At 37.4% G+C, this 72,089-nt stretch overlaps 1 protein-coding gene across 1 annotated transcript; it reads right to left on the bottom strand.

Annotated features, from left to right (window-relative positions):
- Positions 1-30,629: 30,629 nt before the first annotated feature.
- Positions 30,630-56,594, bottom strand: LOC308229272 (uncharacterized protein; the record flags this gene model as incomplete). Its single annotated transcript, XM_080633205.1, has 2 exons — positions 30,630-30,709; positions 56,108-56,594. 2 exons carry the CDS (start codon positions 56,592-56,594, stop codon positions 30,630-30,632), a joined length of 567 nt encoding a protein of 188 aa, XP_080489331.1.
- Between the last annotated feature and the right edge of the window lie 15,495 nt (positions 56,595-72,089).

Below are 72,089 nucleotides of genomic sequence, written 5' to 3'. Positions count from 1 at the left end.
TTTACAATCTGAATCTCCCATAAGTAACTTGCAGCCATTACCCCTCATTTTTTCCATGTGACTCCTTGTAAAAAAAGGAGCCTCCATCTCCTTTGAAGTCTCTACACCTTTAAAGAGTCTCTACACCTTTAAAGGGTGTAGATACCCTTTAAATACTGGAGCATAGTGATAAGGTGTCCCAAGCCTTCTTTTCTCCAGGCTGAAAACCCCAGCTTTCTCAGTCTTTCCTCATAAAGCAGGCTTCCCAGTTCTTTGATCATGTTTGTGGTCCTTCTCTGGAGCCTCTCCAGCCTGTCTACATCTTTATTATATAGCAGGGAACCAAAACTGAGCACAGTATTCCAGCTGTGGCCTGACAAGCCCTGAATAGAGTGGGATAATGACTTCTTTGTCTGTGCTGATGATGCCCTTGCTCATGTAACCCAGCATCCTGTTGCCTTTCTTTGCCATAGCAGCACACAGTCCACCAGGACTACTCAGTCCCTTTCCACAGAGCTGCTCCCCAGATGGGTAAAGTCGCAGCCTGTGCTGTACTCTTGTATTATGTTTACCAGGTGCAAGACCTTACACTTGTTCTTGTTGAACTTTATAAGGTTCTTGTTAGTCCACTCTTCCAGTCTATCCGTGGATCCAGCAGGGTGTCTCTCCCTTCTGAAGTGTACACTTCCCTACTCAGTTTGGTATTGTTGGCAGTGATCCTTATCTAGTAATGAGGGATATTTAGTTAAAATCAACTTTTTAGTTACTCCATTGCTGGAGCTAGCCAGTCTAGAACTTGACATAAAATTCCAGCAAACAGTCAGAAACTTTAAATCTGAGACCCCATGGAACTGAGGATCTTAGGAGGAAATAGTATGTGCTCATAGTACCAATTTCTGTCTCAGTGTGATTCACGGGAAATAAAAGAAAGATCTCACAAGCTCCGCCCCATGTGTAACCTTTCAAGGCAGGTTAAATTCAAACTTCATTTGAAGCTGATTTCAAGCATCAAAATAGGTCTAAACAAAATGTTTCGCTTTGTCAGTAGACAATGTTAGAAGCTCTGCCATTTCAGGTGTGGTAAGCAATTTATGTTACCAAGATCTTAAAAGCAATAAGAGATTCCCCTTGTTTAAGTCTGCTCTACAAAGATTTCATCTTTCATAATGCCCTACATACTGAATGGCTAACTTAGTAATAAGGAAAAAAATAATAATATAGAATTAATTTTAAAATTAATTGAAAACTGATCAATGGACAATAAGAAGAATTGACCTGGATTTTTCCCACAGGAGTTTTCTGCATTATTACACAAACTTTTGGGAAACTTGTGATTCCTCTTCTACGGCACTTGAAATTTCAAATCTTCTGATCATTTCAGTGACTCTGAAACACTCAATATGCCTCTATGTAGGCACAAATGCAAACTTTGCAGATCACTAGACAAGATCTTGCTAACATTACCCTTTAAGATCAAACCAAAATAGCAAAGCAGAGGTCTCTTCACAGACATTTACACTGCTCTGTGATCCCCATCAGTAATTTTCATTATAGCTTAAGTTAAACATGCATTTAAAAAATACTAGTTTTAGTGCACAGAGTATGATTTTTGGTACCTTACAAAAACATAAAAAGCTCAGTGAGGTTTCCTATTTGACAAATACAAGCTTTCTACTACAATTCCTGTTTGTGGGTTTTTTTTTTTTTTTATTAAAAAATAAAAGCAAAAGCAAAACCAAACTGTGTTACACTCAGAAAAGTCTTTTACTTCATTTAAATTAAACTGGAAATCATCTGAGCTGTTGTTACGTGAAATGGCACCAGGCACAACAAAAATCTTAATTTCTCAGTAAATGAAAGACATACTAAAAATATTCCCAAAGATTAAATAATGTGACTAAAACATGAACTTGAAAGTATGTTCTTTGGCAATGATCTGCTTTCAGATTTAATTTACAATATATCTTTTGAACATATTAAAATTCTTACTGAATGGAATTAGACACTGCAGAGTACTGCATTATAGTGACATACTTTATTTTAAGGATGTTAAATGCACAGAACTCTGTTTTTGTAAGGAAGAATGAGCTCCGTTCAGTTATGCAGCATTTCAGGCTAATCTTCAGGAGCACTGATTAAGTAATTGCACTGTAAAAGAACCCATGTTCTGCTTCTGACTCCAAATGAAATTTTCTTCCTAGACTGAGAGAAAGTTCTTCCAAAAGCCTGAAACCTCTTGTAATTATTTTTTCCCTAGAGGTCACTTGAAAAGTTTTTGTCCTTGAAATACAACAAAGCCAATATTTTTTCTTATTAAAAAAAAAAAATTGATTGTGCTCTCCAGCACTTCAGCTATCAGTGGTTTTTGTGTCACATTAAAAAGCCCTCATGGAAATTCTAATCCATCCAGAACAATATCACATACAAATCATTTATAATCTATTATTTTGTCCTAAAGCATATTTTGATTCTACTGAATGATAACTGTAGTCTTTTAAACATTTAGCATCTTTCTGGATGTATTTTGCTACAAAGCGTAGACGGCGATTATAGATAAGCTTAAAGACAGCATATAAAGGAAATGGCATCCACCCACCCCACCCCTTTTATATTTTGTTGTATGATTTTGATGATAATGGAGAAGTCTAAAAGCCACAGCTATGTTTATGTTTTCCATACAGCAATAGGAAATAGCAGAATGTCACATAGCCTCACCGGAGATTCAGAATAAAAGTGTCAAAATGGGGATAAAGGAGCACAGGAAATAATTTTGAAATGAACAACACTCTAGATAACAATCACAGTAAAGTCAGATAACTGTGAACCCCAGTTTCAGGTGTAACAACAGCTGAATGCGCAACCATTGTTGTGCCTGTAATAAAGGTGCTTCCATATACAGAAAGTCTTCATGCTTAATGGTGATTATTACAACAGTAGACAGAGGAAGAGAAAGAGCAAAAAGTTATCAATTCTTCAGGTACCTGCCCTTTATCAAGACTGCGGTTCTTCAGTGTGTCGATAATCAGAATGGCTTTGCAGGGACATATTCCAGCACAACAGGGTTGTCTCCACAAGAGGAAAAGTAATCAGAAACTGATTTGGCTCAATAGACCAAATCCTTTCCTGATGTTACTTCAAACCACTGGTCTTTTCAAAACAACCTGATACACTAGAAATGCATGGTCCCTCTCTGAAGTGAACGTGGTCTACTGCAGAAAGAATTTTCAAAGGCTTATTTCAAAACTAATGAAGTACAAATCACATACCAAAATAGTACAGTTTTAGTTTACTGCAATAGAACTTTGGATGACTTCCTTTTCCTGGATGAAAAGAAATAAACCAATTTCAATCTTGAATAAGATGAGAGTTGGGGAGGGAGGCGAAACAGCTGATTGGTTTACAAATTATGTAATGAAGGTGACATGACTTCTCTAAACTTGACCAGAACCCTATTTAATCACACTAAGTACTAACTAGGAACTAACTACTTGTGAACTCTAACATGTATTTTTACCTGCAAAACTGAATGTAAAGGTCTAACCCATACAATAACTGAAAATAGTGGGGAAAGTGCAAATACCTGAGCAACAGAAACTTCTTAGATACTAAGTGTAAGTTACATCCATTTCGGATGGGTGCTTACATATGAACATATACCTTAGTGTCAGCTGAAACAGAGACATTATGAACTATTATATGTTTACTGGAAATTAACCTGAGTGCTACAATTCAGTGTGAGAAACAATCAATCCAAGTACTGCCAGACACTGCTAGTGTTTTGCAATATATCAAAGATCTTCAGCTTGATTTATAAAACCTAAAAAATGAGAAAAAAGGCCAGTGCAGGCAGAAAGCAGCACACTTATTACAGGACATTGAATACATGGAACAAACCATAAAGGTAGTTCTAGATAGACTTTCCCATGACAGGGAAGCAAAGGGTTCTTTTAAATACACAGATAAAATCCTTCATGTTATTTAGTATTATCCCATATTTTTTTTAATATTGAAAATATGTATGACCTTTATTCATTTGGTTATATATTCAAAGCATATCTCTACTTAGAATCATAGAATCATAGAATAGTTAGGGTTGGAAAGGACTTTAAGATCATCTAGTTCCAACCCCCTGCCATGGGCAGGGACACCTCACACTAAACTGTGTTGCCGAAGACTCCATCCAACCTGGCCTTGAACACCACCAGGGATGGAGCATTCACAACTTCCCTGGGCAACCCATTCCGGTGCCTCACCACCCTTACAGTAAAGAATTTCTTCCTTATATCCAATCTAAACTTCCCCTGTTTAAGTTTTAACCCGTTACCCCTTGTCCTATCACTAATGAAGAGTCCATCCCCAGCATCCCTACAGCCCCCCTTCAGATACTGGAAGGAAGCTATGAGGTCTCCACTTCATACATAAATACATAGAGATATATAGCTTTGTATGTGTAAATATATAAATGCGTATGCATATAAGTATATTGATTTTATTATATATTCATATACATCTTCATTTAGAATCCTCTGGTTTTAAACAGGGTTTTTTTGCTTATTATTTCTTCTTTATCCTTAAGTTACTGACATTCTTCTCTAATTTTAAAACTAGTTGAATCTAATCACTTTGAATGGCAGTGGTAGAATTTGAGAACAGAATAATTTTTCCTTAATGAGTGGTCTGCTCACAATGAATATAGAATGCAGTCAAAAGCATTAAATTAGATAAAATGTATATGCAAACAGTGTGGTTCTTTTAATGATGGATAAAAGTCTATTTCAAATCATTGATCTATATCATGATATTGTTCTGAATAGAAATTATTTATTACAACATTCAGCCCAAGACTGAAAAATACTAGTGTATTAGGAAATCACTCATAAAACAGCAACCATAAATAATATGAATATATGAAAAAATCTTGACACTCTGTGTATTTGTACACATGAAGGATTCTAATAGATTTATTATAAAAATTATTCTGCATACAGTGTACACATCATGTAAGGAAATATATTCAAGCTATTTACAGAAAAAAGAAATTGATTTAGGCCACTGTGATTTTCCAAGGAAAAAGTCTTCATTAAAATATATATATATATGAGTAGTAGACTGCCAAACTGAATAATTCAGTCAAGTATTAACATCCAGAAACAAATTCAGAGCTTTCTAAATGTTCTATATGATCAGCTGGCTGTTGAATATTAATTCATTCCATCCACGAGGCAGCTCTGGTTTTAAACTTAAATAATTTGTTAACTATGGTTATTAAACTTTTTTTTTTAACATAAAAAGTCTCTTTAAATATAATCTGTCATGAAAAGACCCTATAAATACAATATAATTTAAAAAAAAAAATTTTTTCAATACATTTCCAGACAGTTTTAAGCAGATTTACAAATAAGACAAATAGACATGTGAGAAATGTGACCTCATAGCAGCTTTCCAGTATCTGAAGAGAGACTACAAGAATGTTAAAGAGGGACTCTTCATCAGGGACTATAGTGATAGGAAAAGGGATAATGGGTTTAAGCTAAAACAGGGGAAGTTCAGGTTAGATATAAGGAAGAAGTTCTTTACTGTGAGGGTGGTGAGGCACTGGAACAGGTTCCCCAAAGAAGTGGTCCCTGGCTGTGTTCAAGGACAGGTTTGACAGAACCTTGGGCAACATGGTCTAGTGTGTGGTGTCCCTGACCGTGGCAGGGTGCTGGAACTAGATGATGTTAAGATCCTTTCCATCCCAAACTGTTCTATGATTTGATGAAATATTTTTTTTCTGTCTTGCGATTTTCTTGTAAAGTTCTAAACACCAAAGATTTGAATGACTGCCATGGTTTAAACGAATTCTTGTCTATATTGTTCTCTAAAAATCTGAAAATGATACTGAAGAATAAACTGCTTGAAAACTATTGCATACTCAGTCTTTAATTTGCGTCTTCAATTTTCATGTATTATGTTCTTAAGAATGGTGACTATGCAGGTGTTATAAGAAAAGGAAAAATCTTACTCCTTTCTTGACTGAAAAAAAAAGTGAATAGTAAGAGCAAAACAGCGTCCCTTCCCAGGCTTTTGCCACATGGGGTTTTGCACAGGGATTTGAGTTGACAAGTCACCATTTAGTTTCTCTATCTCATTTCATGACCTCTCTGTTGGGGCAGACAAGCTTTGAAGCCTCTTTATTTTCTCAAGGTGTGGTAGCTCAGGCTTGAAACAGCTACCCCGTCACATGTTAAGCTTGCTATCCCTTGTCTGGCAGCTATATTGTTATTATAAGATCCTAAAATAAATGTTTAATCTTTCTGTATTTATTTAAAAGTAATACTGATTTTAATTCAAATTTCAGAAGCTAGCTTACTAGTAAGAGCCAATTCATTCCATGTTTCTTCCTGAAGTTATTCTCAATGATTTGCTTTGGATCCTTATTCCTTAGGAACTTCCAAGTGTAACTTATATTTGCTTTTGATAGTCACTATTGACCAATTCCCTCCACTACAAATTATTTTCCACCTCTTACTACAAACATTTTCTGTGTGATTTCACCACTCAGAACCTTCTGCAATCCAAAACATAACCATGATCTGCTTAGCTATTCATCATTCATGGTTTGCTACTGGTCACTTAAGTTGCAGGGATTTGATCCCCTTTCAGAATGAGTGAAACGTTTGAAAAACAAGACTAATGAAAACGGAATAATAAAACCCCAAACATTCATGTTTAAATGGGAATATTCTCTTTTAAGTTCATTTGCTTACATAGACAAGAGAAAGATCTTGGGCATCAAAGGTCACAGAAAGCTCACTTAATATTCTGGACAAGTATCAATATATTTTTTCCTACTTTCATACTTTCCCCTGGACTCTGTTAGAAACAGGAATCTAGACTTTCACATAACAGATATTTTAATGTTATGTTTGCACAACCACCCTTTCCCAAATCTTTGTGTGAACAAATACCTATGAGAAAAAAAATCGCTAAGTATTTCTGGATGGCAAGTAATGAGCGAACACAGTCAAACTGAGCAACAGTTAAAAAATGAGTAAATAACAGCATTCAGAAAAATTTCTTTATGATTTTTAATAGTTTTATCTCCTTCTTTGAATTCAAGTTATTGTGGTACAAATTAAATAATGCCATAATATTCACATGCTGATGGGAGATGAGCACTAGACATGGAAGAAGAAGTGGAAATTATACTGACTTCAATTTGTTAAAGATGCTCATTTAATAAGCTAGAAAATGGAATTTTCACATTGCAAGGAGTTTTATCTTTTTGTTAGATAAAATGTTTGTTATTATCCTCTGGGTGGTATTTCTGTAGCTTTTGTTTTGATATTAGAGTTATTAAACTTCCCTTTTCTATTCTCATTACCAGAATATTTTATGGGTAAATCCACTTAAGGAACTTATTGTGCTTTCTGATCAAATGGGAAAATGAAGCCAGGTTATAATAAGCAATTTAATTTTTAATGAGCTGATTGAGGCCCAAGGTCAAAATGAAGGGCAGAAAACCAAAAAAATACAAACAACAACAAACTTTCTAGCACAGAACACTAATGATAGCACCCTACACATGACCTGGGCAAAATAATATTTGACAGACTGCATCTAAAAGCTATCCCAGTTGTATTTTTATTTTCTTTCTGAACTCCGACTAAGTCTAAGTAAGGTGTAGCATATTAAATAATACAGAAGCACATAAAAATGCATGAGACTTGTTTCCTGAAAAGAACTTAGCTAGGATGTTTATTGAATTTAAATTTCCCAAGCTCAAGTTTAAATGCTACAGCTACAAGCTGAGTGTTTAACCCTCTAATATCTCTTATAAGAACTTAGAAGGTAGTTAACTGCCTTCCTGAAGTGTAATTCTGCCAGAATTGTGCATATAACTTCCACTGAAGCCCTTGGGACTTGGCCTTTCAGTCTTCAGAAATAATAAATCATATATAAGTAGAATCTTTACAGAAACATGGTGCCCTTTCTTTCTTTACAGTTTGTAAATTATGTCATGAAACTTTATTATTTTTGAATACAGCCTTGTTTAAGATCTTATTTAGCATATTCTTCGATTTTTACTGGTGGACGTTCTTACAGCTTTCTGTAGCAGTAGAAATATTTATGTCACCAACCCCTCTAGAAAGCACTTTATGTCCAAGACACACATCATTTTACCCCGATAAAACTGCTATACCTATTGCAAGTGATGTCCTTATGAAACATACTCTGTCTCATTAAAGAAATATAAAATTTAAAATTAAATTAGATACATCTTTACATCTAGCAGAATATAAGCAATAGAGGAGATGCTAATGAGTTTTGCAGGTTCTACAGGTAGCCCACGGATCAAGTCCAGCCCACAGGATGCTTTCATCTGCTTTATTAGCTTTTCCCTAGTGGACAGAAGCAACTGTTTGAGCAGGTAATTGCTGTTGGCACAGCCAAACACTTCATCATTGCCCTCTCACAGCCTCTACTCTCCCAGTGAGAGGGGAGAGGAAAGAAGCAAAGAGCACAGACATTTCTTTTGTGAAAAATAGCCCCACGGAAAGAGGAGAAATGGTACCCCTGCAGAGCTCTTACTAAGTGACACCATCATGAAACAGGAAGCACATACCTATGCTGGTATCAGCCAACAAAGCCATGCAATTTTTATGACAGAGTCTGAAGGCAAAAACTGAAGCTCAGCTCCTGTGGTTGCTGCAGTAGTGCTGACAGTGACCCTGATTAGGCAGTTCACACACTTACTCAAAACACTTTTTCTTAATAAAATACTTTCTAATCCTTCCCTTTCTTCCTATTGCTAACAATAAATGCCATCTCAGTTCAACCAAGAGTTGGAAAATACAACAAATAGAAGAGCTGGCTATCTGGTAAAGTATGATTAAAAAATAGTATCTATCTGATGTATGTCAGCTGTCTTCAGGTTAGAACTTGAGTAGCGCATGGGGACAACAGTACAATGTGATAAAGAGACTGTCTATGGACTGCAGAACACAATTTGAGAACCTCTGACTTGTGTGACCACCTATCAGTCATTTAAACACATACTACTGTGAAAAGCATTAAAATGAATTTTTTTATGTCTTATTTGTATATTATGTCACCCATTTCAGATGTGTTGCGGAAGTGTAATCCCACTTGTAGCTGTACAGAAGCTAGACATGGCCGTTATCTCTCCTGATAACAAGAACAGCTTGTCATAACAGGTGTACACTCTGAATTTTACGCCGAATTTTATCAAAGGATGTTGTTTGCTATTCTTTGGGTGATTTTCTTTCCCTCCAGTCTCCTTCAAAAAAACTTACAGGTCAGTGATCCTGAGATTTTTGTCTATATAATTTCTTATTTCTACTAAAAGCAAAGAACAAGAAGAGGAGGAGAAGAAGGAAGAAAGGAAGACAAATGGAAAAGGAGAAAGGGAAGAAGTGAGGGAGATTGAGTCTCAGTGAGGATCTTTGGTTTGTTGAAAGGATCTAAAAGAATGAGGACAGAGGAGTGGAAATGATAGAAAAAAATAATGAGCAGGTAACAGGACTCAGAGAGTCTGAAGGCAATACCAAGTTAAGTATGCCTTTCATTTGTTATTTCAAGAGAAAGAATATGTGCACATATGTACATTATACATTACTTGCAAAGCACAAGCTTCTTTACTGTGTTTTAACTATATATTCTTGCCATAATGTATTACTCTAGAAGGGGAATCATCAGTAACTCATCAGCAATCCAGTAACTGGTCTGCAAGACTGCTTCAACATCCTTCTTCTGAAGGTGCACAGAGATGGCCACACTGCTTCACACGTTTCTGGGGAAAATAATACAGATCAGACAACTCTGACACAATGCATAAATGCATTTCTTTCTCCCAAGCTGCTCTTTAAAAAAGCTTTACAACAGCTTCACACTTGCTGTTCTTAAAACTTTGAGAAAATCAGAATTAATCACTTATTTTTAATTGATTAATATTTCACTCAACATATATGGATTATATGCATATTTATTTACCTTTAAGTTGTACTATACATACTCTGGGGTTTTGTTTGTTATTTTCAGCCTGAATTAAAATATTTTTTTTCTTTATTTGGGAGGACTTCAAAAGAACCCTCTTTTTACCATTTTGTTCAGACAGTTATGTAATTGTGGTAAAAAAACCACAGACTGTTTCCTCAGTCTAAAAATCTTACAAAGCTGTACACTGCTTGCTGTTATTTTTCTCTCCAATTGTAACTTATCCTGAGCTCTTGTCAATTTTCAGGAACTATACCTCTGTCTTCAAGCATTGTCATGAATTCTGGATTGTCAGCTGAAAACACAAACAGAAAACCAACAGCTGCAGGTACTAAGATTTGGTAGCAGCACAAATTAAGTATAGGACAGATGCCCAAGACAGTATTGGACATGATGGAAATAGATGTCCATTAACTTAGAATGTAGTGACAAAATGTTATAAACACATTTTTAATTAACATAAAACTAACATCACTCACGAAAGAACTCCAGAATAGCATTGAATCTAGAGAAATCAATACTGCTTACTACAGAAAAAAAGCACAAACCTCAACCTGTATTTGTCATTATCAGCCTACTCAATGCAGTCTTTGTACCAGTATTATATACATGCTCAAGGCACAAAACAGTGACAGCATGCAGACCTCTCTACCTATTATAGCATGTAAACTAAATAAACTCAATACAATATTTTGGCAAAAAGAGTGTAGAGAAAAAAAAAATCCTTATTCACTGTTCTGGGACTGACAAAAATTTGTTGTAGCATGAACTTTGTAGTCTCCTGTGCCTGAAATACAAAGATGACTTGTTAATTTTTCAGTCCAGAATGTTCATTCTTTTACAAAGCCTTGACATTGAACCAGTACACTCCATGATGTTCTGCCTTTGTACAATACAGGTATGGAAAAGACCTGATAGGAAGCTACATTTCAAAAAGCAACAGAACCACCACATGCTCTTTTCACATTATCTGAAAGCAAGAGTCAATTTCACAGCAATTCAAAGATACCAACAATACCTATTACAAATAATCATGATGCAAACTGTGATAATTGCTGTGGCATTTCTTTTCTCTGATTCTAGGAAAATCCTAGTGTACCTAAACGGAGCAATTCAGCTTCTGGTTTGTGTTCTCTTGTCTTCCCAAAACTTCAACATGGAGTTATTAAGAAAGTAATACCACATACATGACCCTTTACAAACAGTATCAAGCCAAATTACAGTCTTTGCTTGCTGACAATTGACCTAACTAAAGGTTTTGACAATGTAAATTATAAGGTACTCTTAAAGCTTTTGCTTCAAGTCCTGTGAATGCCCTGCAAATTTTATTTCTGACATATTTAAGTCTTCTGTAATAAGATGATGGTTAGAGAGGCAGAAAATGGCAAGATCTCTATAATATCATAAATGGTTTCCATAATCCTTTCCATCTTGTCTCTGCCATACAGATGCAATGGCACCTTGTGCCATTGGCAGAGCTGTATTTATTCAGTTTCTTACTGATGCAAGTTGTTCAGTTTGCAGACATGTGTGGTTGATTTCTTCATTAGTGAGCTTCATTTTGCTGATGACTGTGAGTTGGTAGCTCATGCAGTCAATAACGCTCAATTTAATATTGATGACTTTCCTTGTGTGTACTGTCGCTTCACTTTTTCCGTGAACTAAAGACAATGGAGGCACCAAACTGATCAACATAGTGGCACGACCACATGCGCTCACATTTCTGCACTTAGCAAAATTTTCTCAAGCCTATAGAATGTTTTTCTAATTAGACATCATTCAGACATACTGTGAAACTCCTTCCACATCGCTGATTTTAACTCTTAATTTGAAATACTAGCATACTGACCATGTAGCCATGGGAAGGTCAATACTGGACACTTGTTTTCAGAATGCTCCAGCATGTTCATGAGACAGACAATTTATTCTCTCTACACAGGAAACTCAGTTTCATAGGCAGTGCCTCTAGTATATCTGGAAAATTGCATGACTACCAGGTTCTAACAGCAGAATCCTTAAATAACAACAAATATTGAAACTGATGTCCTGATCCCAAAGACTTGGCTATGATACCGATTAGACAGTATGGCCCAACTCTAGAAAGTTATAATTATCTATTGGTATCTTCTTGCAAGATATTCAATGCAAACTGCAATATTCTTTTGAAACATAATGACAGTACACTATGCAAATCTGAGCAGAAGAGAGTTTACAGGGCAGGAGGTTCAATGTATTCTGGCTAATTCTAATTAGCCTATGATGCCTTTCTGAAGTCTCATAACGGTATTTTGTGTCACAATGCCGTAGCCTTCCCTTTTCCTCACGTGGAATTGTATAAATTTTTCTGCACTCACTGGGATGACCAGAGCAAGAAAATAATATTGCTGGCCTTTCAGCCATCCTGGAGATAAGTCCAAAAGAAAAGAGCTGCACAGAACCCTGGACTCTGTCTACTCCTGCAGGTACTCTCTTCTGCTATGGTATTTTTCCTGTGACATTGATGTGACTTACAGACTGGGTGATAGTGGGTTTTTGGAACTGCTGGGATAGCCCAAGGGCTCCTAGTGACCAACAGTCAGATGCCCAATCATAGGTGAAGGAAGCTCCAAGCCATACAGAAATGCATCACAAAGTTCAGTAATTTTCTCGCAGCTTTTCTTTCTCCACAGATCAGCCTCTAAGTAATAAACCTTTCTGCTATGGACAACAAAGCTAATGAGCTTTGCTACACCATATGTCCATCAGCTGGGCCATAACCATGTCCCATGTCTCCTGATATTAACAGCTACAAAGCAGGAAATAACATTACAAAGGTAGTGAGGCAGTGGGAAAAGGTGCCCAGAGAAATTTTTGATTCCAGATCCCTGGCAGTGTTCAAGGCCAGGCTGGCTGGGGCTTTGAGCAACCTGGTCTAGAGGAAGGAGTCCATGCACATGGCAGGGGGATTGGAATTAGGTGATCTTCAAGGTCCTTTCCAACCCAAACCACTCTATGATTATAAACTTTTAAAAGAGTAAAGATTTCATTTCCCCTGGATTAACTCAGCTAAAATCCACACATATTCTTCTGAGGCCTGTGAGAAACCTTCCATAGCCTAAATGAATAAAGTAATTGTTTTCTAAGATCAGACCATTGACATCTCATGAGAAAGAATTTCTACCCAAGTTTATTTCCTAACTCTTTGTTGGGTGATGCAACATTATCGATGTCTAATTGCTGTCACTTTTTAAATTTCAAATAACTAACCTCTTATTGTATGAGTTGCCACACAAACTGACTGAAAACCTAAACTCTTCTTGCAAGCAATCTGAAGATTTTGTGCCAGTATCTACAGTTTGACCCATTATTTTCAATTGAGTTAAGCCACTTTGGAAAGCAACATTCCTTTATACGAGAAGTTTCAGGTGCCTGAAATTTCCTGAACACAAAGACATAGATATGTTGAAATTCTGAACATTAATATTGATACATTTTGTATTGTATATCTCATCAATGACTATTTGCTCAGACTTCCAAATCCAGTACTTGCTGGATACTTTTTAAGAGTCATCATGATGCTTTTAAGTACTGTTTTAAAGCACTTGACAATCTGCAAAACACTACATAAAATTAAAAATAAATAAGTGACAGAATTTATATATTTTACAGCTTTTAAATTTAGAGAGACTACGGCTTTCATTTTACAGTCAGGATAACCAGGTGAGGAGCATGTAAGGAGCAGGGATGCACTCACTGCAGATGGAAGAATTATTCATGCAAAACCATGCAGGAAATCAATAGAAAATCCAGAAATTCTTAGTTTCTAGATTTCTTAGTTTTCTCATGTCACTGTTAAATGCATTTTTGTAATACTCTGAATAAAAGATAATTCTTGAGTTCCTTAGCTTGTATTGACTCATGTCGACCAGATAAAGAAATGGATTACAAAAACATGTCAACTGATAAAAAACCAATTTATAAAAAAATTCTCTCCTATAAAGCAATTTACTTCCTAAATTACACAATGAAGAGAAATAAATTATCTCAGTTGCAATTTATGATACTTTTTTTAGGAAAGGTATTTTGCACTTTATTAGCTCTATTCTGCTAAAGACTGTTTTAAGACTGTTAAAGACTATTTTACTATTTTAAAATGTTTATAATAATACACATTTGTTTATTTCCTGTTTTGAAAAGAAAATACTATTCAAACTTCAAGTCTAGGGAGAAAATGCATTCTGCATCTTGACAATCTTTCAAATCTAAGCATGGTTGTCTATTGTTTTCTATTTCAAAAGCTGGTGTATTACCTCTTTAATATACTTCTTCACTTTCTGTTGCTGCTCCCACATTTGAACCATGAAAACGTCTTTTATTTTTGTTTTGTTTTAACCAACCTGTTAAAAGGAATCTGTTATTCTTAGTCATTAAGAAAAAACAATGGCTTACTGAAAACAGTATCGAGAAAGTAAGACATAAACTCGATGTTAATAAAGAATTATAAACCCCTTCCTAACGAACTCACATGCAGATCTGTAGCTCCACCTAGAGGAGGAGCTCCAGCTAGGAGGAGGAGTAAAAAGCAGAGGAGGAAGATGAGGTATCTTAACACTTGTTAAGTACTCGCTTTAACTCTTTTTTTTTTTCTTCTCAGTATGTGATACATTGAATAGTGTTCCCTGCTCTGCGAAAGAAGAAAGAAATACCTGACAAACAGCAATCCTGGGGGGATGGCAGGGAAAAGAAAAAAATCTTTCCCAGAAATCTTAAGTATGGCTTCTAATTTCTTAAATATTCTTAATGATAAGATTCTTTGATACATTTTGAAAAGTGCTGCAAAAATTAGTCTAAAATCTTATTTAAAAGTAAATTAAAAAGGTTTTAGTCAATAGCACTTTATCTATTGATTTTGATTTTTATATGACTTTGCCCTTGAGCCACTTTTAAAATGGAAAATGTAGTATGTAAAATATATACACTTGTTTTGACATAAAGATAAATTATCTTATTTCTGTAATCTATTGCAGCCTTGGACAGACACAGGAAAATTCCTAGGAGGCAGACACCGGGTCTTTGAGGCAACATACAACAGTTTGAAAGTCAGAACACAAATAACCTTGATATGAGAAACAATAATGTTTCTCTGCCAATTTATTAAATTGCATCTCTTTTCTACTCACATAACTTCACTGGTCTGGGTTAAGCTTCGAGTGGTTCTTCCTTCAAGTTCTCATTTCTTCAGCACATAGCTACTGACAGCTTTGTCTCTTCTCTAGAAGAAACAAAAAGCTTTGTATCAATATATAGATTTAATATGAACCTCTTATTTTCGGTATCTTGGAGTTGTCTAAAATGTAATTTGAATTGGAAAATAGACAGGTTCAATCAACATGTGACAGGTTTTGAAAGTACTCATACTTCCTTACTACCATCTTTAAAAAACAAAATAAAAAGTAAAGGGGGAAAAAAAAGCATGTCGTAAACTGAAAAGCAGTTAGTTGAAGGATCAGTGTGTAGGACAATGACCAACAACTAGTGAATGTGGTAATGCATATGCATGCAATGATTTTAAAAAATAATCAGGTAAGCAAGATTGTTTCATTATATTCTGCATGATCACCTGCAATAGTACAGTTTTTATATTTGTTTTTTAATACTTTTAAGAATTGGCTCAACAATATGCCACAGTATTCAGCACTGCAGTACTCCCATTGTCTCAGAATACATCTAAGCTTTTCAATTTTAATTTTTTGTTCCTTTGGCTCATGACAGATTTTTTCAGAAACTTCAACAGAGTGGAAAGGTGGCAAGGACAGAAGGGGATAAAAGCAATTAACTTACTGAAATAAAATAATCAACATAATACCAGACAGCAAGGGGTTTCTTATGTAGCTACAGAATTATCAGTACCTGAGTTAGGAACTTCTAAGCTATCTGTGGCCACACTGCTGAAGTACTGATTGTATTAAACATGTATCCCAGATGCTTTGTGCTCCAATGATGCAAAGCAGTCATACGGAACAGTGTACAGCAACTGCGACAGACACATGAAATGAGATTTCTCAGAGTTTATATATAAATTCCTGAACTGATAATAGTACTAGGTGTAGAACAATCACAGCCATTGTAATTACTCCTAAATCCAAACCTGCTCTTTTATTTCCATTACTACCATGATTTCTTTATAATCTTTCTCATCACACTGTATACAGGTATTACCACAGAGCCTTCTTCTGTAGAACAATGCAAATCAACAGCAGTACCGGTACACCGAAACTTTCCACTAGCTGATCTCAATAGCTTGTATGAACATTAATAGTGAAAAAGCTTAATAACGTTGTGGATGATGTACCCATAACATTTCTGCAATTTAAATGTGACATGTTTGACTGGTGGATTTTGTAGTGACACTGGGGAACTTAAATTGGATGTGGAGACCCGGAGTATTTATTCGCATGTTAATACACTTGTATCCTGTATGACTGTTTTCAATTTCAACACTATGGCATGGGATCCAGCTTCAGCACATTTTAGATGAATTTTCTGCTTTGATTTCAGTTTAAGTAAGTTCTTTGCAGGAAAACAGAATAAAAGATTAAAAAAATTAGAAATACACATATCTATTTCTACATATACAAGAATATAAACACACATTTCAGAAGACCTTAACTCATTCTCATTCATAGAAAGATCTTACTATATGAGTACAATCATTCCTGCAGAAAAAAAAGCTAGTATGTATCTAGAAAATGTAATTTGTGTTAAGAAGTTACGAATTGCAATATGCAGTACAATTAATTTATGCACTAATACTTTTCATAGTGTCACCCTGCACTTTTCTGTGACTACAGAATGTTTGCCTTGGTCTGAAAAAAAATGTGTTTTAATCAATTTATTACTTCAATTTAATATATTCTATATATTATGTTCCTTGATTCTAAAGAATGCATCAGGTCCTATCTATTTCTTGAGGTCTACCAATGCATAATCATTAAGCATGGACTATATTATTTTGGTATTTTCTAGAACTAATGTGACTTCCACTTTGCTCTGAATTTTACTTAAATGTTCTTTAATCGCTACTTTCCTGCATACCAAGCACTGTCCTTCAGATGGAGAACAGCTCAATGGAAAAGACATATGTGCACAGGAATATAACGAGACTGATGAGGGGAGATGGAACAGAAATTATGTCTATCCTTAAATGAAGAAGTCATGATACTACTGACCTACAGGTGTTTTTCATCATGAATCGGAGACTTAACCTTCAATTTTTCATTGTCCTGTTTTCAGACTTCCTTGAAATAGCAAATATCTCACAAGTTAATTTTTTTTTATAAGTGGCAGACATTTTTCAGTTTTGTTTTTTTTTGAAGTCTTCCAAAAAAGCTTTAAAATGTCAGTCCATATGGTCTATGGACAATTGTGGAAATACCAGATTTACACACATGCTCTTAAGGTACCTTACAGATTTTAGTATAATGATACCAAATGGATAATATTATCTTATTAATGCAAGTAAAGATGAATTTACCAATCTTTTACTCTTCTTTGTAAAGAAAAATCCAGAAGTGAAGCTGGCTTAACAAAATGAGTGGAATTTGAAACAAAAATTCCCCTGATATCTCCTGGAAAAATCATAATAAGAAGGATGCTCCCCAGCTTGATCCCCTCCCTTCCAACTTAATCTAAAGTAAGTTTAGAAAATCATTGATTTTTTGGTAAGAATACCTACATAATATAAATCAATGAATAAATATACTGATCCATATGCTATAAGGCATAAATATACTCTTTTCCTCTGTCAGTGACAGATACAATCTTTCTTTTGTATTATTCAACCATTCTTCCCTAGAAAGGAGCATAATTTCTGCCAAGTTAAAAATGTAAGAAAGATGTAAATTAGAAAGACTCCAAAGCAGACCATGAAAAGTAAGTAACCAAAGACATAAACAAATCTTAAAAGTTTAAACAAAGACATAAACAAATCTTAAAAGTTTAAACAAAGAATGAAGGAAAGTTAAGACAGAACTGGTCGTACGGCTGGATTTTAAAAGACAACAACATTGCAAAAAAGCAAGTAACTGCTTTATTTTGTCACTTCTTTCCAGAAGATGGAAAAAATAATGTAAAAAATTTCTGAATATCAGTGATAAGAAAATACTGGAACAAACAGATAAATTGAAAAGCTGTACTTCATTAGGTCTAGATACAGTTATTCACAAGTTCTGCTCGAGCCTTGGAGTCATCTGGCTGAACTGTGAGCTTTTAATGCAGTAGTTAACAGAAAATGAAAAAGGTCTCAGGGTAGCAAAACTACTTGTCCTATGCCAGCTATGACTCCAAAATCATGGATACCAGCAGTCAAAAATGGTTGCTTTAAATGGTTTTGATATAGGAAAATATTAAAAAACAGTCATGAATTTCTGCCTAATCTGTACACTGTGACAGGAATATCTTCTACTAAAGTGAACTAAAGTAAATACTTTCATATTATATAATTTTCTTTCTTTTTCATAAAAAATATTTGACAGTAAAACCTGGGACTGCTTATGGGACAAGTGAAAGTTTTATATTGGTTTAAGCCATAGTTAATTGTAGAGATGGAAAAGAGACAAGAGAAATTAAATACTCAGTTTTCATTCTCTCCAGTGGTCAGTGTGCTAAGTAGCATGTTATTTACTATATATTTATTCCTGTAAAGGGTCAAGCAGATACTAAAATTTGCAGAGGACACAGAATTTTGTGAGCTGTCTTGGCAAGTGGAAAAGAAAAATGAAATTCAATGTAAAGGATGAACTAATATACAGTAGGAAAAATATTTTAAGCAACCCACAAACAATAGATGGTAACAATGGTTATAATTATGTATAGTGACTCAGCTGAAAACCCCCCCACAGAGTTACATTTCTGGCTAGTAGCATGTAAAGCTTTGCAAAGTCCTGCAGCATTTAAAAAAACCCAAACAACAAAAGAACAAATATCTCTAGAGAAGTAATGCAACATAAAAAAACCCCAACAATTTACAATGTTCTTCAATGACATTCTTTGCCCAGCATGTGACCTTCAGTACTGATTATCCCATCTTGAAGAAGATAGAGCACAAACAGAAGGGGATTAGGACTGAAGGTTGCATACTGAAACATTTTTCTTTAAGTAGACACGATAAAGATTCTTAGTATGAGGGCATACAACGAAACTATGCAGAATGACAGATATCACACAGGCAGAGCAGCATTTCCAAAATACTTATGTGCCTTTAACCTTTTAAGTTTCATTTTCAAATAACTAAGGAATTTTACATGCCATATTTAAGACTGCTAATTTTCTTTAGGTTCTCTGGTAAACTATACACAATCAGGTGTTGTTTTCCAGAAAGAATATAGAAAGGTTCATTGACATTGAAAGACAAGAAAATGAAAACACACAGATATATTTATATACCTACAGTTACATATGTGTGCATGTAAACAAAATGCAAAATTGACTTATGTAACGCAGTGCATTAAAATTTCATAGCAGAAGAGTAGGAATATACATAAAGAACAGGATAAAAAAAGAAAAATGTAACTATGGATAATGATATTTGTCACAGCTACCATAAGAAAGGCAAAATGTTGTGTGTCAACGTTGTAATCTGTTTAGTGGTGAGCCCGCACAAGCAATCTGAATCCTCTGGCAAGTAATACAGGCAGAAACTCAGCAGATGACAAAATCATGTACATTGAAGGAAGGGGAAAAGGCACCTTACTCCCTCCTGTGCAAAACAGCTTGTTTTCCCTCAGAGGTCACTACCAGAAATTCCTTCTCCAAACTGACAATTTTCCATGGAACAAAGCAGTCAAGAAAGGTGTTACCACAAGTCCGTCACTACATAACATTAAACATGGTGAGGATTTTCATTTTGGTACCTACAGCTCAGATTGCTAAGACTCATAGAAAGTATAACTGGAAAGTTAATGTTTAAGGGTTGGAAATTAACTGATTATCCCTGATTATGATTAGGAAATACAAAAATCCAAAGCACTGGAGGTTAGCCATGGGAGCAGGATGCCAGAGCTCATTTAGTTTAATCAGGAATACCATCTATGTAGAAATCTGTTTTTCACTGGTTATCAGCCTGATTAGGACAGGTACAATGCTCAGGTGGTATGGAGGATCTTGATGGGAGTAAGAAAGAAATATAAATTAAGCAACATGAACCAAGATTTTACACATGGCTATTGGGCATCCTTCACTAGTGAGGGTGAAGTACCAACAGAATAAATAATGTACTTTATGGGGAACTTACCATACAACTGCCCAGTATGGAATTTCTTGCTGATATAAAATGAGAGAGAAGAAAAATCTTACAATGATGATCTCATCTAATACTGTAATTTTTACTTTCACATTATTAAAAGGGAAGTTATAATCCTCTAATACAAGTCTTTGCTCTAAAATTCCAAAATGTAATAAAATACCTCTCAATTTAAAACTTTAACATATCTATAAAATAATTTAGTACCTAGTCTAATGCAATATTAGAATATTTAGTACCTATTTTAATTTAATATTAGAATATATGGACATAACTTTGACCAGTTCTGTACATATGAAAAGCTTAGAATCTTCTAAAATCTTTTAACACTTAGTTAAGGGAATATTAGAAGGTGAAAGGGGAGCATGAGGTGAAAACATCAGTGTTAGGCATATCAGTACAGGAAAAGTGTGTTACATGCAAATTTGGTGCTAAATAACATGCGTTAACATGTTTCACAAACCTAACTCACACAGATTTATTTTAAAACAATTACAATTGTATACTTAAAAATCACTTTGATGAGAGTATTCAAGGACAGAAAAAAACAGCTATATCGTAGCCCCTTATATTTGCCTCAGACATAAATTTAAATGTTTTATATGGTTAAAGCATAATCTGCACCTGATTAAAAGACAGATCCAGATTTTATTTGAGTACCTGAAGTAATGCAGAATTTATCGTTGTTTTGGAGAGTTCTTAATAATTCCGTTCACCATGAAAAATACATATTATTTTTACATTTTAAAGATAAATGTAAATCTTTTTATCTTTAAAACAATTTTAAATCTCCAGAAAGAAATGCAATGAAGTCTTTTCTCCATTAGACTGAGAAAAGACACTAGTAACTGATATTTTCCTCTCTTACCAGCTAACTAATCATCTATTTAAACACTCAGACATTTTCTCCAGTTTCCAAGCACTTGTGGCTCTTTTCTGTAAGTTTTCTACTTTTCAGTTTCATTTTATTGTCTGGGCATAAAGAGTTGATATAACATTCTTTTATCAGCTTTACCTATGCTATACATGTGAACAATTTGATATATTCTCCTAACCACTATTTATTTCTACAAATAACAAATAAAGAGAAAAACCCTTTTAAATGCATCATGGTAGGGTGTGTGTGTGTGAGATAGCGACTTAATTATCTGTTTTATGGCCTTTTAATTATTTTCAGAATAATTATTTTCAAGGGTACCATCCCAATTTTAAAAGTGACGCTTATGTATCTAATTTCTATCCAGGCATCTGTACAAAAGCACTTACTTTTATCAGCCAAACTTCTAACATTCTCAAAGAAACAATTCACATTTATTTGACAAGACTTTATCTTCTAAAACCCCTTTGCTTTGAATTCTAGCAGTAATGCTCTGTATGCAAAGCTTTTGAACCATTATGTACAGAAACCCACCTCACCATTCTATTAGCTTCTCTTTCACAACATGGGTCACATTGCTTGGGTTTCCATTTCAGGGTTTTTTTTAAGCTTTAATATTCCATTTACTGCTTCCAGGAGTTCCTAGAGTATTCCAGGATTCCTCTAAAATGAATACAGTATATATCTACTTCTGAATTCAGTTCACCTGAATCAGCTGCTTTCAAATTTTCATCATAAAAATACTGCTTAATGCTTTCCTTAGAAACTAGTTTCTTGGAAAATCTTCACCATCATTATGGGGTACAAGTGCACTCTCCTAGTTCTTTCCAGAAACAGAAATGAAATAGATTTTGAACACTTTCTTCTTAGCTAAGCCAATGAATGTTCCTTCATCTCACTTCCACTATACTTCATAGCTTCTAGTTCAGAGCAAATTATATTTGCCTTTTTACTTTTTAAACTGATATTATGTACACATTTTTTCTAACCGGTGTCCTCATATTGTCACTGAACAAGGTTGGGTTTTTAGAAGTTGCTTTTCTCAACCATGGTACAGTGGGTATTTGGCTAGTTACTAAACTTCCTCTTCTTTAATATACCTTTCAGTCACGCTCTCATACCTACTTACACTTCTATCTATCTCCAGAGAATGGAATTCAGAACATGTTTAACTTTGAGAAATTAGCCTCTTGAAGGTATCAGTTCTCTGTATTTCTATGTTCTCCACTCCACTAAGGACCTTCCTCTGTTTACCAACAGTAAGTATGAACAACTTAAAACTACTAGTCCCTAGACAACTGTAAATTTCCATTACAATGATTAATTCATCTTTATCTAGCCCAATAAAGTCCAAAGTGGAATGAGTGCATGGAGAGTATCTATACATCTCTTAAACCCAAATAGCAATTCCAGTTTTCTTAAAAAGCAAAGAAAAAAAAGATGTATTTTAGGTTTTGAAGAGTAAATATTCTAAATATCTTTTTTACCCCATAGCCATGAATAAATTGTCTAAATATCTAATTTCAGGTTAAAAAATTGGACATGCGTGCAAATGTTTGCAGACTAGGATGTCCATGAGCAAGGAAGGGATTACTAGGAATTAAAAAGCGAAGTGGTTTTAAATATCAAAATTATGAACATTACAGAATGTAGTACTTTTCTGTGGTAACGTAAGTTTTTTAAACTTCACTATATACTTGGGTCCTGTGTCTATATTATTGTGCAAACAGTTCATTGTAACAGCTACTCAGCTGCATACACTGGAGCAATACAGACCATAAGTCTGCAAGATGTACTAATATCAGGTGAAGAGTGCTAAATGTAAAAAAGTGTAACAAGTAGTTTAATTCCCTGATACAAAGCCAATAGATACAATAATTTCCAAAGGCAAACCAAAATAAACTAAATGAAAATTATAACATCTATTAGAAAAATCATAGGAACCCAAATATTTTCTTTTCCCCCTATGTCAAATATCTATTATTATATCAAAATTGCAGTTGTGAAATGTATTACTCAATAATTTTAACAGTTAGGCTCTCTTCCAGACACCTCTATCATATATGGGCTTTCACCTTTAAATATTGCTTGCTAACATCAGTTCTTACTGTTACAGTGACAGAGAGTTTCCATTGCAACTCCTTAAGTTCAAATAGCATTGAATCTAGCTTTCTAAATGTGTTTTATTTGGATTTTGTTCCCTTTTTCTCCCAAAAATGTTTAAATTATCATAAAATACTCAGTAGGACCATTACAGTGAAATTCTATTTATTCCAGTCTGAGCTGTAGAAGAGGTTCCAAAATCAGGTAAGAGCAGACAGACTGGACCAAATCAAAGATGCCTCTCACCTAATACCCTCCTTGTCAGAAAGCTGTTTGACACTTAAGGTGATGTCTAAGCATAGACAAGCATATAGTAATGATTTCCTTGAAAACTCTCCCAACATCTGACATTATATAGATCAAAAGAGAGCTCAAGTCAGAGATGTTGTCTATGTTTTTATACCTTTCACTGTATTCCTTCTCCTGAGAACATTTAAGCACAGTTAAACTGTCAGCGTTCACCAGATCCTACTGTATTTAGTTGACTAAACTGGAAATTGCAGCAGATGTCTTCCACTTTTGATTATTTCCAAATTCTGGGGAATTAGAAAGCTTATCTTCTCTTAGACCTTTATATCAATTAATCTTTCCAGATACAAGACATTTCTTGTGCCTTGCTTCATGTTAATATTTACATGGCCAACAGGAAGTATCCAAGTGCTGAATAAAAGATACCACAAGCAGAAGATATGGTTAATCTGAACATTTCTGGCGTTTATGGTACCAAATATTTTTAAAAGACAACGTACAGTGGAGAAGGCCTAACTGGCAAGACGCAGAATAAATATCTATCCATTATGCGTGGCTGCCCAATGAAAGGCAATTCATGACTTAATGAATTGCTTAATGCACCTGATTCCTTCTAAAATATGTGCCCCCCCCCCAAAAAAAAAAAAGAGCTGAAAAATAGATGTATTACAGAGAGGACTATAAGTATTGATTCACTCCACATCAGAGAAAGCACACTTCTCAAGATCAGCAGAATATTTCTAATCCAGCTCACACCGGTTTCAACTTCACTATTTCAGACATGTTTAGTAGCAGTAGGCTGCTATCAACATGCTCATAAACACATCACTACAGAAGTTTTTTGATTCAGTTCTACAGCTTTTACCTGGGCAGAGCTATTCTCTGGACAAATGCCAGAGAGTCATGACAATTACTCTCTGCCAGCTGACAATTACAAGATATTGCTGCAGTGAATGGTACTCAAGCATCCTCAAAAAAAATACACACAAAAAAGTACCCTTTTCAGCTCCCGTTATGATATACACAAAAATTTGCCAGTGAATCACACACAAATGAAAGAAACTCTTCCTGTCTGCTGAGAGACACAGGTGACACGGGGCCGTATGTGAAAGTTTTACAGTTACAGTAATGACAGTGGCCCATATGACACCCCTATCTTTCACAGAATAGCATCATAAAATATCTCAAGCTGGAAGGGACCTAAAAGGATCAAGTCCAAATCCAACTCCCTACTCCTCCCAGGACTACCTAAAACTAAACCATATGACTAAGAGCACTGTTCAGATGCTCATTGACCTCTGACAGGCTTGGCACTGTGACCGGTTTCTGAGGGATCCTGTTCCAGTGACTGACCACCCTCTTAGTGACGAGCTTTTTCCTAACATCTAACCTAGCTTCCCCTCACACAGCTTCATTCCATTTCCTTGTGTCCTGTTGCTGGTCACCAGAGAGAGCAGATCAACACCTCCCCTCTGCTGTACCTCTTGAGGAAATTATAAACTGCGATAAGGTCAGAAGATGCAGATGATCTGAGACACCAGAAAAGATACAGACTGCAAACAACTGCCAATACAAAAGGCAGCTGCTTCTACTCTTATCTAGAAGCCACTAACCTCACCTGTAGTTATATAGTTGTATGTTTGCTAAGAAAAAAATATTTTCCCCTGAGCAAACAGGAAAAATAAGAGGTGGTCAGACCCAGAACTTATTTTAAATGGATTCATACCACCTCAAATGAAGGTTTACTTTACAGGGAAGCAGATAATCTTCCTCCAACACAGTAGTCTGAAAGTATCAATCAACATTTTCTTAAAAGGCTACAGATTTTATTTTTATTTTCCAGTCTTTATGCTGTTATTTGCCTCTTCCAGATCTGTTTAGTGACATGCATTTATTTTAAAATGTGCAACAGTAACACACATCTCCTGATCAGTTATTTATATAAATTCAGTTATATATATTCATCTTTGTTTACAGAAACTGGAGAACAGGCCCAAGACTGAATTCTTTAGTAGCTCTTGGACAGGCTAAGGTAAATGCAACGCTTTGCTTATTGGTATGAACAAGGGAGAATTCTTTCCTTTTCTTGCCTTTGAAATGCTCACAGTAGTAAAATACTCCAAATCCTGGCTAGCTGAAAAACCTATTCATTAAATCTTTATAAGACTGTAAAAATTAGGTAAGATTTCATAATATATTAAATGTTATCCACCATAAATTTAACATGTACTCATGTAGAATTCTTGACTCTCAGAAGCATATGACAATGTATGATTTTTGACACGTTAAAACTCAAACCATCTAATATATTCTTGCTAGTTTACTCACAGCTTTGCCTGACATATTTATAAATTGTGATCAAAAGCATTTCAGCTACCTGAAAAGAAATTGGAAAAAGAGTGGAAACTTGCCTGTTCAGCTGTGGAAGAAAAATCCATCTTTTTTGTAAAAAGCTTCCTGCACAGATAAAATGGCTCAGGGTAGAAAACGGTGCTTGTTTTGGACATATTTCTTACTGATGAGCTGTCTCTCTTGATATTTAAGCAGAACTTGCTCAGATTTGAATGATTTGAATATCTGAAAATATTAACATATACATTTAATTTTCCGCCAAGATCATTAGATGCATTTCTGAAGTATAACATACTGCACAGGATGCGCATCATACAGCATCACCAGCTCTTTAAGCCCCAAGAAGGAGGACTTTAAGAGTTTGGAAAGAAAACAGGCCATTATATTAGAATAAACAAAGCTAGGTTTAGGGTTTTATCAGTGTTGGTGGGTGGCAGCAGGGGCCGCAGGTTGTTTTCTTTTTAATACTTTTCCTTTAGCTATCTTGATTTGAAACACTTTAAACCACCAAAATGCCAAGTGTGAGATCACAGGAATTTAAATGATGAAAGAAGCCAAATGAAGGCAAGTAAACAACACAAGATGAGATTTTTAGAAAACAAAGCTTTGCTTTCTCTTTTTCCTTTCTGTTTTTATGCCTTTTTTCTCCTGGTTTTCTTAATTTTAGCTATTTATTCCTAGCCTTCTTGTGTGTTTCTCAACTTTGATTCCAGAACATGGAATAATATTCTGCTTGCATAACTTGGGTGAACAGTGAATGTATTACATAGCCACTAAATTCGTTATTACCTTGACTTAGTTATGTCAAAGTGCTGTTGAGGTAGGTCCACCTGCCTAAGGAATTCATTTTGATGGAAGCAGATAAAATATGCTAGTGTACGATTAGTCTTGTTAGGGGCTTTGCAGATTATAGATAATGCTTCCTCCTTTTCTTAGAATCCATGTAAGAATAAAAGAGTCTCAGTTTACTCATAAGTAAATTGCTTCTTAGGATCTGTGAAACAGTTGAAATTTCAAATAGTATTACAGTATAAATGTCAACCTAAATTTAACTGAAATCACTGAGGGTCTTTTCACTGACTTTGACAAGTGCTGCCATAGGCCCATAATTAACAAAGTAGTATCTTCATTCATCTCCCGTATTTTGAAAATACAGTAGTTTATTCCAGTGGAAGACACTCTGTGCTCTTCTGAACTAATAATTCCTGAACACTGAGAGCTTACAGTTTGAAATAAGTCACGCAGTCAACTTTTTTTTTAGATATTGCTCACTAAACATTACCTAAAGTTGGTGGCATTCTTTGTGTCATGGAACACATCTGTCATTTGCATTCCATTGACCTTGAAGCTTACTGGCTAGAGATGAAACTTCATCTACTCAAAGCAAGCTGTTTAAAACATTCAAATAGATTATTTTTTTTAAGTGCATTTCACTTTTTAATTTCCTACTGTTCCTCTTCCATAGAGAAAGCACTGTCTGCACCCAAAGGGATTTCCACATCTAGCTTTCATGCTTTTTGTTGCTATATGGCAGTGACCGCTAGATTGGCAAACAGAATAATTGCCTCTGAGAGATTTCTTTAAGGATGTTAAGAGCATGAACTTCATTCTTTTTAAGTAGCTTCTCAAATAAATGCTTCAAAACAAAGTCAACTATTGATCCAATTCTTTGAATAAAAAGTTCTCCCCATTTGACAATAGGATTTACTACTTCAGACAAAATATACATTAATCTTTCTCATTTATTGTCTTCAGCTGACAAAGGTAGAATTACAGAGTTGCTGCACAAAGAAAGATTTGTACCTTCTGTTTGAAATGACAAATGTACATAAATTCATTGACCGACAGGATAAAAGCACTCTTTAGATCTCTCTGTCTTGTCACCTCAAAAGAAATAGATATATAATTTATGCTTTATTATCTAGTAATATTATTGAATAATTGCTTATTCCCTAAGCACACCTGTAATTTCCTTGTTTACTTTAGCACTGGAGGTTTTTTTGGTTGGGGTTTTTTGTTTGCTTATGGGGTTTTTTTTGCTGGGTTTTTCTTGGATTTTTTTTTTTTTTTTTTTTTTTTTTTCCCTGGAGGTGAAACAGAACATCCAGGATTTCTATCTACTGCCGGGGGGAAGAGTGAAAATTTTAAACAGGAAAAGCCAACCAAACAAATAACATCACAGACTACCCCCCATCAAAATACCTGGGAGAGTTTGTACCAACTTCATAGATTTTACGTTTCAGACTTCCACCACTGAGACATCTAATTGAACACTAATTTCTAAACCGAGAGGGATGGGAGAGAAGACAAGAATGTCAATATTCTGTCTGTCACGTGTGTGTACAGCGGGATAAAAACAGCCACTGTGGGACAGAAACGTTTCTTTCCACTGACAGCTGCAATGAGAAGCTGAGCTAGGACGGATACTGCAGGAGCACTGAAGGGAATCCTTCATGCAGTCTCACCTCTGCAGCTCTTAACTTACGTTCCCTTTCCTTGCGATAACCGTAGTGGTGTACTTGTGCCTAAGGAATGGACAGGTGAGACCTGCTGTGTTGCTCGAGTTGCATGTGGATTTGGGGGACGGGGGAGGAAAAGGGCAATAAAACCAGAAAACAAAGGTTCAGCAGCCAGTAAGACAAGATGTTTGCACTGGTCAGGCTTAAAGCTATAGCAGAACGCAAAAGCGATGCACACAAAGTACACTGCGGCTAGCGAGCCTGGAGTCTCCTTGAACACAAGCTTCATGCAGCGTTACCGGAGACACACGTACGTAAACACACATACAGAGGCACTTACACACACCCGAGCGCGCCCATACGCGCACCCGGCGAGAGAGGCATAGCCCGCACCGGGGCTGCCGGGCTCACGTTCCCAGCGCCGCCGCTGCCGCACCTTGGCGAAGCCCGCTCTCGCCGCACCGCGGCCGCCGGGGCTCTCTGCGGCGCGGGCCGCAAAACGCCGCCACGGAGGGCGCCCGGGCTTCTCGCAGCAGCGGCCCGGTGCGGGCCAGCCACCCTCATTCCCAGCTCCGGTCGCCAAACATCCCTCCCCCCGCCCGACTGCCCCGTCCCTGCAGTGGCTGGGGGTAAGGAGGGGATCACCCTCTCGGCCCCGCACCGCGGTGTGAGGCGTCTGGGAGGACCTCCCGCCCGCTCGCTCTCCGCTCTCGCCCGGCAGCGGCGCGGCGGCTGCCCCGCTCCCGCCCGCCTCTGCGCCTGCCTCCCCGTGGCGCTCCCGCCCCTCGCCCGGCGCCCGGCGCTGCCGCTGGCCGCAGAGCTGCCGCGGCCACGCCACACGGCGCGAAGGGATCGAGGCTGGCTGGGACGTGTGCGGGCGGGAAGAGAAGGTCGGGGAGGAGGGAGGGAAGGGAAATCGTGAAGGAAGGGAAGGGGGATGTGCGGAGGGGGAGGGGAGAGAAATCAAATAAATAAATAACCTCCGCACCAATAAGAGAAGCAGCGGCTGGCGAGCAGGCTGGGATCGGATGGGAGAGGTTCTTCTTAGGCTGTATTTGTTTGTTTGTGACTGGAGCTGCAAAGTTCAGAGCCAAACGTGTTGTTTTCTGGCGGCGGCGCCTGCCCCGCTTCACCTGCTCCTCTAAGGGGGTGTCTGCCCGGGGCGGGGCGGCCCCGCCGCTTCACGGACCCGCCGCTTCACGGACCCGCCGCTTCACGGACCCGCCGATCGGCGTCCTCCCGCCACTGGGGCCGAAGGACGGGAGAGAAGCGAGGGACTGCGTGTCTCGCCTGCCCGACTTCCCCTCCGCGACTGCTGGGGGGCAACGGACAGGTGAGTACCTCTTTTCCGCACTCCTGCCCTGCACCGCGCGGAGGGTGCCTCTGCTCCGTAGTTATCTGTCACTGCAGGAGCTTCTCGTTATCAAACTTTACTCCTGTTGGCTTCCGTACCCCGTGCCTCGGGTTTTGCGGGAGGGCGAGTGCTCGGGGTTAATTGATTTTGCGCAGAGGGAGGCTGGGGTTGGGTGGGGGGGTGTCCCGCTCTGCGGAGCGAGGTCCAGCCCTTGTCGGGAGCGGGAGATTGTCCGAACCGTGCCCCGGCAGCCGCCCGCAGCTCTTCGCCCCTTACCCGAGTTCCAGCTTGGGCGCGGAAGCGGCTCGAAGTTTTTTTTTTTGTCCTGGGGAGAGCTTGCGGGCCCCGTGCAACAGGCACCGTCCTGCGGAGGGAGGGCAGGCGGCCGGGGGGCTCTGGGCGGACCTCTGCCCTTTTAGGTAATTCCGTTTTGTTTCCAATACCTCCCGGCTGTGCTTTGCTGGCAATAGGTGCCGTGCTGTTGCTCCTGAGTGCCTGCAGCACTCGGGGGCACGCCGCCTCCTCCGAAGGAGAGAAACTTGCCCGTCTGTTGGATGGATGGGTGGATGGATGGGTGGATGGATGGATGGATGGATGGATGGATGGAGTGTTCCCCCCTGGCTGCGCGGAAGATGCGCGCTGGGGCGCCGGGCAGCTGTGCCCTCCCGGTTGTGGGGGTAACCCCTGGGGAGGAAGGGAGCGGAGCTGCGCGCCGCTGCGCGGGCGCCCGGCAGTTGGAGCCTTGGGGAGCCTCGGCGGTGATGATTTATCGCGGTTGAGCACCGCTGTCCGCGGAGCCCCAGGCTGGTGGACGCGGCTCGGTGCCCCTGGTCCGCACCTCCGTGGCAGGAACAGGCCCGTCGGCTGGATGCGGCGGGCGCTGAGCGGGGCTGCGGCGGCGGGCGGGAGGGAGGAGGGGGCGCGCCCTCCCCTGGGGCTGCAGGAGTCTGGGGGAGACGGTGTGCTTCGGTCCTAACGCTACCCCTGGTCACGCATGTGTTTTTCCACCAGCGCTTGTGTTCCTGTTTGTCGCTTTGAACTGGAAAAAAGATGAGATTCTAGGGGTAGTCCGTTTTAATTATCACATAATGTATAAAAGCCTAATTGCTAAAATTATTCAATAGCGGTTAACAATTAAAAGATTATCCCAGTACTCTGCAGCTAGCAAGGAGCAGACTGTACTAATTGGATAGTTAATGACATTTAAATAGACAGGCTTTCCTAAAATAGTAAGCTCCAGTCTTCCAGGGAACTGAATAGGGTGTTAGAATGTTTAATAATTATATTGCGATGATGGTAACACTTCTGAAAGGGCTGTGGTAATTAAGTTGTTAGCTTGGCCAGCAGCACTGGGACAGATTTTGCATGGTGTCAGAGCATTGGCTAAGGGAAGGTTGTATTTTCATCACTTTTCCTTTGATAGGTAAATACATCTGAACACTACAGAGACTTGTGTGAAGCCAAATCAAAGGGAAGGCAATATTTTACATACTGTCCAGCGAAACCTTCTTCCATCTTCATTCTTCTTCTGACATAATTTAACTGAATTGATAATTGAACTTGAGTTTTAGCATTTACCACTTGAGATTTGTGTCACATGATGCCACTTAACACTGACTGGAAGTAGTTACTGTTTAATATTGTGACAACTGGATCAGGGATGGTGTAACAGCACTCCTCTTGTCATCCTTTAAAAACTAAACGGCTAAGGTAGTATTTTTTCTTTTTGGCAGTAACAACATACCAGTTTAAACATTGTACTTTAATGACACTTCTGTGTGATTAAACTTTGTTTTCTAAACTGTCTGTTCTCCACAAGAAACGAGAGATAAAAATGTTCTGTGAGAAACTCTTACAGTAACTGCATAAACTTGTTGCTTTTTGTTTTAAAAGTTTTCTCAATGTAACGTGTAATAAAGGCGGCATAACGAGAAGCAGCACAATGTAATCTTACACTTGCTGTGTGGTTTTTTTCCTACAGAGAAAATATTTCCCACCATCTTCATCAAAGACATACACTTAAGGAAAATGCCAGAAATTAAATGGAATTAGAGATTAAATTTAAGAAGTTGAATAGGATATTCTATTTTTATAACTACTGTAGAGAATAATATATAATTAAAATTGTAGAGGTTGTGTGGGCTCTCATATACCTGCTTTAATCAGTCAGTCTTAAGTTTTGTCGTCAATATAGTTTTGTCTTCCTCTGAGGTAAAAAAAAATACAGGAAACTCTGGTCTAAATACTTAAGAGGGCTGGTAGTATGTGTCTCCCGAGTCAGGGAGGATGCTGAGCTTCTTGAAAGTTACATTCACAATTGTAAAACTAGTCTATTTTCTTCTTGTGTTGGATTCTACAGTTGTAACGTCATGTTTCCCAACAAGTGCTCGTTTCACTATTATAAATACATTCCTCAAACACTTTTTTTTCTTGCATTCAAAGTACTCAAATATTACTTATGAGCATTGCCGCTGACTTCTGAATCTGAATGCCATTCTATGCTTTCCCAAATGAGGATTTCTAAAAATCAGAATAATAGAGCTTTTGGTTTTTTTCCTCAGTTCCTGTAAAAATGTTAGTGTGAATGAAGATAGGGTTTAATGTTAAGATTGGGTTTCCTCCAAAGCAAAAGTATGACTTTCCACACAGCTGATAAATAGTTAGCTGAATGTGTCACCAAAGATTTACAAAACACTGATGTCTTGACATCTGGATTTGTGGAGTGTCTTTGATAAAACATGGAGTGTGAGAAAATGCTATACAGGGTTTTTGTTTTGTTTTGTTTTTTAGGGGGGAAAAGACTCCAATCCGAAAACAGAAGGAACATAAAAAAATGTTTTCCATGACATACTGGATTGTGTAAGGCTCTTTTGGGGAGTTGTGTTTGCATATTTTCTATATATTTTAATAAAAAGATACCAGCACAAGTTTTATAAGAAAATGAAGTCTGCTTGAAAAATCCTCCTAATGAAACGCAGATACTTTCTGTAACGTGTACATATTTTTTCCCATCCCTTTATTGGTAACTATACAAGAAGGTTCCACAGCATTATTAAGTATATCCTTCTGTATTGCTTCCAAATTATACCACCTGAAGTCCTTCTTTCACCCTTAACATTTGCAATTCTAATGTTAATGTCCATTCTAGGTTGAAAGTACCTACCAGTGTTTTGCACATAGTATATCTAGAAATGCTGTATAAACTCGCATCATGGCTCAATATGGATAAACCCGAAAGCATCATTCTTGAAAAATGCAGTTTTGACTGGAGGAGGGAGAAATTCTTAAATCCTTGTATAATTACTGTACTCCTATTGCTTGTTAAATGAGGGAATGCCAGCTTCTGGGCACATGCCTCTGTTATAACAGTAAAATACCCAATGGTTGACTTTGAAGCTACAGTGTACATTACAGCTCATTCCAGGTAAAGTAAATATTTAAGAAACACGCAAATTCTTGTTAATGCATTGAAGTGAATGGGCTATGAAATTCAGGATCTGAGATTATTTCTAGTGTAGCAAATCATAATTATTATCAGTGATACTGGAATAAGACTTCTAGAAGCCAGTACTTCTGGTTTTTTATTTTTAATCTTTGGGGTTTTTTTTTAAATATGTTGATTTCATGAATGCTGAGATTTTTTTCACATTGTAATCACATTTTACTGTGTTAGGGATAGCAGTTAGTTATAAACTAGTGAATTCTATAGGCTTAGCAAAGTCATGGTCTGCAAATTATCAGAATGACTAAAGCATTAAATTACACTTTTATTTGTGCAATAAATATAATTTCATACAAGACTTGACTTGTAGCTCTGTTATGAATATGTTCTTAGGTCTGAACTGGCATTCTTTCTTTCAGGTCTGTAAAGAAACGAAGTTTTACGTGTGGACCTGTTACTTCTGGACTATGGATTTAGCAATTTAATGATGGATACTGTAGGACTAGGGTTTTTTGATAACTTTACATTTTGTCAAAGAGAAGACTGTTCTTGGTTTAGCACACACATATGCACTGCTATGTATATAAATATGTGCATATAAATGCTTTCTCTGTGAAAGCCAGTCCTTTGTTTAATAAATCTTAGCAAGAGAGATAATCTATCTGCTTTACAAATTGCTTTAGAGATTTAATGTATCTAGCACCTTGTACCTTAACAATACATCTGTGATAAAGTCAGGCAGAATTTGCAAAGATTCTTTTAAAGCATGGGAAGTATTTTAACTGTAGCATGGAGTATTTGCAAATACTTTCCCTCTAGAAACACGAATGAGTTGAAGATGGTGTTAGTTTTGTTAATTCAAATCACGTCTCTAATCTTAAACTATTGCACCAAAGGCAGTCTGCCTGTGAGCTCCGCTGAAATCTAGAACGCTTGAGAATGTCTCTTCTAATAGTTGCTAAATGTTCCAGTGTTAATTAAGAGGTAATGTAAGTGGAATCGAATGTTGCGACAGCGTAATGGTCTCCTGTTGAATATAAGTTCTATGGCTAAGCAGACACACTTTCAGAAAACAAGCACTGTCTGTTAAATTGTGTTTCTGCAAAAGCCTTAAATAATCTCCACAGAGAAATATGTTCTTCTTGTTTCCATTGTAGCAGTCTAATGAGAGCAGCATCAATTTCCTTTCATTAATGGAATGCAGGGACAGTTTACAGAAATCTGTAGGGTCATGTAGGTGGTTCTCTAGTCCTTGTCTGCATCAATACCCAAGACTTCTGTAAGCTGAAGCTTTTACTTCCTCCAAGGGGGAGAGCGAGAAAAGTTAGTTGGATTCCAGGGTATGCCATCATGACTGTTAGTGCAGAACTGCAGAGGGCAGACTTGCAGCCATCCTACTGTGCATGATCTTTACCCATATGGAGTATTTGGAGTAGGAGCATTTTGAACATAAAAAGGGGGGTCAAGCGGCTCTACCCTTCTGATAGACACCTATGCACTGACAGTTTTTCTGTTTGATTATTCAAGAACTGTTCTGTCTTTAAAGTAGTGTTAAAAATCACACTGATTTAGTCTCTGAAGAAATAACGTGACAAATCATTCTGGCTGAAGTTTCCATACTGATCTCTACCTTTTTATTGTAAACTTGTTCTCCTTAGGACAGGGTAACACTAAGATGTAGCCATAATGACGTTCAAAAGAACATCAGCCATTTCTAAGGGCAGGGAGCAGGGCACAACTGGGAGAAGGCAGACAGCCAGCAAGGATTGAGCTCATATTTATCCACTTTCAGAGCAAGTGGGGTGAGGAAGAAAGAAGGCTGATGCGTGTGCTAATTGACAGTGGACATTGCCCCTAGGTCACAGCTGGAGTGAAGCTTGTTGAAGTTTGGACTGAAACACCTCCAAGCTCAGCTCTGAGAGACATTATCTTGGCAGCTAATTCCACTTTATGTTAGGCTGACCATTAGATGTACAATTTCATATGAAAGCATTTGAACTGTTAACAAAATTATATGAAATTGCACTGATTTATGCAGTGACAACCATCTAGCATTATGAATGATAAAACCCATTTAAGCCCTATTCCTGCGGACACTGCATACATGTTAAATCTGATGACAAGTCCTGCTTGTACTTTTAGGGCTACAACTAGATAAAACAGGAGATACAGAGCGTAATCTTTTAATGGAAGCAGAGTCTGTTTAATACTTTTTGTTTTGAAACTAACAACATGAATTTTCATTTTGGTGGATACCTGATTGGCAGTGAGTCACACCTCAGCAACTGTATATAGTCCAGTTTCAGTTAAACGCTAATGCCTGTAAATCATTGGGGTATAGCTTGATCTTGGACAGCACAGTTTACTAAACGTAATCTAAACTTAGTTGTATGTTACACTGAAATAAAAGACCCCATTCAAGGAACATACAAGTTTTGCTAAGGTAATTTTTAAATATTTCTAACTATTTGCTACAGTGAAGGGGATGAAATACAGGATGAGAATCAAAATGGGCTAGCTGATTGTCTAAGGGGAAATCAAGCTTTGGAGAGAAGAGGTGATAGTTAATAATAGTTAATAGAGATTCCTTCTTTTTTTTTTTTTTTTTTTTTTTTGTATTTCAGCACATCTGCTGCTAATTTAGGGTGCAGGCAGAGGACATCCTGTGAATTAGATACCATGGGTAAGAAGGTACTGTCCATTCACTTAAAAGCTACTGTTAAGTTAATTGGATTTTCAGCTGCTTTTCAGACTAAACTGCACATGTGTTCCTAGTTCATTGCAGTAGGAAGTAAAATATGTTCATTTGCAACTGCAAGTCTAATTAATTTTACTTCACTTTGAAAAAGATTTATTGTGGCTTATGTGTCCCTGAGAAAAGGAATTGTAGATTGTTGTAAAGTGCTCTAGAATAATGTTGGTTTTGTTTTTGTTTTGTTTTTTTTTTTTTTTTTTTTTTGTTTTGTTTTTGGTTTTTTTTTTTAAATTTGTTTCAAATAAAGATTGCATAGTTAGGGCTTACTTCAGCAACAGATAAGGTTAGCAACACCAAGGATCAAGTAGAATAAGGGTTAGGCTTTACCACTAGTAAGTGCTTGTAACTTAGTATTTGCTCAGATAGGCGCTTTGATTTGTCATACAAAAAATAGGAAAGAAACTACACAAAAAGAATGAGAGGAGATTGCATGGGACTGATTGGCAAACTAGAAACAGCTGTTACAACAATCAAGGGGGATGACAAGTAGTTATTCTTTAGTAGGGACTGAAGGAGTGAGGATTGGATTTAACATAAAGAAGAGAAAGGAGTAATGATGAGAAGAGAGAGCAGTGAAAGGTGGCTTTAAAATGCTATCTTGACAGAAGTTCTTGAGACAAAGAGGTTAGTCAACAAGGGAGATTTTTTCTTTTTTTTTTTTTTCTGAAGAAGGAAACCCCACACCTTTTTTTTGAGTAGGAAGTATTAAGGTGGGTATGAAGTTTCTCTTGAAAAGCTTGTGATGTGCAGTAGAGGACAGGGAGTGAGTGTCTGAATCTCAAACTGGTACATGGATTCTTCAGGTTTAAGCCAGGTGGGGGAGAACTTCTCTTTATATGCAGAGTTTACTTTGTGCTGTGTAGACTCGTTTTCTTGGAGAACAGGAGAGTTTTTAGCAATTTCTAAAATTTCTGCCCTTGTTTCCTTTTTATAGACTTTAATCCTACTGTATTTTTCTCTATCTTTGTTTTCTTTACTTCTGTGATTCAAGAGCATGAGATCTGAAGATAAAATTGACCTAAACTGAAAACTCCCTGAACCAGTAGAATTGACGGGGGCTGTGATCACACTCAATTTCACACTGCTGCTAGTGTCATGTAGAGTAATATTGTGAAGGATTCTGTCAATTTTTGGTTCAGCTGCTAGTTGTCATGGTGGTGAAGAATCATAGGGAGAGTCATTGTCTTCAGTCAGTGAATGAGAAACTTTATTAGAGAAAGGAAAACTGGTATTTTCTCTGAAGCTTTCTTTTTTTCCTCATTATAAAGCTTTCACGTAGAATCTTTTCATTTCCTGACTGAATATCTGCCGCTGATTTTTCAAAAACTGCACATGACAGTTGAAGCCTTGGTTCCACACATTTTTCTTGATGGAAAAGTTAAATTGTTCCAACTCTTTGGTTATTCCTTTCTAACAGCCCTTCTCAGTTGAATTATTTAGAGGACTGTACACACAAACAATATAAACTAAGTTATTCTGTGGTGTCAAAAAAAAAAAGGTAAAAAATTTTTTTTTTTTAGGCACACTGAATCCCTTCAATCACCCATAATAGTTTTGCTGCAAATGAGAGTGCAGAATAAGGATAGGATTCCCGCCTGTGAGCGAAGAGGAGGTGCATCTGCTTTAGCTGGCCTTGCCACCAGAAGAAAGATCTGTAGAACTTCTGACTCGTGCTTGGTATCATCTATACTCTGTAATCAGAAGGTTTTGTGATAGTTTCATTATTATCTGTAATCTTCTGTTTTTTGCCATAACAAATAGAGAGCAGGACAGGACTCCCTTAAGCTAGATGACATCTGTGTTTAATGAATACAGATTCTATTTTATACTTGTAATGGATGTAAGATTCCACTGTCATGTCAAGATATATGCACTTGAATATGCAGCACATCTGATTGACCATGTAAGAATAGGTGTATCTATTTAGAACTTCAGAAAACATAATTAAACTTTAAGCTTACTCATTTTTCCATTGCCTTTTTTTTTAAATGGGAAATTTCATGGCTTTCATATTCCATGCTGAAGATCCTATTTGCTACTTACATATTAATAACTCTTGGTATAGCATAAGTAGTGTGCAGCTATCTATGGTAAATAATTCTTTGCTGAGGAAATTTTCTATTACTGCTTTTGTTTACTCAACCACAATGACTTTCTCCACCCAACCAGCAAGTCTTCCCTCTTGCTCTTCTATTTTGGTCTCATCTGTGTCTGAGGTGCAACTGTATTTCTGCTATTATTGTGGTTATCTGCATTTACAACTTGGCATTGATTCACCGTGGTCAGCCCTGACTGCTACATCCTGAGCTTTGTGAGTGGCTATCCTTTTCTCTGAGTCTTTGTCTGACTCTGCCTCATTGCCCTTCACGTTCTCACAGAAATGCTCTGAAGTTGATATTTTGGGAGCTGAATCCGAGTCTCAATTATTTTTGAGGATAACCTGTAAGCCTGGAAAAAAATCTATTGTGAAATCTGTCAGACCTTCTCCCTTTCTTTTCTTATAGAAAGAAGAAAGCTTGAGGAAAGATGTGCTAGCTAGATAGTATTTTTAAGATTAAAAACACAATCTAGTGCCCAAAATTGTTTCTTCATTAGTGCACAAATGATGATCGCTTTAGAGTTCTGCTCAGTGGTCACACTTGTTCAAAATAACATGAGAAACATTCTGCTTGGGGTTTTTCTGAAAGCCAATTTGAAGCCAGTGAAAGAGAAGCGTTAGTTTTATGAAAAGCTTGTCAGCTTACCTAGGGAAGAGGCGCACACTGGATACATACGTGTAAGGCTCTATTTCATCACTGTTGTGGTAAACAATTTCAGTCTGACTTTTGGGAGGCCACTTGTAAGTTTAATGTCAATTTACATTTCAGTGAATACGTTGTTTCTGTTTCTTCACTGCAGTGAAGATAACCTTACTTATTACATGACTATTTTTGAAATGCCTATCATGTTTGCAAAGTGTCTACAGTGACAAAACATACTCAGTAAAATGTAAGCTGTGGAAAATAATATTGCATACTGAACTGCCAGTAATTTCAGCCCTAGTTAAACAAAAAACACTCCTAAAGTTATCCCACATTTCCGTGAGACTCCTTCAATACTCTGGGATGATGAATGAATGGCTTTACATGTTTAAAGCCTGCTGAGTCTGGCCTCTGAGGAGACCTGCAATAGAAGTCAGTAGGAAATCTTTTTATTTAAATGCCTTCAATAACCACAGTAGAAATATTGCATCATGGGGATAAAAATGCTTTCCATGAGCAGGATATTTCAGGAATTATGCATTCAAATCACTATCATGAACTTACTTTTTTTCAAAACAAAACAAAAGCTTTCATTATTCAGTGCAGACAGTACTTTGTGTCATCTTCAGAGAAGGATAGTAAACCTGTCTGGCTAAATTCTTCATGAACTATCTTTTAAATGTTCTAAGGTGTTAAGTTATGTAATATGGAGAAATAATATACTCTGTTATACCTACAGGTCCTTAAAATCAAGAATCAGTCTGTTATTCAATGTAGTAGTTTTTTTTTTTTTTTTTTCAAGGAAATACAAGGACAGTGTGTGACGCTGCAAAGTAAAAATTATACATACACTGGTTTCTGTGATTTTCCTACTGCAGCTTACTGTCTGTTCCTCAGAACTCTACCAAATACAGTGCATATTGTAAATATTAGAGATAGGTCCTCTATATTTACTATCTTGTCAATGCTGTGAAAATGGCTAAACACAAGTAGCTTTTAATGAGAAATTAATTTTAACTTACTGACGACTTAAGGATTTATATGATTTGAAAGTTGTCATTGTGTACAACATATGTACTTAGTTCTCTGGCTACGCTTGCTGGGAAAAAACTGTTCACAACATTCTTTTCACATTTGACATAATTACATAATTATCACATGCCTTGCTCTTTTCAGTTTCTTTTTTGGGACTTTCTTCATAAAACTTCTTCATAAAGACTTCTTCATAAAACTATAGTTAAGAGAAATGCCACATTTACTCCATGTATGTAATCTTTCTCTTCTAGCAGTATCTCATAATTAAACAAAACAAACCCAGAAAACAAAACAGCCTTTTTATCTCTTAAAAAAAAAAAGTTATATATGCATATTTTGTAAGTGTATTGGACCTGAAATCCACTATGAACATGCTGAAAGCTAAACTACATCAGACTGTAAGCTTTAGTTTTCTGTTGCACCAGTAATTTTTCTTGGTTATTTTAATCTTGTGAACTTTTATTTTTTCACATTTTCTCTGAAGGTACTCAAATGTAAATAAATAAAAGACTCAACAATGTCCTTTAAATGGAAGATTGATTGAAATTTAGTGTTTTCTTCTGAAAATTCACATGAACCTTTTCTGTAATTTTTATAAACTGTAATAATTTTGTAAACTCTCAGTTGAAAGAACTGGATTAATTTAATGATTAAGAACTGTGAGATACATCGGTTTCTTTCACACAAAAAGCACTCTATGCTTCTGAAACAAAAATAGCTATTTCTAATCTTATATTGTCATTTACAAATGGGCATTGTTTAATCTACTAGTTTATTTTATATCACTTGTCAGTATCAAGCTGGTTCATAAAAATTATAGGAACCAATCTTGCTAATATTTGTGCATGTTCAAGCTAGAGTTAAAAACATGCAAATGAGAGTGTGCAAAGAATAACTTTCAGTACTGTAGCTCCAATATCAATCTAAAAATAGATCACTTTCAACTTTCCAGAGGTCTGAAAAAATCCAGTATTTGGAAAAATGACATGATGCTAATACTTATTTCTTTTGAATTAGTTCATTCTCATCTCTTTAGTACCCGTGGTTTTGCTGTTAAAATTATATTATCATGTGGTTCCTTTCTAGTGTAAAATATTCTCCAATATACAATTGAATAAGTTTAATTTAAGATCCTTCATATTTATTTCTGGCTTTGGGTGTTACCTTGTCCATGCAGAAATTATAACCTGCTCTGTATGTGCAAACAATTACACAAACATTTTGAAAATTCTAGCTGGCATATCAGAAAAAGTGAAAATCATTGTCTACTTGAAGACCGTTTATATAAAGAGCAACTTGGAAAATAGTGACAGTAGTTTTCCATTTAAAAATAGGTTTAAGTTGTGCACTATTGAGTACATAATGTAACCCGCTGAATACTGAAGGGCTATATCTCAATTCTTTGTAATTACAGAGAATTACAAAATTTGTGTGAGAACATAAAATGCAAGAATAGCTGGTAAAACATGAATGTTGCTCAGCTTAACTGAATTTCCTCATTTGTTATCATGTGTATTCTAAAGTGTTGAAGAATTCACTATTCTTATAAGAGGACTTTGACACCTTGGCCTTGTCTGGTTTTTGTGAAGCGTATCTATGGTCCAATTTGGAATTAAATTTAAATCTTTGAGTAGTTTCAAGGTGATAAATACCTTGAAACCTGTTTTTTTAGATTCAATTATCCAGTTGTCTTATTGTCCCATTTATTCTCCATATATTAATTTCCTGTAATAAAGTTGTTAAAAATGTCAAGTAAATAATTTATAATGGTCTTTAAATTGGTGAAGGATCTCCTTTTTTTTTGTACTTTTATTTGAAACAATTTTATTTCTGATTTATTTTTACAGTTAACTTAGCGTAAATTAGTGTATTAATTCCTTATTACCTCAGTGAATTTAGCAGATTCACTAATGTTAAATCTTCATGCTTTAAAGTATATGTGTAGAAAAGAAATAGTGTCAGTGAATTTCAGATTCAGCTCATTTTATTTCCACTGCACTTTTTTTTTCTTTTTAATTATCTTTTGGATAGATTATGAAAAGCTATGGAAAGAGTTTTATCATTACTGAATGTTTTTTCCATTGTTTGATGATTTGATATACAGGAGACCAGTGGAAGTCTCATTTGCTTTTACTGTGTGTTAAAAGAGCTAAATGTAACCTTTGTCACTGGCTCTGGAGAGCTCTTGCACAAAGTAATTTTCTACTAAATTGGAAGCTTCTTATAGTCAATAATCACTTTATGTAATAGACATATATCTTATCTCATAGCTCAATTACCATATAAAGGTGCTTTATTGGGAGGAATTTTCTTAGGTAGGTGAGTTATTAGGTTGAAATCCAGCAATGCGGTGAATCATTTTCTTGATATCCATGTAAAAAATCTTGTAGACTGTAGTCAGGCAGCGAATGGTTCTATAGCCTTCTCAGTCTGTCATTGATATTACTCTATGGATTAATGGTAAAAGTGTTTCTATGTTGGTTTGGGAAGCTAATTTAATCTGCTTTACCATCTGAATGACTTTTTCTCTTGTTTACTAGGTACTCTTTATCCCTGTATAGTGTCACTTTTAATGCTGATTTACAAGGTACTTTTCTTTCTGTCTGTTATGCTTTCCTTATCCAAATCTGTGTTAAAAACGGTGTGAAAATGAGCTGAAGATGCCCTTTCCTAATAAATATGTATTTCTGACTGACTGCCTTTGCTGTATGTGGTCTGGATTTTCTGCATATACCAAGTATGGTCAAGCACTCAGTTTATTTCAGGGCATTTAAGCAGAATGATCTAGTGTGTCTAGATAGAGCACTTCAGCTCTCTGTGCTTCATGGAGAAACTGTCTTTTGAGATATGGCCAGAGGACTATGATTCTATGACTACCTATTCATTGAGAGGCTGCAGCAAGCTGGTCAATAGAAAATGCCAGGTGTACAGTGCTCTGTTTGAAATCTCACATCACTTTAGGGCTTGAAAGACTGCCTCATGGCTGTACACTAGAAATATCTCTTCATTCAGGAGCCAGAAATGTGACGTTCTTTTTATAAGAGCAAACTGAGTGAGAGGAGCTTACTGTATTTCTGTATTTAAAAGTATGGTAATAGTGATTTCAGGCACCTCTTAGTGCTTAGGGCAGTTGCAAAGACAGTGGAAACCCCAATATTTGTCTGTTACCTTTTGATTTCAATTAATAACTCCTGTGTCCTGCAGAATCAGCAGGTTAGTTTATTACGGTTCAAGTAATTTTGAGAGAGAAACAGAAATAAACAGAAAGCATTTACTCCAAGATGCAGTGAATGTGTGCTTTTTTTTTTTTTTTTTTTAGCTTTCTTTAATCCATTGCATAGTTACTGGGTAAACAGATTAAATCCTGTGAGCAGGAACTACAATCTGAGTCTCAACTCTAAAGTTTTGAAGCTGTTCGTCACTAAGGTCGTAGACACACAGGCATTCAATGTCAGAACCACATACAAAAGATCTGGCATTTAGGCATTGTTAGTGAATGTCAACTTTTGTACATGAAGAATGAATAGCTCTAGAAATATGTTTGCTGAAGTATGTAAGCCACCTTTCTCTTATCACAATATTCTCATACACTTAAAAAAACCCCACAGAATTACATTTTTTTTTATGTAATGTGTTAAGAGTGTCACAGTTATTTTGGCTAGCAGAGAACTTTCATAGAATTCCAGGATTCTATATTCCAGGAACCATGTGGATCAAACAGCTATATCTTACTAGAAAAAGTTCAGGGAAGGGTTTCCGTACTGTTCTATTGTCAAATGATAATGTTTAGCAATTTGCTAATAAAAAGGAAGAAAATTAAGACTGTGTGTAGGAGCCTGTATAGTGGTAGTCCTATCAAAGGCCCCTAAATAATCAACGCAATTACTTTAGAGAAAAAATATATTGAAAAGAAAGTGTATCTCTAAATTCCATGGCATTAATATATGCCTCCCCTGCTAAAATACAGTGAGTAATGAATGTCTTCTGTATTTCAAAAAGTTATATATGGGGGTGAAAATATATCTCCAGTCAATTCTCTGTTATGGCACATACAGTAGAGTGTCTTACCTAATTTGTTATTATAATTTGCTCTGTTACAACTAATATATTTTTATTAGTCTTCAAAGTCTTTTAAGTCTCAAAAGCTCCTTTGCTTTCTGCATCTGTATGTACTGATTTTTCTCATTGTGCCAATATATTTGTTGTTAATATTATCCCAGTGCTGAACAGTGTAAATAGCCAGCTGTCTCTTTTTCTGTATGTTTTTCCTTATTTAATATTCTCATGAATATTCATAGAACTCCTAGATTCATTATTTGTCCAACTGTTTAACCTGAAACCACAGGATTTTTTAGTTCACTAAAAACTTACTTGTGTTTGTTATTTGAAGAGACTGGTGGTCTGGCAAAAGATTGGACTGCTAATTGTGATGCATTTCTTTGTAGTATAAAAATCCAGACATTTGTATGTGCTTAAGCTTCAAATATAAAGGAAGATGATTTTGTCTAATTACCAAAACAAGAAAGAGGTTCAGCTCCAAAGCCATAACAAAAATGCTAAGTACTGTTTATTTTTCTTCGTAACAGTAACTGGCTGAACTGTGCTTTTAAGATAAATGAGTGTAGTCTTCATAAAATTCATCCGTCTTGCTACAGTTGAATGTTTGTAAAGTAAAATGATGACTTGCGTTTGTGTAGGGAGCAGGTATTAAAGAAGGCCTTTGAGGCATTACCGTGCTATAACCAGAATTATAAGTATTCATAAGGATAGTGGAAAATATTTTTAAAGAATCTAATTTGGAAGTCTATAAAATGGTTTCTTATTAGTGTTTCATATTGTGCACTTTTCTTACCTGAACATTACTCTTTGCAGAAGGGTTTAGTTATGTGGGGGAAAACAAATATCTTGCAATGCAGCCATCCTTAAAGTGTTACCAACGGAAATGTGCCAGCCAGTTTACTAGAAGCTATTGTACATTTCACAATGATGAGTAAGAACTGAAGATTATTGTGATAGTGATTATTGTTTATAATCAATAAAATGATCAGCTACAAAGTGTCCTGAATATTTATGGGACTGGATACTACCCACAGCTCCCTGCTTCACTTAGTGTGAAGAGTGGGTTTTTTTAGAAGCATTTCGAAAGTGGTCCCAGAGTACTTCTGCGTCTGTCACATGTTAGTTGTGAGATTTAATAAATGAAAAATGAAAGTGAAATTCTGTTACGTTGTCTGTTGAGTCTGTTGCAGGGTAGAATCCAAGTAATAGACCTACAAGTACAGGATATTCTGATATAATTGTAAGCATCTACTTTGGAATAGCCAGAGTGTATGCATGTGGAAAACCCACCATTATATTATTAGGCTAATCTTTGGCATAAATTTTTATATAGCATGACAATAAATAACACTGAGGACATAAGGATCTAGAGCAACAAAGTTTGTTGTTTCAGTTGCGTGTAAAAACCTATTTTACAGTATCAGTTCCATGCCTGTTGTTCATGTGCCTAAATGTAATAGTTTATAATATTAATAGTTATCGTTAATAACGCATAGTATTACTGTGCATAAGTCATTGGCGTTGTGCAATTAAAATACACAAAGTTAGGCTGTTGGAAATCATGCTTTTAAATATGGGCAAATATTTTCTAAAAAGGTGGTATATGTTAGGTCAGGATAATTGCCACATGGCATTTAAGCCTCAACCTGTTTTGTAACTTTCTACAAGTATCCCATTAGCATATGATCCCAGAAAACTCCCAAAAGCCCAAAACCAAAAAAGTGTTTTCACAAACAATTCAAAATGAATGCACTGAGGAAGCAAGGAAAAGATGGCTTAAAAATTCTCACTAGAATTTTAATCAGACCTCTTCTAAAGATAAATCTATTTGTCTTTAAGGGGTTCATATGATCAGCAATTCAATTTTCTTTTCTCTGGCCTTTATTTCTTTTAATGGATTTTTTTTCTGAATTGGGGCACTTGCTTTTCTTTGTTTTCAGACTCTGGAGAACTGGTGAAAGTCTGATTTAGCCATTGTTTCTTGACTGGGTTAACTTAAGATGTAATTTTGCGTTATAATGTTCAGATATATTATATGAGAGTGTAAGGTCCTTTCATTTCGTTCCTCTGACATTATTACTGAGTGGTTGACTGAACTTGTTCAAGCATCTGCTGGTTATTTTTTATTTAAATATTCTAGGTCTTCTCATATTAAGAAAGGCTTAAATATTCACTAGCCATGTTAATCTTACTGCCTTATAGCAGCTTCAAGTAGTTTGGTAACAAAAGTAAAAAAAACCGGCTATAACTACACTAAGCAATGGCATACTGGCTATACCTGTATAGGTATAGGTTCCTGTGATACATTATTCTTATGCTTGTATAATGTGCTGTTGAATGTGTATGCTTGTGTAAGTATACACATAAACCTGCTATATACAGTTTTGTATAATTTGTAATTATTCTTAAAAGATGCCAACAGCTTCTGCAAGCAGTCAAAACTAGTAACATCATGCCATATGCTTTCACCAGCCTGTTCATAAATTCTGCCACTGAGACCTGTTAGTAATGAAGTATATAACAAGTTACATACTTATAATCAGTGGGCACTGAGTGATCCTTGCATAAAGCAAACTTGAGTGATTCCTATGAAAAGTTACCACTCCATCAGAAGTTTTATTCTGCTGCCTTCTACAATTTATTATCGCAAAACTTTAAAGCGTGATCCAATGTCTTTTGTCTGCTACCATTCAGCTTCGCTAGCCAAGTTCAGGAGGAAGATACTATAATTTCCTTGACAGAAACATCCTGAGGGTGCACACTTAATCCATTGCAAGTGAGAAATTGGAGGAACTGTTTCCTGAGAGATTGTAATCAGCATGGACTGTATTAATATCCATCCCTCAATTCCTCCTTTTCTGTGTCTTCAGGAACCCAGATGTCAGATTTTTAAGAGACCTGTGTATTACGATCACTGGAGGAAAGCCTGAAGAAGATAGGCTGCTCGTCTAGTCTTGATAGACTTAGCAATTGTAAACAAATTACTGCTCCTGAACAACTGAGGTAAATGCTTAGCCTTTGTGGGATCTAAAGTAACTGTAATATCTCAGCTAGTTATTACAAGGAAGGCAGTTGTAAAACTTCTCTTTAGTAGTTGATTGTGTTCTAATTGTATATAAAGGAAGGGTTAGTTATTTTGGGTAAAATGGAAAACCAAAAAAGTTTATGCATGAAAAGGTGGGGGTTTTTTTGTTGTTGTTGGCTTAAAAAAACTCTCCAAAACAACAACAAAAGCAAAAAAACCCAAACCCCAAAAAAACCCAAACAACAAACCAAACCAACAAAACAAACAAAAAAACCCAACTAAAAAACCACCACCACCAAAAACTACCGCAAACCAAAAAACCCCAACTAACCCTGAAACCCCAGAGAACAGTTTGAAAGTATCCTTCTGAAGATACAGAATTTGTATTTCTGAAGAAGGAAGTATCATAGGAAAAAAATTCTACACTATAGGGGTGGTGAGACACTGGAACAGGTTGCCTGGAGAAGTTGTGGATGCTCCATGCCCAGAAGTGTTCAAGGCCAAGCTGAATGGAGTATTGAGCAACCTGGCCTAGTAGAAGGAATCCCTGCCCATGGCAGGGGGTTTGGAACACGATGCTCTCAAGGTCCCTTCCAAAACAAGCCATTCTGTGATTCTGTGATATAAAAAGGGAAAGGAGTCTGACCCATTTAAATATAGACATGCCTTGATTTATTTAGACATCGAGAATAGTTGAAAATTTTGTTCAAATAATATTGGTTGGAATATAAAATAAAAACACAACTTGGCAAGCGTACGTGTGACTTGCCTCAGTAATTTTATTGATTTTTAGGTTGGAATTCTGAAAGGCTTATTTGCTTGGTTATCTTTTCCTTTTAAAGACAAAAAATCAGAAAAAATGTGGTGTTCTTTTTGTGGTAGTTGTTGCTGGTTTTATTTTTTTAAGCAAACAGGAAAAATTCTACAAATGCATCAGGAGCAAGTTAGACTGGTAGGCAGAGCTGAAGGGCTACTTAAAAACTGATAGAAACACTACATTCTCTGAAGAGTAACATATTATCTATAATATCTAAGGGCTTGAAATGGCACTTGCATAATTCTGTATGTAAACATAAGGAAGTCATTTCAAAAAAGAAACGGTTTTCAACAGTACTGAAGAGACTACTCAATAAATCAGTGAATATAATCTATGATCATTCCTGAGAATTGGTAACTTGATGTTTTGAGATAAATATCTGGAATTACTGCTTGATGACTTAACTGCATAGAATTCCAGTTAGGACTTAGCACCTGCAGCTTGTCATACTGAATATAGCGGTGATGTCATACATAAAAGCAGAACATGAGTAATTACAGAATAATTAGACACTTTTACAAAAGCTTTTTTGATTATTAGCTTACTCTTATACAAGGAAAGTCTCTAAGAACTCTAAAACTTGTACTCCAGTTAAACCATTCAGATGTCTGGTAGCCTGCACTGGAAACAAAACAGTTTAAACCTCAGCCTACGCTAAAAATGCTTCTGCTTCACTAACTCAGAAATTGCCAAGGATATTACAGGACTGACCTGGTGTATCGGTGTAGTTGTTAGTAGCAGCTAATATCTTTTTTGTTACTTCTGCTTGTAATGTCATGTGCCGGGATTTCAGGAAAGATGAGCAAGTGTATGGGCAAAGTTCTAGCCCCACTGAAGTCCATAGGAAAATTTATAATAATTTCTTCGAAGCTGGACTTGTGTGCTAACTTTTTTTTTTCTCCTATCTATAATGCTCTTGCAAAGAATTACCAAAACTTGAAGATAGGAAATGCTGTACAGTTATATAATGAACTTAATATGGAACACAGCTGGACTATTTTGATCTATTCATATTGAAGTTACAGTAGACTGCTAAATTGTAGGATGTTTGATTGTGGTAAGCTAAGTGGCAGTTACAGTAAATAATATGCCTCCATCTTCCAACTTAGCCATTTTCCTTCATTCTTTCCAGTTCCTCCTTTCCTTCCTTCCTCTTTCTTTACCAGAGGGTTGGCTTGCTCAAACAAATTACAATAATGTAGGACAAATCAAAGGAAATAATATTGTCTGCTCATTTAATAATGTCAATCCAGACATCTGGGACTATTTTTCATGCATTCAGGCAGAAAGATCAATCAGCAGTTGCCAGGTTTTGCTGCCATTGTGTTTCATTTCCGTTCCAGATTCTATTCTGCTAATAACACAAATGCATGTTGTGTTATTTTTTGTTTGTAGGAAAACATAAAGTGTCTGGAATAAAGTGTAAGTTTCCTGGGAACTTGGAAATTTAATTTCTTTTAACAGAAGAGTTCTTTTGCCTATTTTTTTTTTCTTTTTTTTTACAAGTTAACTGAGTATGAAGAAATCTTATTGGTTTATTCATTAAAGGAAAAGAGATGACATGACAAATGATGGATATTTTTGTCTAATAAAAGAGTTTAGGAAGCATGCTGATTTGTTTGTTTGTTTTACATACCTTATAGGAGAAGAACTTTTCTCATTGAAGGAGAAAGACAGAAGACAAATTTGATCAGTCTTTTGTAGCCTTTTGTTCTGTAGAAAAGATTGGGAGATGCATTATGTCTTCAGGTTTTGATCCAAAGAGAGATGTCTGAGTTGTAAATTGACATCACTCTTGCAGATATTCATCCTGGAACTGTTTGATACAAAATGAAGATTTTAATCCTATGAAAGGTCAGTGCTATCCAAAGAAAGAAGACTGGGAAATGCGAAAATATATGCTAGAAGAAACAACTGGAAAAACTAAATGTTTTGCAAAAAGCTACTTGAGAAAGCAAAATACTTAAGCTCTGACTGACTCAAAGTCTGTGTTGTTGTTTGTAGGCAAAGCCAGGCTTGCTGAGTGGATGGAATCCTTATCATCATGTACCAGCAACATTCCCACTTTTCCCTTATGTTCTCCTTATTTTTTTCACCTTTTCTCCACCTCTCCTCTCCACCCACATCCATGCTGTTGCTGAATTCGGGCAAGGAAAGGTAGAATTTAAATATACTCGTAATTATACATTCTGATCACAACAGTCATTCATCAAAAAAGATGTATCAAATACTATTTTTCCCCCCACTGAAAAAGCCAGCAAGTGACGCACAAATACATTTTTATTTTTTCTGGTTTACCTCCATGCACATCTTATGATAAAGACTTTATACAAAGCAAAATACAGAGAAGAAAAGTTTCTTATATTAATTTTTCTAAAAGCAAAGATGGGAGTTTTTCAGACCTGAACAAAGAATTTTAAACTCCTGAATCTATCTCATTAGTTAATGTTTACTGGATTAGAGATGGATAAAGTCTTGGGGTTGTTTCTTGGAGGGGTGGTGGTGGCGGCAAATGAAAGTTTGGCAAGAATGAAACCGTTTCATACTGTCTAGATGTGTCCTGGTTCAGCAGCAGCAGTCACTTTTTCTCCTTCTTAGTAGCCGGTGCAGCGCTGTGTTTTTGACTTTCGGCCTGGGAATAATACTGATAAAGCCGACGTTTTCAGTTGCTGGTCAGAATGTTTACCCTGACCAAGGACTTTGTGAGTCTCATGCTCTGCCAGGGAGGAGGGGAAGCCGGGAGGAAGCAGGGACAGGACACCTGACCCAAACTAGCCAAAGAGGTATTCCATACCACAGCACGTCATGCCCGGGGATGTAGAACTGAGAGTTACCTGGAAGGGCTGGAACAATGCTGGGTGCGGAGTTATCGGTCAGAGGGTGGTGAGGTGTTATATTCTCTTCCCTTGTTGTTTCCTTTATCATTATTATTGGTGGTAGCAGTAGTGATTTGTGTTATACCTTAGTTATTAAACTGTTCTTATCTCAACCCGTGGGAGTTGCATTCTTTTGATTCTCCTCCCTGTCCTTCTAAGAGCAGGGGGAAGAAAGGTGTGTGTGTGGGGGGGAAGTAGACTGCGTGGTTCTAATTTATGGCCTGGGCTTAAACCACGACAAGATGAAACATGGTTAATATCATATTTAGTCCTGCAAGGAGGATATTTATTTTTTAACTCCAAAGTCTGAATTACTTTTGGGCAGCTTTGTTTTTATACCTACTTTGTCTTGAATGTATTGCCCATAATTCTGATTCATTTCTTAGTGGATTGGGGTTTTTTGCCTATTAACTGTATACAAAGAAACTTTGCTTAGTATTCACTCCATAATACAAGATAATGTTGCTAATGAATGCTATCTTGTCTCTATAGATTTTTTTAAAAAATATGTGCTATGTAGTTTTGAAAGCTTTGTTCTTCTGCCTTTGGGAGTAAATTGGAAAGTTCAGCCAGCAGAGCTTACTTTCTCAAAGGACATAACAGGCATTGATAATGTACTGTAAACTGTAATTCTGTAGTGACATCAGACTGCAGACTGACAGCAATCTCTTGGGTGCAAGTGCCAAGGTTGTAGTGCTTTCTCAGTGGAGTGACTGATGTTGTTAGAAGGTATGTTTGATTTCAAAGGACATTTTGGTTTTTTCTTTAAAGATGAAAGCATTTTTTACTTTTCTAATGCAAAGTTATCACTGTATATTAATAATAAAATTACTATTTTGTAAGGTATTTATTGTTTGAATGTAGTTAAGTCCATCTTGATTTCAGCTTCATTAGTACACAATTAAATTGGGATTTTGTAATTAGAAATAGAATAGGCTGCCTGTTTCCTATTAATATGAATTGAGAGCAAAATTATAAAGTTTTGAGCTAAAATATCCTTTATTGGCATTTTTTTAATATGCTTAAACTATCCTATAGGCAGCCTTTATTAAGAATTGAAAGACAAGTGGAAATTTGCTTGTTTTATTATCTTAATTATTCTCTAAATGTAAGGGGCCTTGTATGTGGTAAACACAAGGAAGAACTTTTCAGTCACAAATACTGTTCTTGTTTATAGTACACATCTGTTAATAACTATGAAATCCATTTCATAAATCCTGTTTATATATATTATTTATATAATTTTATTTTCAGCCTAAAAAATCCAGTATATCAAAATATGGACCAAGCATGGACCCATAGAAACTACATTATTAAATCTTAATATTTGAAAAACCAAGGTACTTTGCCTTTTTTTACTGTAGTTGAGACAAAGTCAGAGATAAATCAGTTTCATATAAACTTTCCAAGTATTTATCTGACCATTAGTACCATAATTCGTGTTAGCTCATTATAACAGTATTCCCGGTTGACAGAATGTTTTTTTTCAGGGGGAAAAAAAGCCAACCCAAACAACACCTAAATTTCTCCATAACTTTTTCTTAAATTATATTCTTCTCTACTTGGCACTTAATTTTTCATCATACTTGATGGATACCATGACAGCATTCCTAGTGGTTTTGTCTTAGTGGCATCAAGCTTTATACCATGTCTTGAGCAACTTTAGTTAGGCTTTGCTTGATTTTGAGGAGGTATTCGTTGTGTGTTAGAAAGCTTTTTTTCTTCCACGAGAAAATATCTGCATGGTCTTTTTACTTTGAAATCTTTCTTTTCATTTCCATATTTATTCATCTTTGTGAAGCTAAAATGCTTGAAAATGGAGATCGGCTGGAATACGTTAATCTCAATTCTCTATGACCTTTCCAACTATTTTTTGACATTCAGCATCAAGCTGAAGACAAAGCCTCTCTTTCTCCTGGTGATGTTTTCAGCACCACAAACAGCAACCTGTGTAAGACCTAAGTAGCCCCCTGGCTTTTTTGCTATTTGTTTTGGGTATTTTTTTTTTGTTTGGTTGGTTGTTTTTTGTTACCTAAGATGAAGAGAAACATCTTGTTCTGGCTTGAGTTGACCAAAGCTTGGTCATAAACTAATATTTATAATATTTACTGTTAATTTCTGCATGGCATCTGCTCAAAAACTGAACAGCAAAGCATAAGAGGAAAACAGATGAAGTGAATAAATGAAATGTACTGAATAAGCATTCATTAAAAGAAGTCAGTGAACGAAGATTAGTAAGTACTAATTGCAGTTGTAAACAGCTAGAATTTAATACATTCACATCTGAGGATGAGAAATCTATTTTCTGATATTTAAAACATTTGTTCTCATCTTCCAGAACTAGCTAGTCAATTAGTGTTATTTTTATTTTTGCTACCCTGGAAATGAAAAATTCCTTGTTACAATTATGTTGAGCTTCTCTGCTACTTTGTATGTTAAAATCTTAAATAGAGCTTGTAGGGGCACGAGTGCTCTGTCTATGTAAAATATTTAATCTCATTTTAAGCTAGAGATGTTTCTAAAACCAGAGAAGAAATCAAAAAATCTCTTAACTCTCTAGGTTGAATGTGTTACCCCTTTTTGTCTTAGATGGTTTGAAATGCAGCCAAAGAAAGTAGTGGAGTCTTAATTTAAATATGAAAACACAGAAAAAAATAGTGTGGTCAAGACATATACTTTGACTGAATTTCACAGAACAAATTGCTCTGATATGCCAGGAAAAGTCTGAAGTTTACCAGACACCAACATAATTGTTAATTACTTATTTGTAACTTAACATGGATATGTCTTTGTTCCTGTTACTTGTCACAAAGTTTGCTACTCTTATTATAAGAATGGAAGATACTACTTTGGGCTTTGATCTTCAAGTTGATTGACTGTAGCTGCTATGATTGATTTACAGTCTATCCCTTAAAATTGTCTTTGTTCAATTAAAATACCACCCTTTCCCAGAAATTGCAGAGAAAGCATTAAAACCAGTTGGAAGTTCTGACTGGGCTGCTTTTCATAGGTGAATGGTTACATTGCCAGAGTTTATTGGCATTTCTGTAGATATAAAAGCCAGTCAAACAGTCCTGAAAACCATAACAGTGTGTAAATCTCCGCTGGTGGAAAATATTACACTCTGGCAAGATTATCTGTGTGTTCTGTCCCAGTCAAGTGTCCTGTTTTGCTTTGTAACTCCAAGAAATGACGTAACGGCAGAAGTTTCAGTAATCTAGAAATCATGACAAATAAAAGGAGAGGTACTTACTGATACTTCTGTGCAACAGTATTTGTAATAAATTATTTCTGTGATTTGTATCAGTGTACTAGCAAGCAGTTTTCATTTTGGATGCCATAATTCTTTATGCACTCACCAGCTTTGCAGTTATAAAGAAGTTGGAATAGATTTTCACATTCACAAAGATCTGTTTTCTTTAGAGATCCATGTTGATATATAGACATCCTCTACTTAAATACACCCCCTGAACGATATTCCATCTGCTTATATTTTCAAAGATGCAGAGGACCTTCTCCTTCAGTTTCCATTTATTTCACTGACCTGCAATCATTTATGTCTGAAAGTTTATCTAAGCCATGTCAGCACTAGTCATTTTTAGGAGACTTGTACTGCAGCATAAAAAATGTCCGAAAGTACAATCATCTTCATATAATTTGTTGAACATGGTGATTTTTTCCCTTCAGTTACCATGTTCATAACTGTATTTTGCTCTGAATATATCTAACGTTGTTTTACAGAGGGAGGGGGAAAACTGAAAGTGCCTGACTATTTGAAACTAAAAAAAAAAATATAACCAAAACCCCAAAAAACATTACTGAATTGCAGTCATTCACTTCAGAACTTTTTGAAGGAAGGAAAAGTGACAATTCAAAACAATCAAAAGCTTAACATTTTTAGTGGTAGAAAGCTATGAAACAGAAACCTGTACTGGAGAAGCTATAGGAAATGCTCTTAAAAACTAGGGAAGTTAACTGTAAAGTTTCTGGGGATCATGTTTCCTTGGTTTAAGAACTTGCACATTTGCTAAATCTCTGCATGGTAAGGTATATGGCACATGGAGGCAAATTTCAGGATATTAAGTACAGTCATAATGTGTTAGTGGGCTGTCATATCTGGGGAAAGAAAAAGCTTTTTCTTCATACAGGTAAATGAGAGATCAGTTAAAATTTTTTTACATTCCATGAAAGGATAATCAAGGCAATATGCACTGCTTGTTGCATAACTGGACAGTAATTAGGATGATAAAGTAAAAATATCTTTGCATTCTGCAAGTAGTTATAAAAGAATCTTACAGTTTTTTTAATTTAAAAGATTTAGTTTTCTTTACAGATGCATAATAAACATAACATAAACCCCAGGCAGTTATACATATATATGGCAGTTGGGCAGCTTGAAAATTGCTGTAGTTTTGAGTGAGAAGTATGCTTGAGACTTTGATGAAAAAGAATTTGCAAAAGAGTTTGAGAAACTGAGATGAAAAGCCACAAAGATGCATTTCCTAATACTATTCTAGTTGTTTGGTGAAGACTGGAAAAATTATGATTTTATTCCAGACACCGCCTGTCGTAGTTTAAGCCCAGGCCGTAAATCAGAACCATGCAGTCCACTTCCCCCCCCCACCTTTCTTCCCTCCGCTTCTGGAGGGACGGGGAGGAGAATCAAAAGAATGCAACTCCCACGGGTTGAGATAAGAACAGTTTAATAACTAAGGTATAACACAAATCACTACTGCTACCACTAATAGTAATAATGATAAAGGAAATAACAAGGAAGAGAATACAACCGCTCACCAACCGGTACCTCGCCCCCACCCTGCCATGATCCAGCCCTTCCGGGAACTCTCAGTTCTACCTCCTCGGCATGACGTGCTATGGTATGGAATACCTCTTTGGCTAGTTTGGGTCAGGTGTCCTGTCCCTGCTTCCTCCCAGCTTCTCCTCCTCCCTGGCAGAGCATGAGACTCACAAAGTCCTTGGTCAGGATAAACATTCTGACCAGCAACTGAAAACATCGGCTTTATCAATATTTTCCCAGGCCGAAAGTCAAAACCACACCGCTGCACCACCTACTAAGAAGAAGAAAAACTGACTGCTGCTGCTGAACCCAGGACAGTATCCACCCCTTATTCCATACCATTCACGTCATGCTCGAATCCCACATTTTCAATATACCCTCACTCTCACCTCAGTGCACTCTTATCTTAGTGCACAGACCAATCCCTATAAAGCTGCTGAGTCCATTCGGTCCATGATGGTGGGCTCCATCTCTTGTAACAGTCTTTCAGAGCAGGAGAGGCCCATTGCAAAGTCCACCCCTCGATCATGAGTCCATCTCTATGTTGCATCTCCGCCCTGATGGATGGGCCCATCAGGCTTAAAATAATTCACCCTCCCCTGCAGCAGTCTCTGCAACTTGTCGGGGACTCCATACAGCTACCTTCCATCTCCGACGCTTCCAAAGCACTGGAGGGGCCCAGGGGATTACATACTCGCCCATACTGTCCCACACACCGTGACACTCATGGCTGTCCAGCCTTGGGGAAAACCTCTCGGTCCCCCTGTATTGTCTAAACCCAGGCAAGACCCAAACCTGACTCTGCTTAACTCTCGGGATCAGACAAAATGGTCGTGGGTAGAACACACTCTGTGTGTGTGCCAGCATGGTGATCCCCATCACAATCAGCAGGCAGGTCCCAAGGGTACCCAAAGGCCATTCAAAACCTTCAGAACTCTCAAATGATGCTGCTATGCTTGCTGGCTCTCTCACCACCAGCTTCTGTTTTTCTGAGTCCAGATCTTCCTCCTCTGCCTTGCTGGAAAGTGCTGCGGGGTCTCCTGCATCCTCCTGGGGCTCAGGCTCACGGGGCTCGGCAGACGGCTGCTGGGGGATGCTCTCGGCCGCCGCGGGGCTGGGCTCGGCAGTGGGGCTCGGCTCCTTTGCCGCCTCCTCCCGCTGCTCGGCAGCCGCCTCCTTCCCCTCCTCGGCAGCCGCCTCCTTCCCGGCCTCCGGCCCGGCTCCCGCCGCCGCTTGGTCCCCGGAGCCGCTCTCCCGGGCTGCTTCGGCCGCCGCCGGCTCCCGGGGCCGCTCCCCCTCAGCTCCCCGCAGCCTCACAAAGACGGATGCGAGGACGAGGGCCAGGACGGTGAAGAGCAGCGGGACGGCCAGGTACAAGTCCACGGCCACGTCCATCCCGCCCTGCGGCCGGAGCCCCCCCGTATCGCAAGCCATTACCATAAAGTACAATGAAACAAGAACCTTAGCCCAAGGCCCACACTTGATAAACACTAACACAGCAAATACCGGCTCTAAGTAAGCTACAGCATACTGAAACTGTGACATCAAGAGAAACAACTTTGAGAGCCAACAAATCAGCATTGTGCCTCGGTCAGTTCTGTCGTTATCTCAACCCTTCGAGCCCCACGTTGGGCGCCAAAAAGAACTGTCGTAGTTTAAGCCCAGGCCGTAAATCAGAACCATGCAGTCCACTTCCCCCCCCACCTTTCTTCCCTCCGCTTCTGGAGGGACGGGGAGGAGAATCAAAAGAATGCAACTCCCACGGGTTGAGATAAGAACAGTTTAATAACTAAGGTATAACACAAATCACTACTGCTACCACTAATAGTAATAATGATAAAGGAAATAACAAGGAAGAGAATACAACCGCTCACCAACCGGTACCTCGCCCCCACCCTGCCATGATCCAGCCCTTCCGGGAACTCTCAGTTCTACCTCCTCGGCATGACGTGCTATGGTATGGAATACCTCTTTGGCTAGTTTGGGTCAGGTGTTCTGTCCCTGCTTCCTCCCGGCTTCTCCTCCTCCCTGGCAGAGCATGAGACTCACAAAGTCCTTGGTCAGGATAAACATTCTGACCAGCAACTGAAAACATCGGCTTTATCAATATTTTCCCAGGCCGAAAGTCAAAACCACACCGCTGCACCAGCTACTAAGAAGAAGAAAAACTGACTGCTGCTGCTGAACCCAGGACACCGCCCCATCTGAAAGCTTTATGTGAGGCTACAAGGAACATTTTGAGGAAGGTCTGCGATCCTTCCAAACTCATCCAAACAGTTTATAATTTTCAAGTGCTAGTGAACAAAATTTTCAGAAACCTATTTTCTGTCATCTTTCAATTAACACTTTTATTGTTCATAGGAAGAGGTTCAGACAAGACAGATGCAAGTGCATTTGTAAAGGCTCTGAGGTGGTTGATTGTTAACCTGGTATAGGTCCAAAGCTGTATAGCTACATCAGTTGGGATTTTGTGCCCTCTTTAACATAATCTTAACCTCTCAAGAGACTTCTTAAGAAAGACTTCAAGAAAATGGAACTCCTCAAATAAAAAGAGCAGCCTGGTAGGCTGGAGTAACTAGCCAATGCAAGGTGTTAATTACCTTTTCAATATATAGAAACACGGTTGGTGATAAAAATGAAGTTTCTATTAGATGTACTAGACAATCTGGCCACAACATTGAAAGGTATACCATAATCAAATGGAGAACAATACAGAGCAGATTAGTGTTTTAGGAGATCTGAAAGAGGGCTAGATTTCCAACAAAAGCTTGTCTGTATGTTTGAAGGAACCTAATAGTGATAGGACAAGGGGTAACAGGTTAAAACTTAAACAGGGGAAGTTTAGATTGGATATAAGGAGCAAGTTCGTTACTGTAAGGGTGCTGAGGCACTGGAATGGGTTGCCCAGGGAAGTTATGAATGCTCCATCCCTGCCAGTGTTCAAGGCCAGGTTGAACAGAGCCTTGGGTGACATGGTTTAGTGTGAGGTGTTCCTGCCCATGGCAGAGGGGTTGGAACTAGATGATCTTAAAGTCCTTTCCAACCCTAACTCTTCTATGATTCTAATAATAAAGAAATACGGAGTTTGAGTAGTGGATTTTTTTATTTTATTTTTTTTAGGGTTCATAATAAATAGATCACTGAAGATAATGAATAGAATATTTTAATAAAGTGCATGAGACAAGACAAATTGGAAGTAGCTGAGGATCAGAATAAAGAAGTACTTTATTATAGCTGTAAGAATTTAATAATTGTAGCTATGAGAGGTAGATGGATTATTGATATGGGAGATAATTAGGATTAGGATTGCATTTGTGTTTTTAAAAATGGGGATTTGAACTTTATGTGAATGGTAAAGGGAATAATAAAAGTGACAACTCATTAAGGAAGACGAAGATGAAGTTAGTCCCACAAATGACTAACCTTGTTTCTGATTTTTACTAGAACCTTTAAAATGGGATATGTCTTGACCAAAAATCTTATGATGACCAAGTGTGTGTGAAGTGTGTTAATGGGAGGAGTACCCTCCACAAGCATCATCATGGAGACTTTTTAAGCTGAGTCAAGTGATGTGATAGAGAAGTAATTTTGGAATAAAAGACAGGACTTAGAAAAATTCAAATGAATGCTCTAAATTATTATCGAAGTTTTGCTAGCAGTTAGGATTAATGGAGGAAATCTGATATCCACAACATAATTTCACAGTCAAAAGTAAGTAACGCTGTTCTGCTTCATCTTCAGCTTGAGCACTGACTCTTTGGTAGTGTTGGTATATGTGAACATTGTCTCTTTATACTTCTGGAAAATAAGTAATAGAGGGTAAGGGACTGTGAAGGCACTTCACCTGTGACTGAAGGTCAAAACTTAGTTTTGTTCCTTAGGAAGTCTGTGTTAGATATTATTATTGTTATTATTAATAATAATTTTATTTTTGGATGCTAAGGTCCTTTCCAACCCTAACTATTCTATGATTCTATTCTATGATTCTATAATGATGAGGAAAATTCCAGAAGCCTGGAATAAGTGTGAACGAATCTCAAATTATCACAGGTCTGAAGGGCTGATTTGGAGTAGAAAGTACTTTTTTTAAGACTTCAAATGAGCACACCTCTTCTGAAGTCCAAAAACCAGCTTTATTAAAAGTTGCTTTTATTATGTGTTTAGAAATTCAAGATCTTAATACAGTTGATGTATAAGAAGTATAGGAATATCATTTACATAGTATATTTGCATTAATTCTTGTCCTTATATAGAATAATAGAATCATAGAATAGTTAGGGTTGGAAAGGACCTTAAGATCATCTAGTTCCAACCCCCCTGCCATGGGCAGGAACACCTCCCACTAAACCATGCCACCCAAGACTCTGTCCAACCTGGCCTTGAACACCACCAGGGATGGAGCATTCACATTTTCTCATCAACCAACACCCCCAAGTTCTCTTCTCTGCCCAACCTGTAACTTTGCCTGGGATTGCTACAACCCAGGTGTAGGACCTTGCACTTGTCATGATTAAACTTCATAAGGTTGGCATCAGCCCACCTCACAAGTCTGTCAGGGTCCCTCTGGATGGCATCGCTTCCCTCCAGCGTATCAACCGAACCACACAGCTTGGTGTCATCGGCAAACTTGCTGAGGGTGCACTCAATCCCACTGTCCATGTCACCAACAAAGATGTTGAACAAGACCGGTCCCAACACTAGTTCCTGAGGGACACCACTTGTTACTGGTCTCCAGTCGGGCATTGAGCCATTGACCACAACTCTTTGTGTGCGGCCATCCAGCCAGTTCTTTATCCACCGAGTGGTCCACTCATCAAATTGATGTTTCTCCAATTTAGAGACAAGGATGTCATGTGGGACAGTGTCAAACACTTTGCACAAGTCCAGGTAGATGACGACAACTGCTCTGCCCCTGTCCATCAGTTCCGTAGCCCTATCATAGAAGGTCACCACATTGGTCAGGCAGGATTTCCCCTTAGTGAAGCCGTGCTGGCTGTCCCCAACCACCTCCTTGTTTTTCATGTGCCTTAGCATGTCTTCCAGGAGAATCTGCTCCAAGATTTTGCCAGGCACAGAGGTGAGACTGACTGGTCTGTAATTCCCCGGGTCATCCATTTTCCCCTTCTTGAAAATGGGGGTTATATTTCCCTTTTTCCAGTCGTCAGGAACTTCCCCTGACTGCCATGATTTTTCAAATATGACGAACAGTGGCTTAGCAACTTCGTTCACCAGCTCCTTCAGGACCCGCAGAGGATGGATTTCATCAGGTCCCATGGACTTGTGTAAGTTCAAGTTCTTAAGCTGGTCTTGAACCAGATCCTCTCCTACAGTGGGCCTAGGGTTTTCATTCTCACAGTCCCTGCGTTTGCCTTCCAAGACTTGGGTGGTGTGGTCAGAGCATTTGCCAGTGAAGACTGAGGCAAAGAAGTCATTAAGAACCTCAGCCTTCTGCAAATCCAATTTTAAAATAATTTTAAAATAAAACATTTTAAATAATAAATGATATTACAGAAAGCAAGAGAAAAGGTGCACTATAAACAATATAAACAGCCTGAAATGCACAAATTGAGCTGAAAGATTCTTGATTAAATGCTTGAGGGAATATTCGTTTTCTCTGCATGCTTCTGTAAAATTCCCAATATTTCACTGGCAGTTACATATAAACAAAATGGCACTTCTAGCCAGTATCTGTGCCTTCTCTCCCTGACTCTTTTGGCTTTGGCAAGTAAAAAGGTGAATCTGAGCCAGGGAGTTTGCAACACTAGGGAAAATGGGACCTGAAGAATCAGAGATAATGAATCAATAAGTATACAAAATAACAAAACTGTTGTCATGCCAGTATTTTCATTGCTGTATGCTCTCTCCCTGGCAGGTGGCCACTGTCATACTATGTCCATTCTGGTTAGGTAATAGGGAATAGTAAAAGTATCTCTAGAGGTACTAATGTGACAAATCCCAGTACTGGATAAATAATGAGACCCCCATATTAATCCTTAATGACCTTTAGTAATAAAGCTTCAGTGTATATAAATTTACATTTTATTATCTTTTATCAAATGATAAAAGATCTCTCATTGTGGCATTTTAAAGATAGCAGAACCCAACCCATTTGGCACAGAACCAAACATAGTGTTTACACTATTACAGCATTAGTACCAATCATAGCAGCACATCCTGGATTGAAACAATTTCACATAACTTCCAATAGGAAAAGGAATAGTCTTTTGCTGGTTCAGTGTATATCATACAGGCCTCATGAAAGTCAGGGAATATCTAACATGCCTGGTTTTAGGGACTGCATAACATAGCTGTAAGGCCATAGGGATTAAAACCCTTGAGAACAACCACTTGTTGCTCATTTCCTGACTCTGTATGTGAATGTCAACCTGTGTACAAATCCGAGGGAGATACTATTCTTCTACAGTTCCTTTAGAGGAGAACAATGTAAGTAAAGGTTGTGACTGAGGAAAAGTGAGTAAGGTTCTGTCCTGCCATGATTTTCCATTCTGAAGTACAGAAAAGGAGTTGGGGCTGTGCTACATTGCTGTCCAGAAGGTGAGTTGTTCACAGTTAAATGTTGCTTTTTGCGTCTCTCTCTGCCCTCCTCCTCCATTATGCTTAAGAAGTAATGAGAATGGAAAATTGTGTTATTTTTGAGTATATAAATACTTTAAAAAAGCTGAACCAATGACATTCTGATAAATTCTGACACAGTAGGATGCAGAGTTGTCCTTGGATCAGCAGCAGCAGTCATTTTTTCTCCTTCTTAGTAGGTGGTGCAGTGCTGTGGTTTTGACTTTTGGCCTGGGAACAGTGCTGATAACACCAATGTTTTTAGTTACTGCTCAAATGTCTGGCCTGACCAAGGACTTTGTGAGTCTCATGCTCTGCCAGGGAGGAGGAGAAGCTGGGAGGAAGCAGGGACAGGACACCTGACCCAAACTAGCCAAAGAGGTATTCCATACCACAGCACGTCATGCCAGGGGATGTAACTGAGAGTTCCCAGAAGGGCTAGGATGCTGCTGGGTGGGGGTGAGTTGTCGGTTGGTTGGTGGTGAGTGGTTGTATTCTCTTCCCTTGTTATTTCCTTTATCATTATTATTATTGGTGGTAGCAGTAGTGATTTGTGTTATACCTTAGTTATTAAGCTGTTCTTATCTCAACCCATGGGAGTTGCATTCTTTCGATTCTCCTCCCCGTCCCTCCAAGAGCCAGGGGGAAGAAAGGGGGGGGAGAAATAGACTTTGTGGTTCTGATTTACGGCCAGGGCTTAAACCACGACAAGAGTGATTTTTAAGCCAGAATTTTTGAACAATGAGAAACTGTATATTCTTCAAGAATGATATTTTTTGAAGGGGTAGTAACCTGAATTTTTTGTCTAGTATGTTATGAGGACTGAGTCAAGAGATATTTTGTAGTGTACAAGTAACAATGTCTTCCCATATTGTTTAAGGCTTTTTGGCTGGGAGAAGGAGAGAAGAGAGAAAAGCTATTAAAAGCCTAGTGATTCTTTTGTCACATGGTGATATGACTCCAAATCTTTCTGAGTCTGTAGATTGCGCTGATTGTCTTTTTAAACATTTGTAAACTTTAAGTGCTCTAGGTCAGAGAAGACACCACTTGCAGACATTGTTATATCAGAAGAATGTAGTGACAATTATTGACTCTGTGATATCAAAATCTGTCAAGGTAATTTGCTTCTTTCACAACTGGAATTTTCAGGAATGACATTTCTTGTTCCTAGTATACATAGAATCATAGAATAGTTAGGGTTGGAAAGGACCTTAAGATCATCTAGTTCCAACCCCCCTGCCATGGGCAGGGACACCTCCCACTAAACCATGTCACCCAAGGCTCTGTCCAACCTGGCCTTGAACATCCTTGGTACACTTACGCAGCAAAGTATGTATTCACCAATATATAAAGCCATCATGGAATGATGCAGCCAAAAAAGCCCCGGTTTGGGATGGTTTTCGAATCAACTTGGTTCCCTTATATTTAAAAAATAATCTATAAAATTCATACAGTGTGTTAATGTTAAAGCAATAAAAATAGTTCAGTGAAGAACTTGTATTTAAGAGTCTATTTCTGCTGAATGGGGGATTCTGAATTTTCTAAAATTTCCATGGTTTTCCATATTTCCTGAATTGGCTGTGTTTGTGCGTAGTAAGGGATTTTTTTTTCAAATTGAGGCTATTGAAACAAGCAGTTCCTGAAATATAGCATCATAGAACAGCTTGGGTTGGAAGGGATCCAACCCCTCTGCAATGAGCAGGAGCATCTTCTACTAGACCAGATTGCTCAGAGCCCTGTCCTGCCTGGCCCTGAATGTTTCCAGGAATGAGGCATCTACCACCTCCCTTGGCAACCTGTTCCAGTGTTTCACCAGCCTCATTGTAAAAAATTTCTTCCTAATAGCTAGTCTTTTAGTTGAAAACCATTATCCCTTGTCATATTGTACAAGGCCTTGCTAAAATGTCTGTCCCCATCTTTCTTATAAACCTTGTTTAGGTGTCGAAAGGCTGTAATTAAGGTCTTGCCAGAGCCTTCTCCAGGCCAAACAACCCCAACTCTTTATGCCTTTCTGTGTAACAGAGGTGCTCCAGCCCTCTGGTCATTTCTGTGGCCCTCTTGTGGACCTGCTTCAACAAGTCAAATGTCTTCTTTCTACCAAGGACTCCAGAGGTGGGTCAACACTCCAGGTAGGGTCTCGCCAGAGCAGAGGGAGGGAATTGCCTCCTTTGAAGTGCTGGTCATGCTTTTTTTGATGCAGCCCAAAAAAGCCAAGATATATTGGCTTTCTGGGCTGTGAGCACACACTGATGGCTCATATCCAGGTTTTCATCCACCAGTACCCCGAAGTCCTTCTCTGCAGGGCTGCTCTCAATCCCTTCATCCCCCAGCCTGTACTGACACTGGGGATTGCTCCTCAGACATGTCAACTGCACCACTCAGTGTGGTGTCATTTGCTAAGTTGCTGAGGCTGCCCTTGATTCCACTATGTATGTCATTGGTGAAGTACTGGTGCCACTATGGACTCCTGAAAGACATGACTTATTGCTGATATCTATCTAGATATTTGAGCCATTGACCACAACTCTCTGGATGCAATCAGCCAGATAATTCCTTATCCCCTGAACAGTTCATGTATCAGATCCGTATCACTCCAATTCAGAGAGAAGGATGTTGTTGGGGACCAAGTCAAAGGCCTTATAGAATTCCAGATATATGTCATGTGTAGGTCTTCCTTTGTTCACAACTATATAGCTTTGTTTGCTCTCATTCAAGTAAGTCCTCAAGAATTCTTGTATAATTCATTATGTATAATACTTTACAGAATTAACATTTTGGGGAGGAAGCTATCTAGGTAAGTCTGTACTTTGATTCAGATAATGAGGTACTGTCAAATTACAGGCTACTAAATTTCATAACTAGTATGTTGTGTACTGCATATAGTCCTTCACTTCCATACATTTAGCATCATCCCAAATTATTTATTTTATTATTATTTGACTGGTGATGATCCTCAGGGCAAGCTGTGTCTCACCAGTGACGTACACAATGAAATATTGAAAGGAGGTGAGAATACTTTGGTATTCTTGAAGCATAGTTGGATCTATCGTGTGGTTAGACTCGTAAGAATATGGTGAAGAAGCTGCCTCAGTCTCATCTGTTAGGCTTTCTAATACAATCATCATGAAGTTGAACTTAGAAGGACATTATGTTTTCTGGTTTTAAGTAGTTCCCATGGTATTTTATAGGTCTGAATTCCAGAAATTTGAGCTTGAAATATCCTATTTCTTCATATAATTGGTTTTCATACACCTGAACCCAGATTGATTTTTTTATTTTTTTTTTTTTTTTTTAAGTTAACTAAACTTTTGGAGAACTTAACATTGTTGGAAGGGCATAATACACTACAGTGAAAATGTAAGCTTCTGTTTTGGGTGTCTTGTGGATTAGTGGTGGTGGTAGAGAGTTGTTTTACTTTGAGTACTACGATGTGGATTTTTGTCCACTGCTATGTATATATGTTGAATATGTTTGGTACTTACAAATACTATAAGCCAAACAGAAACTGGAAAAGACCATATGAATTAAAAAAATACCAATATCTACGAAACTTTGATCATCCAAGACCGCTAAAATGTATAAATGTCAATGGAAAGACTAATAATAATAATAACAAAGTTTTTATTATTTACATTAAAGAGTTTTCAGAATTGTTCTATTTGATAAACAGTTGATAAAGTTTTATATGTCATAATTCCACAATATTGTGCTGATGATATTCTTTGTAGAGCAATTATCTCCTTGGCTTTTGTTTAATACTTCTGAGAATGCATATTTTTAACTTTTTTATTTTCTTCTCAGTACTTTTATAGGTTGCTTGCTCATCTTTAATGAAATACACTTTGTTATGCATTCAACCTAAATGTTTATTCAAACAGATGTACGTAATTATAAGTGAGAGCAAACAGCTGCACTTTGTTATTTTCTGACCCTTTTGGTTCCTTCAAATATAAGCTTTCTGTTGCACTTAAATGAGTGTTGATTTTAGTATAGAAAGACATTAAAGTTTATTCACTATAGAGTGCCGGTAATTTTAGTATAATTAACATTAAATGGTGTTCTCTAAATTTTATAAGAGCCAAGCTATAATACTGACAACTTCTTTTACTATAGCTTCTTGCCTAACCCCCCCCAGTTTGTTCTATGTGTATGATGCATAAATACCATACACTGCAATAAATTAAATGAAATTTGATATTGCAATATACTTTAGTCTATGTACCATCTTGCAGAAAAAAACCCCAAACAAACAAACAAGAAACCCAAACCAAGAAAACCTCAACGAACAACCCAACTCTATATATCTACCATCTAGTGAGAAAATTACTAGTTTATCTATTTCATTTCAGTTGTAGTTGTAGAAGCATCTCAGCGAATGAGGTAGGGAAATAATTAGTGGGAAAAGAAGCATTTTGGACAGAATATGTAAAACTCCATAATGATTTTTGGGCCTAAGGGAGTTATCGGGAGTCCAGGGAAGTACATCAGTGTAAAACAAAAAACTGTTAGGGCATGGAAAGCAATTAGGAACTTGGATACAAATGTTGCAGCCGGGGGAAGAACATTTGTCTTTCATGGTGGATTTAAACAGCTTTAGCTATTCACAGTTCCTTGTGTTTGTGAATGTGGAAAATAATTGCATACTAAAATCAAAATATACTGTATTATTGAAATTAAATATTTAGGGTAGTTAGAAACAGAAATAATAATACACATTGTAATATAAAATGTGAGGTTTCTTATAGTTGTTTTTGAGTGACTTCTTATTTTTTCTCCTGTATCTGCATTGCGAGAGTACACTCTCGTTTGTTATGCTTATTCTGCAGGTAAAATAAGTTTCTTTTATGGTATTATCTATGTAGAAAATATCACTAATCATGAAAGCAAAAATTAAATGTGTACTGTCAGCTTGCTTGACTTTTTTTTTTTAATTATTTTTTTTCAATTTGTTGTAACGAGTTTTATAAATATCAGGATGTGAACTGTGGGCATCTGTGCCTGCCAGTTGCCATGCTTTGAGGAATTTACTCAATTTCTTAAAAGAATTAAAAATTTATTTTCTAATATTAAAACCTTAAAAAAACTGCATAAAGCTGTATCCTACAAATGAAAATAAAGTATAGAATTTTTAATAAAGGAGCAGCATTAAGTTGCTTTAAAGTATATACTTTCAGCTGTTTTCCTAAATATCCCACCTTGTTCTGAGGAATTATCTGAAAAAACAAGAAAAATTGCAAAAGATAATTTCTGACAGTGAGTATATCTATAGTTGGACTCAAGTGAGGTTTTTGCTGTATTTATAAGCATCATGACCATGAGGCCAAAATATTTGCTACTAATAAAATATAGCATTCTAAACTGATTTGCAGTACAGAACTCTTACAGCCTGCTTCCTGAAAATTTGGTCTGTGTTATTTCAGTTTGAAACACCAAAATCGATAATCACAGAATCACAGAATCCTGAGGGTTGGAAGGGACCTCAAAAGATCATCTAGTCCAACCCCCCTGCAAGAGCAGGGTAACCTAGAGTACATCACACAGGAACTTGCCCAGCTGGGCCTTGAGTATCTCCAACGTAGGAGACTCCACAGCCCCCCTGGGCAACCTGTTCCAGTGCTCTGTCACTCTCACAGTAAAGACGTAAAGACGTTTTTCCTGATGTTCACATGGAACCTCATATGCTCCAGTTTACACCCATTACCCCTTGTCCTATCACTGGACATCACTGAGAAAAACCTAGCTCCATCATCCTGACACTCACCCTTTACATATTTGTAAACATTGATGAGGTCACCCCTCAGTCTCCTCTTCTCCAAGCTAAAGAGACCCAGCTCCCTCAGCCTCTCCTCATAAGGGAGATGCTCCACTCCCCTAATCATTTTTGTGGCTCTGCGCTGGACTCTTCCAAGCAATTCACTGTCCTTCTTGAACTGAGGGGCCCAGAACTGGACACAATATTCCAGATGCGGTCTCACCAAGGCAGAGTAGAGGAGTTTTAGAAACCATGACCATGCCTAAAATTAAGAAAAAAACCTAACAGTCTTCAAGGTTCACAATATAGTTGGAGTTTAGGCAGAATTTTTTATTGACTTATATCCTGCTTGATTTAGTAATGCTTTTGAAATTTGCAGTTAAATGTATATTCTAAATCAAAATATGAACACTATCTTAAAGTGTAAACAAATCCTTAATTTATTACAGTGTTTTGAGTGTGGTTGAGTCTAAATGTAGCTGAAGTTATTTACTAGCAATACTAATATTAATAATAAGGTATTTTTTAAAGGTAAATTATTTAATTATCTTTAGAATAATAAAAAAAAACCCCTACAGATGGATACAGGGAATGTGATGGCTTATCCTTATAGTTTCCTGTGTCGTTTTGTTTTAACTTTTGGTATTACAGCATGCTAGTACACAATAAATTGAGAGCACTGCATTTGATGACTATTTCCTCAGATTTAGGAGTAATGGGAGTCTTTAAGACCCTGAGACTTCCTGCAATATTTCTGTGTTTTTGTGATATAGAGAAAATATTAAAATTAGGAAGTATAAATACTGTAGTTCTTGGGTAATAAACACACTCTGAAAAGCAGAGTTAAAAAGGTCCTGATGCTATAAGCACGGTGCTATTTAGGTTGATTCATTTCAGCTGTCTTTGGTCATCTAAAACTTACAGTTCCAACATAAGTTCTTCAGTGGGAAGACATGAACACTTTTGGAAAGGCTATTACTGAAGCCAGAGAGTTGTAGTCTATGGGGCGGAGTCTAGTTGGAGGCCTGTATCTAGTGGAGTGCCTCAAGGGTCAGTATTGGGACCAGTATTATTTAATATACTCATCAATGATTTAGATGAGGGAATTGAGTGTACTATCAGCAAGTTTGCTGATGACACTAAGCTGGGAGGAGTGGCTGACACGCCAGAAGGCTGTGCTGCCATCCAGCGAGACCTGGACAGGCTGGAGAGTTGGGCAGGGAGAAACTTGATGAAATATAACAAGGGAAAGTGTAGAGTCCTGCATCTGGGCAGGAACAACCCCAGGTTCCAGTATAGGTTGGGGAACGACCTGTTAGAGAGCAGTGTAGGGGAGAGAGACCTGGGGGTCCTAGTGGACGGCAGGATGACCATGAGCCAACACTGTGCCCTTGTGGCCAAGAAGGCCAATGGCATCTTGGGGTGTATTAGAAGGGGGGTGGTCAGTAGGTCGAGAGAGGTCCTCCTTCCCCTCTACTCTGCCCTGGTGAGACCGCATCTGGAATATTGTGTCCAGTTCTGGGCCCCTCAGTTCAAGAAGGACAGGGACCTGCTGGAGAGAGTCCAGCGCAGGGCGACTAAGATGATTAAGGGAGTGGAGCATCTCCCTTATGAGGAAAGGCTGGGGGAGCTGGGTCTCTATAGTTTGGAGGAGACTGAGGGGTGACCTTATTAGTGTATATAAATATATAAAGGGGGAGTGTCACGAGGATGGAGCCAGGCTCTTCTCAGTGGCAAACAAGGATAGGACAAGGGATAATGGGTACAAACTGGAACACAAGAGGTTCCACTTAAACTTGAGAAGAAACTTCTTCTCAGTGAGGGTGACGGAACACTGGAACAGGCTGCCCAGGGGGGTTGTGGAGTCTCCTTCTCTGGAGACATTCAAAACCCGCCTGGACACATTCCTGTGTAACCTTATCTAGGTATTCCTGCTCCGGCAGGGTGATTGGACTAGATGATCTTTTGAGGTCCCTTCCAATCTCTGACATACTGTGATACTGTGATACTGTTACCTTGAGAAACACGCAAAGAAGTTCCAAAGCCACTTATCTGTTGTTGGCGTTGTTGTCAGGTTGCCAAGTTCTCCCCAGGGTCTACACCCTACTGCCCATATGCCCTGAGGTCCAGTGGGCAGAGTCTGGCCATCTCCAACATGGCTACAGCTGACTGTGAGCTGGCACAGCTGGCTTGGGTTAGGCAGTGTGAAACAGCTGTGTTGTGAGACAGAGCTGTCAGCTTGGACACTTGCCCTTTGTCTTTTCCTGGGATATGCTGTGCCTAAGCCTTTACTGTGCTGATCCTGACGTCACCTTGCTGACTTGATGTAGATGTGCCTTGGCAAGTGATCACAGGGCTGTGATTTTTACCATGAATCCTTGCAATTTAGGGTCCTGATATACATATGTCTATTTTATGAGTAACTTCCTATCTAGAGTTCTGTACCTGGTGGATATGAAAATAGCTAATTTCTATTCAAATTTAATTTGGCCTCCTGTCTTTATTACAAAGCTTTACAACTGTGCACTATAACACTTTTTTTTTTTTTTTTTTTTAAATACTAAAAGGCTAATGATAGTATCAAGGTTAGTGTCAACCCCTTCCTGCCCTGGGATTTGCAACATACAGATCTTTAGTTCCAGTTCACCAGTATTCCTGGAACTTACTTCTTAGGCACTTCTGTACAACTTCCTTTTTTAGCCATGGAAAGCCAGCAACCACAGATCCTTTATATCTTTTTTCCTTCAATGCAATTGTTCTCTCTTACACCACAGGATAAAGGATGGATGTCTAGGATGGTTATCTTCCCTTATGAGGGTGCTGTGTAGCAGGGTGCTTTCTTTTCTCTCTATTGTATATTTATGTAAGAGAGGAGGAGGTCTGTTCCTGTTAATTAGCAAGAACAGACAGTACTTTTTATACATACTGTAACCTGTGAACCTAAAGAGTCCATTTCATGTGAATGCTTTTTTTTTTTTCTTCCCCCCCCAAAAAAAAAGGTGTTTCAGCTACTTTCAGCTATGTCAGCATCCCTGCTAAAGTTGCCACAGAGGAACAAGGCTTTGAAATGTTCTAAGAATTCCAGTACCACTTTTAATAAATGAAAATAGCTATCAGTAATGCATTAGTGCATTATACGACTTTCACATCACTGCACCCAGACTGTGATGAATCACAGTATGACATGAGGATAAATGTGCTGAAAAACACAGTGAGTCTGTTTGCTCCTGACATGTTAACTTCAACTGAAAATAGTGTCTTAGAAACATGGATGTTCTTGCCTTAATTTTCAAGATATACTATTGAAAGGAGGTTGTAAGTCACCTAATCTAAAAGCTTGATTGTATTGAGCAACTGTGTTCACTGATATTGTTCATAAATTGATCAAATTCCTCTTGCAGCTTGAATCCCCAAACCTTTGTATTATGAATACATGTTTAAAGTATCTTTCCAACTATAGATTAACTGCATGTACTACGTATCTGTATAATCACAATATAGCAATGAGCATGCTAGGAATTAATTCCTAGAATGTTGCAATAGCTGTCATCAAAGAGAGAAACTAGGGAAGAAGTTGCTTCCGTGTTCATGCTGGAATCCTATTACCTTTCAAGTTCATGGCAAACTCCAAAGAAACAGAATTATGGTATATTTAATATAAGTTAATATAAGAAGTTGTTTTCTGGGTGACATTAAAAACAGTTGCATTATTCTTGGCTTAATCGTTGGTTATACAAAAAGGAATGACAAGAAAGAAAAATACAATCACTCTAGAAATGCCTGGATTTCAGATTATCGAAACCAGTGATAACACAAACACAGTCTTCTCAAACCAAAGAAAAATAAAAAGCTGAAAAGAAGAATTAAGGATAGGAAACCATTGTAAGGAGTATGGGCGTTGTATATTGCCCTTGGATATACCAGTCTCTAAAAGTAGTTTCATCTCCCTAACTGTAGGAATTTCAGAAAAAGAATCCTGAAAAGACTCCTGAGTTGTTTCTTTATTCTGAAGAATATAAAAATCCCTCAGATGGGATAATACCTTTTTTTCCCCAAAACTGTACATTACATTTCCATCAGAAACATTAGACATCTGGTATGCAAAATGTTGTTTCCTACTTACCTGCCAACAGTGGCACATACAGCAGAAACCACTTAATTATGATGTGAAAGCAAAAGCACTTTGATGTAAAGAACATCTTATTTATGATCTTCTTCATTTTGCAATATCTCCTGCCAAATCTAAAAAAAATTGCCTCTTTCAAAAAGATTTGCTAATACTAGAAATGCAAAATCGTGTAGTAACTCATTTTCTGTGTTACTGCAAATCTGATCTTCCCAGGATATTTATGGTGCCGTTCTTAGCTCAACATCAGTCTGACCAAAAGTATGTGATCTGTTCTAGGTGCTGAAAGAGGGACTGAGGTCAGAGAGATTTATTGCAAGTTCAAAGGTAGAAGTCCAGGAAATAACTTTAGAATAGATGAAATGCCTATTAAGTACAACCAGTTCTCCTGCTTCAAACATCAATTAGAGTTTTAATGTTTTTCCTAGGGATTGAAGTA

This window comes from Psittacula echo (assembly GCF_963264785.1).
Source record: "Psittacula echo genome assembly, chromosome: 1".
Taxonomy (NCBI): domain Eukaryota; kingdom Metazoa; phylum Chordata; class Aves; order Psittaciformes; family Psittacidae; genus Psittacula; species Psittacula echo.
Note: the sequence above shows the minus strand (reverse complement) of the source record. Positions and strands in the feature narration are given on the sequence as shown.